The following is a 67,991-nucleotide window of genomic DNA, read 5'->3' on the forward strand; positions in this document are numbered from 1 at the left end:
CATTGAATTACATTGGGTTCCCAGGTGCCCTTGGTGGGGGGGTGTGGGCCTCCCCCAAAATGGGGTCTCCCCCAGCTTGTATATAGAGCCCTATTCCAGCCCTGGTGGCTCCAGGAGCCATCCCCCCATCGACACCTGGTAACCCGTTCAATCACCAGGTGAACAGCTGAACATAGAGTCCAACTTCTCTCTCATTGCACTGTCATTGACTTACATTTTGTTCCCAGGTGCTGGTGGTTAAACATGTCTTAAAACTTCTCAGGGCTGCAATCACGTTAACGGGATGATATGACAACAGCCAGTGAAAGTGCAGGGCGCCAAATTCAAAACAACAGAAATCTCATAATTAAAATTCCTCAAACATACATGTATCCTATATCGTTTTAAAGGTAGTCTTGTTGTTAATCCCACCACAGTGTCCGATTTCAAATATGCTTTACAGCGAAAGCACCACAAACGATTATGTTAGGTCATCACCAAGCCACAGAAAAACACAGCCATTTTTCCAGCCAAAGAGAGGAGTCACAAAAAGCACAAATACAGATAAAATGAATCACTAACCTTTGATGATCTTCATCAGATGACACTCATAGGACTTCATGTTACACAAGATATGTATGTTTTGTTTGATAAAGTTCATATTTATATAAAAAAATCGGAGTTTACATTGGCGCGTTATGTTCACTAGTTCCAAAAACATCCAGTGATTTTGCATAGCCACATCGATTCAACAGAAATACTCATCATAAATGTAGATGATAATACAAGTTATACACATGGAATTATAGATATGCCTCTCCTTATTAATGCAACCGCTGTGTCAGATTTTTTAAAAACTTTACGGAAAAAGCAAACTATGCAATAATCTGAGACGGCGCTCAGAAGATTAATCAAATTAGCCGCCATGTTGGAGTCAACAGAAACCAGAAATGACATGATAAATATTCCCTTACCTTTGATGATCTTCATCAGAATGCACTCACATGAATCGCAGTTCCACAATAAATGCTTGATTTGTTCGATAATGTCCATTATTTATGTCCAAGTAGCTACTTTTGTTAGCGTTAGGTACACATATCCAAACGCTCATGCGTTTGGACAAAAACTTCGGACAAAAACTTCAAAAAGTTATATTACAGGTCAAAGAAACATTTCAAACTAAGTATAGAATCAATCATTAGGATGTTTTTATCATAAATCTTCAATAAAGTTCCAACCGGAGAATTCCTTTGTGTCTACAGAAGCAACGGAACGCAAGTCAATATCATGTGGAATGTGAGTGACCAAGAAATGGCTCTCTGCCAGTAATCTGACTCATTCAGCTCTTATTCAGTCCCACAACACAGTAGAAGCCTCCCTCAAGTTTCTAAAGACAGTTGACATTGAGTGGAAGCCATAGGAAGTGCAACTTCATTCATATCCCAATGTGAATTCAATAGGGCCTGGTTTGAAAATATACCAACCTCAGATTTCTCACTTCCTGTTTGGATTTCTTCTCAGGTTTTTGCCTGCCATATGAGTTCTGTTATACTTACAGACATCATTCAAACAGTTTTAGAAACTTCAGAGTGCATTCTATCCAATATTAATAATAATATGCATATATTAGCAACTGAGACTGAGGAGCAGGCCGTTTACTCTGGGCACCTCTGGGCACCTTTCATCCAAGCTACTCAATAGTGCCCCTGCAGCCATAAGAAGTTAATGGCCAGTGGCACCCCCTTGTGGACAATAATGATTGGGGGTGGCTCCCTACCCAGGCATGGAGCCCTGGAACCACCATAAAGGCATTAAAACATTTTTTTTTAAATTAGCACCTGGTAACCCGTTCAATCACCAGGTGCACAGCTGAACATAATGTAATGAGATAGAAGTTTGGACAGTAATTTTACAGATTTTTTTGGGGGAAACCTTCCAAAATTACCAGGGGTGCCCTCTATTACCTGGGCCCGGGTGTGGGGTACTCTCTACCCGGTAATGGACCTCCAGCAGCCCACTAAAGGCATTAAAAAATGTTCACCTGGTAACCCGTTCAATCACCAGGCGCACAGCTAGACTTAGTCTCTGGAGCGAAAGAGAGAAACGTGTACTTTGAATTTTTTAGACAATTTTTCAGATTTTTCAGAAAATTATAAAAAATACTTCCTGAGGGGCAAGAGGTCACAAATTTGGACTGGTGCCCTCACTCGTGATGGGCTACAGTTACCCTCGCAAAGGACCCAGCCCACCCTGAAGCCATTTCCCCCCGCCCCCTGTTTCTCAAACCCTGTTGTTGGCTCGGTTGTGCGGTTCCAACTAAACCCTCCAGCTAGACAAAGACCTCTCGAGCGGCGCCCCGGCTCCCATGGCTTTGGCCACGGGCAGTTCAGGGTCTCCCACTGGGTGCACGGTGGATTGCACCAGGGCCTCCTCCCGTCACGGGGTAGGACCGTGACCTGGCTGTTCTCCACCTGGCTGTTCTCCACACAGTGCGTCCAGGTAGAATCTCTATGTTGCGAGGTGCTACCTGATTGATCCTGCCAGTAGCATATGCTTGTCTCGTAGATTAAGCCATGCAAGTCTAAGTACACATGGTCAGTACAGTGAAACCAATTGGATGGTTTAGTGAGGTCACGGTCCTGGTGGAGCGCCGAGACTATCTGGAGGAAGGCCGAAGTGGAGAAGGGTTCCATGTGAACAGCAGTTGAACATGGCTCAGTCGGTCCCCGAATCTGGAGTGGCGGAGACGGGCGCCGTGAGGCGTCCTGTGCGGTAACGCAAACGATCCCAGAAAAGCTGGCGGGAGCCCCGGGCAGAGTTATCTTTTCTTTGTGAATGGCGGGGCTCCCTGGAGTGGGTTCGCCCCGAGAGAGGGGCCCAAGCCCTTGAAAGTGTTGTGGTTCTGGCGGCGTCCGTTGAGCTCTCGCTGGCCCTTGAAAATCCAGGGGAAAGGGTGTAAATCTCGCACCAGGCCGTACCCAAATCTGCAGCAGGTCTCCAAGGTGAACAGCCTCTGTCATGTTACTCGTAGATTACCTGATTTTGGGTCAGGGTTTTGTAAGTAGCAGAGCAGCTTATTTGCTGCGATCTATTCCAAGTCAGATCTAAGCTTTTGTCGGGGACGGAAGGCGTCTTCCTCCACCTTCCTCCTTCTTTACTAATGGGTTACCAGGTGCACAGAGAAGGGCCAGGAGCCAGAGTACGAGAGGCCAGAGGCCCAGAGAGAGGGAGAGGGCAAGCAGGCGAGTAAAGGTGGAGACCCGGGTTGAAAGTTCCACCAGCACCTGGTAACCCATATGTGTGGACTTTATCATCAGGTGCATGCGGAAGGGCCAGAATACGACAGGCTGGAGGCCCAGAGAGAGAGAGAGAGGGTAAGCAGGCTAGTGAAGGTGGAGACCCGGCTGGAAAGTTCCACCAGCACCTGGTAACCCATATGTGTGGACATATGTGTGGAGTCTCTGAGCGGAAAGCGGGTGGGTCACCCGGTTACCAGGTGCTTGTGGTTCGTGACAGCGGAGCTGGTTACCAGGTGCACGTGGTTCCTGACAGGGTGGTTGTATACTTTAGTGTCCGAGGAGGGGTGCTTAAGTGTGGGTGCCCCAGTTCTCCTGGTGGGTGAGGTTATGGATGGGGGGTGGCCCCGGCTGGGACTTATGTCGAGAGAGAGTGGTGTTGACCTAGGGAGTGTAGGCCTAGAGGCCTGGAGGTCCGTAGTTCCAGGGAGTATGCTATACTCTCAGGCCCAGAGAGAGGGGTGTTGACCCAGGCAGGGAGTGTAGGCCTAGAGGCCTGGAGGTCCGTAGTTCCACTGTTCTTCAAGGGGGCAGAGCAGGCAGCCTCTGTGGAGGTTGGCTGCTCTGTCCCCCTTTTTTTGTCCTACTGGCAAGGGCTGGCCTGGAGCCATTTCCCCCATCAACACCTGGTAACCCGTACAATCTGTTGATGTTTGGACTTTTTCTGAAGATTTTTTAAAAATCTTCCAAAATGATCAGGGGTGTCCTCTATTGGCTGGGCCCGGGTGTGGGGTGCTCCCATCCCATCCCATGCATGGAGCCCTTCCACCCTCCTAAAGGCATTTTTAACCATTTAAAAAAATGAGCTTTTCGAGTTATTAATGGTTAAAGACCAAAACGGGGGTTGGGGGATTTGACCCCATCTGGTGGAGCAACACGGTAGCCATGCGGGTGACAAGGCTATGTCGACAATTGGCCTGCCCCATAGTAACCCCATTCAGTTCCAGATGGACTAGACATGTACCGGGGAAATTTGAGAGACCTGGGTTTCGACAAACAGAGAACCATGTCCTAGAGATCCGGGAACGGTGGCAAACTTCTAGACCCTTGCGGATATTTAGAAATGGGCTGTTTCGAGGGTTCTGGGTCCTTCAGAACCACGGTTCTAACACTCCTAAGGTGGCCATCCCTTGATTGGTGGTTGTTTAGCCCCAGGGAGGGTGTGGCTTTTGAGCCAAGTCCCCATCTTGGACCCCAGTCAGAGTGCCTCTTGTCAGGCTTAATGTCAAACATGTATAGGCCTGGATGTTCATAAAAGGCCAAGGGCAGAGCTGGGCCTTTTGTCCCATTTGGGTTTTGGGCTTTGGGCCTTAAACCTTGGGCCTTGAAGGTTAGCAGGTCAAGGGAGTAAGTCATTCTCTGAGTCCCAGTCAGAGTGCCTCTTGTCAGGCTGAATGTCAAACGTGTATAGGCCTGGATGGCCATAAAAGGCCATGGGCAGAGCTGGGCCTTTTGTCCCATTTGGGCCTTGGGCTTTTTAGGTCCCCAGGCGCAGGATAAAAATTGAGTGGCTCGTCCTAGGTGGGAATCTTGAATCTGGGTCGTCAGATGATGAGGCTCGTGTGCTACACGTTGAACCATCGCCCATTGATGGAAAAAGTGGCACCGAGGTGAGCTACGGGATGAAATTTCCCTCCAGCCCAATTTGTCCCATCTTGGCCCACAGCTGGGGCACATCAGGCCCTTGTTAGGGTTAGAATTAAGGTTAGGGTTAGGGGTTACGGTTAGGTTATGGTTTAAGGTTAGGGTTAGATTTAAAGTTAGGGGTTAGGCTTAGGTTTAGGGTTAAGGATAGGATTATGGTTAGGCTAAGGTTTAAGTTTAGGGTTAGATGTATTTTTAGGGGTTAGGGAAAATGTGATTTTGGATTGGAATCAATTCTTTGGTACCCACAAGGACAGCAATACAACACTCTGTTGTGTGTGTGTGTGTGTGTGTGTGTGTGTGTGTGTGTGTGTGTGTGTGTGTGTGTGTGTGTGTGTGTGTGTGTGTGTGTGTGTGTGTGTGTGTGTGTGTGTGTGTGTGTGTGTGTGCGTGTGCGTGTGCGTGTGTGCGCGTGTCCTCCCCTACAGGTACTGTATGAAGCAACTCCCTCCCTCGGCATGCTGGGAGCTGACAGAGTCACAGAGAGGTCTAGAGCAGTGGTGTGTATTCATGGAGGCCAAGGGAAGCCAGGCTTCCCCAAAGAATTGACCAAGAAAAAAAGAAAAAAATATTCTAAATAATAGAGGCTGAATGTATCTCACCGGAGAAAGCATCAGAGTGAACGAAACAGCGTCCCTCTGTCTCAGTATGTGTAGCCATCTATCAAATTCTGTCTGGTCATAAAGAGTATGACATTGTTGTCGCCCGTAGCATTGAATGCAAGGGAAGCAAGCGAGCATTTGGCCTCCCATGATAAATAAAATTAAAATAATAATAAACAGCAAATCAGCATTAAGCTAAACTGAGTGAGCTCAGATGTGAATGGTCCTGGCGCACCAAAAAAAAGTTTCAAGTGAAGCCAGCTTGGATTTGGCTTCACACCAATCACATTTCATGAGAAGAAAAAATGTAATTGACCAATTTTTTTTTTTTTTTGCATCTCATTGTGTCATTGTCCTCCGGTGGTTAGCTAGCTAAAATCAGCCCTTTTCTAAATTATTCATGGCTGGAGATAGGGATTTGAACTTTAGTTTTTTCTTAATTCTCCGTACTGGCCAATACTTATAACTCTGATTCTAATCCAACCATAAATTCATACATTGTGCTCCTGGCCTGTGCGGATGGAAGTTCAACATGTAGCTACAGTAGATGCAGTAGGCTAATGTTAACTAACTGGCATGGTGCATTGTATTCATACTTTAAAAAAAAATATATATATATTTATCAGACACTCTTATCCAGAGCGACTTACAGGAGCAATTAGGTTGCTCTCCGGTTTTATGATGAAACAAAGGTGTGGTTGAATTTATTCTGGACACTGTGTCTTCTTATTGTCTCAGCCTTAGGCCTCAAGGAATATGAACTAACAGGTTTTAGAGCAAATAATGCAATTATCACGACATATACAGTACCAGTCAATTATTATTGGCACATTCAGGGCAAAAGTACATTTTTTTTTACATTTGAGTTTTTTACAGGTATTTTGTTACTTATTCAGTAGCAGTCAAAAGTTTGGACACAACAACTCATTCAAGGGTTTTTCTTTATTTTTACTATTTTTGGTCTATACTATACTTGGTCTTTTACCAAATAGGGCTATCTTCTGTACACCACCCCTACCTTGTGACAATGCAACTGATTGGCTCAAACGCATTAAGGCGGAAAGAAATTCCACAAATTAACATTTAACAAGGCACACCTGTGAATTGAAATGCATTCCAGGTGACTACCTCATGAAGCTGGTTGAGAGAATGCCAAGAGTATGGCTACTTTGAAGAATCTCAAATATAAAATATATTTTGATTAACACTTTTTTGGTTACTACACGATTCCATTTGTGTTATTTCATAGTTTTTGTCTTCACAATTATTCTACAATGCAGAAAATAGTTCAAATAAAGAAAAACCCTTGAATGAGTAGGTGTGTCCAAACTTTTGACTGGTGCTGTAGGTTGTAATATGGCTTTTTACTGTTGGGCCTGGCCTCCCCAATGATTTTATCCACGCAGCGCAACTGGTTAAGAGGTCAGGAAGAAAACAAAGCCAACGTGCAAGGTAGCTGACACCGATACCCACTACCTGTTTATTTAGTCAAACTGTTCATCTAAGATTGTCAAATGTTGAGCTCTCAAAGGACATTCATGTACAGTATTTTTAAATGTTTCCATTATCAAGTACATTTATTATACTATATTTATGTTTAGGTATTTATAGGAAATTCTAAGTTAATCTTGTTGTTTTCAGGGATTTAATTTATTTTGCTTCTTAGATGCGGTTCTTTGAGTGCTTGGGGTGACTGATCTGTTGCATTGCCTTACTAGTTTACTCTGTTGGTAAAAGAGTTTTGCACATGCATATCAGTGTAAAGGAATGTGTATTTTGAGATAAAACCAAAATCAAAAGAAATTAGCCAAAAAATTGTAGACCTCCACAAGTCTGGTTCATCCTTGGGACCAACCGCCTGAAGGTACCACGTTCATCTGTACAAGTATGAACACCATGGGACCGGCAGCCATTATACCATTATAGTCCTAGGGCTCTATTCAGTCTGTATCGCTGAAGCGTTATAGATTGAGCGATATAAATGTAAAGGTCATTTCAGATTGAGCCGACCTACACAGCGTTTACAGTGATGCAGTCTCCCCCAACGAGGCAACATTGCCTTTACATTTCTATCACGCTGTAACGTTCAGTGGTTTAAGTAAAAATTCTTTAAAGTACTTTAGTCGGTTTTTTTGGGTATCTGTAATTTACTATTTATTATATATATAATACAATTCAAGGAAACGTACCGTATTATATAGAGACATGATTGCATGGAACGCCCTTCCATCTCATATAGAGAAAGTGAACAGCAAATCTGGTTTCAAAAAACAAATTAAGCAACAGCTCGCGGCACAATGCCTCTCCCCCATGTGACCTACTTGTTGTGTGTATGTACTGACAGGTATGTGGAACTGATAGATGCACATACACTACACGTGAATGTTTTTAAATGTATGTAACTTGTAAAGTTTTTTGTCTGTAACGTCTGTTCCGTTATGTGGTGGACCCCAGCAACATAAGCTGTCGCCATTGGCGTCGGCTAATGGGGATCCTACTAAATCAAATCAAAATCAAATAATTCCCCCCCAAAATGATGTACTTTTTGCTTCATACATTTTCCCTGACACCCAAAAGCACTTGTTACATTTCAAATGCTTAGCAGGACAGGAAAAGGGTCCTCAAATTCATGCACTTATCAAGAGAACATCCCTGGTCATCCCTACTGCCTCTGATCTGCTTCGTTTGTCATTTATATCTGAGTGCTGGAGCGTGCCACTGGCTTTCTGTAAATGTTCAAAACAAGAAAATCATGTCGTATGTTTTGCTTAATATAAAGAATGTAAAATGATTTATACTTTTACTTTTGATACTTAAGTATATTTCATGAATTACATTTTGATACTTAAGTATATTTAAAAGCAAATTCTTTTAGACTTTTAACCAAGTAGGATTTTGCCGGGTGACTTTCCCTTTAACTTGAATCATTTTCTATTAAGGTATCCTTATTTTTACTCAAGTATGAGAAGTGGGTACTTTTTCCACCACTGGTAACGCTGAACTTTAGCGATACGGTTTGAATAGAGCCATTAGTGTTTTAATGATCTTTCAGGATGACATGTAACCAGCCCAATGTTCCATTCACAGACAAGTCCTTAACTGCTCCACACACACTTAGATCCTGCGCCAGAAGACATTAAAACAGATGAGTGTCTTGCCAGAGGTGGAATGGAGAGGAGCCACACCTAGGCGTGGTAGGTGTCACTTTCTCACACTCTCACACACATACATACATACGTACAGCCAACACCCCTAAAGAATCCACACAAACACAGAGAAACAATCTATGAGAGAACTGTCCTGGTACGGAGTGCGTTCTATGCTGGTTTTTGGCTTGGCCCATGTATCGTTGTGTTTGTTTTTATAGCTGAGCTGTTTTGACGGTCAGTCAAAAGGTCTGGTAACCTCCCAGGACATCACATCCAGTATTTCCTGTTTCCCATGCATCTTTATATCAAATAAATGAATTATTCATGTATTAATTGCATCTAATAATGTGTCATTTGCATCTTCACATTATGGATATCTATGAAGTGAATAGGGATTGTGTGTGTATGTGCGTGCATATGTGACTCCCAAGTCCAAGTATCTGCATATCCTTTATCATTTTTGGGTCCTCAGTTCAAACAATGTTTGAGGATCCTAATAAAGTTAGGAGGCCTCTCCCGCCTATGGTATTTACAGTTCCGCTGCTGGGCATTTCCACTGACAACAAGTTTTCATATGGACACCAACAACAAAAGCATTGCGCACCCTGAGGGTGTGTGTGTGTGACTTGAGGGGTGTGTGATGGAGGGGTGGCCTCTAAGCAGCTCTCCCAACCTCATATAAACCAATGCACACACACACACCCACCCACATCCAAAAGTTCTCACACACTCTACCGCCGAGTACAGAACACGCAGAGATGGATCTTCTGAAAGGATCAGGGAAACAGGTGGATGTGGTCATCGACAAAGCAGGTGAGAAAAAGGCATCTATAAGATAAATTGATAATGGTGTTTGTTTACGTGGTTGAATGATGGGGGACATTCATGTGGAGAATTAATAGTTTAAAACCAAACACACAGCAAAAATTATGTTTATATGCAGTAATATAGTTTTGCTTTGATTTGAGTGTTCATTGTTGTGTTATCAGCCTTCAAAATGTTCAATCTGGACTTTGGTATTTTAAGCGCATCTGCAGTTGATGAGCCAACAACATTCTTAAACCAAATAAGGAAGAGAAAAAAAATCTTGGATCTGTACTTTATGGCACTGCTCATGTTTCAAAATGTTCAGTTGGATTTGTCTAGATTTAAAAGTGTGGGAGCTCATTTCTATCAGAAAGGGAAAAAATAAACGAAGATTCTGTGGCATCACATCATGAGTTCCAGCTGATACATTCTCCCTAACGAGACATACGATTTAATTCCACCAAATGTCTCGTCATGTCGAGACAGAAGGTGCATGATTGACAGCCCCCTCTCTCTCCCGCTCCCTCTGTCCAGCTGGTGTGGTGAAGGGGAAGGTGGGAGATATGATCGGAGGAGGAACGAAGGAACCAAAGAAAGATCAAGGTGATCTGTCTATTCTGAGTTACAATGCTAACTAACACTGTCATGTAGCCTCACCTGTATGGGTCTAGATCAGAGATGTCAAACGAAAGTAACTCAGTATACTTTCAAATAACTAAAACCAAATCCAAACTGTGTGGAAATTATAATAGACCCACAGTTTCTTGACTGTGTCCAGCTCACCAATAATCACAGAAATGAAAGCTAGACAGTAAGGGACCATCGAAAATTCCAAAAACAATTGATAGAGGGAAAATGTTTTGCTAATTGATGGCGAGGAAATATAACTAATGTTCAGTGTGACCCTCCGGACCTCGTTGAAGGCAGATTGCGGCCCCCGGGGAAAAATGAGTTTGACACCGCTGATCTAGACACACACCCACAATGTCAACTCTATTCATTGAATTCCTATCTACAACATTCAGTATGTTGCAGCCTCCTAAATGCGACCCAGGTGTAAGATGTATAATGATTCTGTTGGGAGTCCGATGTCTTTGTATGCATTGGTGAAATGGTGACTGATGAGGTGGTTGTTTCTCCAGGTATTGGTGAAATGGTGACTGATGCGGTGAAAGGGGTAGCAGCCAATGCAGCCAAGGACAGTGCTGCAGACAAGGCCAAGTCTTTCGGAAAGAGCCTTTTGAAATAATCCCCCGACCTGGACTATACCATGTCCCCACTCCCCACGCCATCCCTACATGGACTCTACCATCTCTCCACTCACCCCTGAAGAGTTCTCTGGATACCTCAACCACAAACCTTCCTTCCCCTCAACCAACCCCATAGACTGTACTGTAACTGAGATCTGTATAAAGTTAATAGGACATGAATAAACATGAATAAAACACCTATCTTTCAGCACTAGTCTCTGTCTGTCTGTACCTCACATACTGCGCGTATACATCACAGTCAAGCCACACTTGTGTTTTTGTCATCATTTTATTGGTTTTCAACAACAAAAAAGGAAATACACATTTCCCAAAGCAATTTCCATTTGCGGGCATGAACGGGTTATTGGAGAAGTAAAAGGAGAATGTTTGTTCCATCGAGTATCTCTACTCTCTCGCTCAGGGTGGGGTGGGGGGTTTGGAGGAGGGTCAGATTGGACAAGACAGGAGCAGTAGGCAGGGAAGGTTGGGGGGCTCGTGGGGGGACTGATGTAGTGGAGAAGGGTGTAGAACTTTACTAACAACCAAACACAGTAGAACCCAGTGTTCCTCAGCACAGAACGCTAACTATAACCCCTGACCTCTAACCCTGAGCCCGTATCAACAAAGCGTCTCAGAGTTGAAAATTGGTCATAAGTGCTGAGAATAGAGATATTTCACTCCTACTATTATGTGTGAAAATAAAAGCTATGCATGAAGCCTCTTTCGTCATAAGAGTCACACCTAGTTGACAGATAATTAGGACACCTCATGAGCTGTCCTAACCAGTTAAGAGTTACCAGCAGGTGTCTTGATAACAGACAAATGCAGCCAGTCAGTGGTTCCTGTGTCATTTGCAATAGCTTTTGAGTTTTTAAAAGAACGTTTTGATATTTCATCAATTCCTAAATAATCTAGACCTACAATCAACAGTATCTCTTGCCCTTTTGACAATGATTTCACATGATATGCCTAAATATTTATAACCACTACGCTAATGAATAAACACATTTTCCTTTTGATTATTTAATGACCTACATCAAGTTATTTCAAGTTATCCATTTGGAACGCACCCTCACATAGTTAAAAAATATGTCTAAATTGGGCAACCCTATAAATTGTGCAACTGTAGGCATCTAGTGCTTATGCAACCTTTGATTGTGTTCAATGAAAATGACAGACCTTTCAAACACTATGGGAAAGTGACTTGATGCCTAATGTGCCAAAGCGATTTAGAGTTGTTAAACAGGAGTGACAATGTGTGTGTTGCTATAACGGTAATATTGACAAAATAAAGCTTTTGACAACCATAAAATTTATTTTATGCATGCCAACATATTGGGCAATAATTAAAAAATAAGCAAAGTGATCCGTGTCAGGATGAAAATGATATCAAACGTTTTACCATTACAACATTTGATGTATGTGTGTGCTCTATAGAGTTCACAGCTGCCAATGCCTCATTGTGATTGGTTATTCCCCCATCATTTACAACAATGGCAATGAGCGCCATCACTATATCTTTCCTTTGCAGAACCTCAAACCGTCGTGATAAAAGTTTTCGGAGTTGATTTTACTCCTGGCTCAGTTTGTCTGAGCAGTGCCTTTTTGTTAGTTTGTATTGTACCCCCTTTTTCTCCCCAATTTCGATCTTGTCTCCTCGCTGAAACTCCCCAATGGACTCAGGAGAGGTGAAGGTTGAGTCCGAAACATGAAGGCCGAAACATAAACCTGCCAAACAGCACTCTTAACACCCACCCGCTTAACCCAGAAGCCAGCTGCACCACTGTGTCGGCAGAAACACTGTTCAACTGATGACAGCCTGCAAGCACCCAGCCCGCAACAAGGAGTCGCTAGAGCGCGATGTGCCAATCAAAGCCCCCCCGGCCAAGCCCTCCCCTAACCCGGATGACGCTGGTCCAATTGTGCGCCGCCCTATGGGACTCCCGGTCATGGCCGGTTGTGACACAGCCTGGGATCGAACCCAGCTCTGTAGTGACGCCTCAAGCTGTGCCTTAGACCTCTGCGCCACTCAGGAGGCCCATCTGAGCAGTGTCTTAAACTTATTCTGATTTTTTGTGTGTCTTAAAACAGGTTATAACAGGATTCCTAGGACCTTTTCTGAGATGCTTTGTGGATACGGGCCCTGACCTCTAACCTCTGGGAGGAAAACATATGATGTCATCTTTCCCTGTTATAAAGTTTTAAACTATTTCCCTTAAAAATAAAAAAGTATAAGTCTAAAGTTAACATTAAATCGATTTCCTTTTCTAAAGTACAGTATAGGGGTGTATGTGCATCTCTTCAGGTCAGAGCTCCGTCAGAGCTAGGGCATCTCCAGTGCTGTGGTCTGAAACCATGGCAACACCAGGGTCAAACAAGACAAAAAGACAGACATTGAACTCAGATAGTAACGGGGGGGGGGGTCTTGAATCTCTCTCAGCACAGCTTGCTTCCTGCTACAACCTGCTCCTTTCACAATACACAAATAACTGAACGACAATACTGAAACAAAACGATACAGAAATACTCAGTTACCGTCATGATGATGAGATACGGCGAGGTCATGGGACACAGAACACAGTATGTTTCAGTGTGTGTGTATGCATGTGTGTCTGTGTGTGTGTGTACGAAGGGGAGGCGGGGATCTCTAATGTAAATGTTCAAATGTTCTAAAGGCTGATTGGGCGATGGGGAAGCGGTGGAACCAATAGCAGGGCAGTATGGGTGGGGTCTGACTTTGATAGGGTGATTATGTGACGGTGATGCCGGCCTCGTTGTAGACCTTGAACACCTTCTCAATGGCGTTGACGTACGCAGCCGTCCGCAGGTCCAGACCCAGGTTGTACTTACTGGCCGTACGCATGATTTGCTGCAGGGGGACAAAAACACACAAACACTAGTTAGATAGATACCAGTTACACTGGCAAAACCAGTCACACACACTGACACAAACATACACAGACACATGGTGGTGTGATTGAGAGGTGCCCCGGGCCAGGGCGGGGGCATTGTCATTATCACAGTCTGTCTCATAGAGAACATATGATTAAATTCTAGGATCTGACTCATCGGCACTAACCTCACCAACACACGCAGACACACACACACACGCATACATGTAAGCATGCTCACACTCTTACCCTGGCAGATCTCTCCATGGTGTAGGCCAGGCCAGAGTGAACAATGTCCTTCTCAGAAGCACCCTGGAGTGGAGAGAGGAAGGAAATATGTGTTATCAAACTGCCAACACATTACATAATTTCCATTCCACATAGGTTGTGAGTGTGTGTGTGTGTGTGTGTGTGCTCACAGCGACTCTGGCCTGGAAGTCAGCGGTGGGGACAATGGGGATTGGTCCTCCCTGCTTTCCAAACTTCCTCTCCAAACTCTCCTGAACGGACACTGACAGAGAGAGAGAGAGCGAGGGATAGAGAGAAATAGTTAGACAGCAATGTAACCTGATCATTGGCAACCATCGTATTTTCAAGTATATCCAATCGATCAACATTCATCCCTGAAGTTTCATCTGGGTTCACTCACACATTTCAGATATCGTTTTCATTCAGTTGAGACCTCAACGTCAGCAAGGCGTATCTGTCATTCTAACTGGCACGTCACCTTAACCTCTGTTATATACGGGAGTGACCAACGGAAAGATCGCCGGTTACACTTGTTTCGCGGTCATCTTTTCAGTTGTCCTTACAACTCTGAAAACACAGAGACCATTTCCTAGAGAAGACACAGTACTGTATCTCCTGCTACACCGAGGTTGTTAAAGGAAGAGGAAAAGGCTTCAGAACTGAACGAACACAGATCTTCTACAGACCGAGAGACGAGATCAGAAAGCGGACACACAGCTCCAGAGTGAGTACAGATTAAAGACTTCCAATATTAGTCAAGGAAATACAGGGCCCTGCTCCTAATATTTAACCTGGCTTTTTTGTGAAAGAGAATATGTTGTTAATGAGTGACCTAGATAATAAATACATTAACATCTTTATTACAGGTGGAAGTAAACAAAGAGTCAAAGGAAATCTAGTTGCCACATCTAGAAATGGCAGAGGTAAAACAACTGAACATATTGCCCCCCCTCATCCCCTACCCTGAGGGGATGACAGATAAAAAAAAAATTAAAAAAGAGACATTTTGCATGAAAATCCAGAGACTTTATATCGTGATGAAAAAAAACAGGCTCCATGCGACCTCATTTTCTACACAACAAACGGTTCTACATGGGAAGAGGAAATACTGAAACACTATCCTGAGGGAAAACAGTGGAGAAAAATTCAAGATGGCAAACAACTGAAAACGAAGGCAGGCACTATAAATGTGTATGATACTGGGACAATCATGGTGCAGGATAATAGTGAGACGTTAAAGATATTCCCAAATGATTTCCCAGCCTTGAGAGAGAGAGTGAGAAAGAGCGTCGGGACGACAGAGGATGTCTTGAAGAAAATGGCAGAGCTAGGCCTTGAGGAAAGTGGAGAGCAGAGGAAAAGAGAGAGCGAGGACATAAAAGAGGAAGACATAAAACAGGAAGACATAAAGGGGGAAATTAAGGAAGAGGTGGAAGGAGGAAAAGGGAAGCACTGAACATTCCAGGGCAGATCAGAAGAGAAACATTATTTTATGGGATGTATAATTTGATGAACAGTTATGCTATAGCCTGCTGTTCATCTCACCGTATTTCATGTATTTCTTATCTGTTGTATCTTTTACCTTTTAATGTTTGTGTTTTTTATTGAGCTTGTATGAAAAATGCATTCATAAGTGCTCACCATCATCATTATCTTGCTTTGGTTATAGTTTATCACTTTCCCAATGATAAAGGTGCTTAAAGCGAAAAGGTGGTGGTCCCTGTGAATTTCCCCAGCAATATGTGTTTCATATTGTTTCAAAATGTGTGCTCTAAAATGTATCAAGATTTTTGAAACGCAATTCTAATAAAGTTTGATTTAACAAGTGTCAGGAGTCAGGATGTACTATATATTGGGGTGGCAGGTAGCCTAGTGGTTAGAGTGTTGGGCAGGTAACCGAAAGGTTGCTAGATCAAATTCCCGGTAAACAAGGTAAAAATCTGTCATTCTGCCCATGAACAAAGCAGTTAACCCACTGTTCGTAGACCGTCATTGTAAATAAGAATTTGTTTTTAACTGACTTGCCTAGTTAAATAAATAAAATAAAAAAATATATATAGGTGGTAGTGGGAATCTCTCTTGTATTGGAAGGTGAGAAGGTGGCTGTGTGGGTCAGAGGTAAGAGGTCAGGACTTACTGAGGAGATGGTAGTTGGAGTCTCTCTCGTATTTGAAGGTGAGACGTCCATAGCTGACATGGTTCAGGTTCTTGAGCCACTCAAAGTAGGACACTGTCACACCACCGGCGTTCAGGTACATGTCCTGGTTGGAGGGAGAAACACACACAGGAGGGTAAACAGATAAATGTCTCTGTCTGGGATTGTTGAGTGAGTCTTCAGCTTCTTGATTGGTTAATGAGAGAACTGCAGACACTGTGAATGTGTGCATGACGGCCTTAACATGCAAATGTGTGTTTTATTCGTGTGTGTGTGTGTGTGTTCTTACAGGGATGACCATGACTTTGTTCTCTAGGAAGATCTTGTCAGCGTCGGGTGTGGTTGGGCCGTTGGCTCCCTCAGCAATGATCTAGAACAAACAACAACACTGGCTAGATCAGAGGACTGTGGGTAGTGTAGTTTAAACTTGAGAGGAAAATATAGGGTACTGTGCATAGTGTAGTTTAGATAGGGGTGTTGTCTGTAATGTAGTACCTTGGCCTTGATTCTGTGGGCGTTGTTGCGTGTGAGCTGCTTCTCGCTGGCGGCAGGGATCAGGATGTGACACTGCGCTTCCAGTAGGCTGCCCTCGTATGGCTGAGCCCCGGGGAAACCTACGATCGTACCATGTTGCTGCGCACAGACATGCAAAGACACAGGTAAGTATGAGAGAGAGGAAGCCTTTGGCCAGCTCATATTCAGAGCAAGAGAGAGAGGAAGAGAGAGGAAGGGGGGTAAACAGAAAGAAGAAGAGAGAGAGAGAATGCAGGAGAGTAAGAGAGTATTTTTACCAGTTTGTAGTCCTCCAGCTGCTTGGGGTCAATGCCCTCTGGGTTGTAGATGCTGCCGTCATACTCAGCGATGCCCACACACTTAGCACCATACCTGTGGAGGTACCGCATGGAGTGGAGACCCACATTACCAAAGCCCTAATGATGACAGAAAGGGAGAGAAATCATTATCATTATGTCGTCATCACTACCACCACCTGCGCAGAAACACCTGACCAGGCCTGATCTCAGCTCCACTACATACGCATGACACTAGTGCCCCCATGTGGCCCCCCTCTGTCACTGCAGAAGCCACAGCCACAGATTACTAGCTAATGAACTGAAACAGCAAATAAGCAGAGCGAGAGGACTGAAACCAGGTAATATCAAATATTATCCAAACCTGGTACAACTGGTAAATGTGGCTTTAACTATGACAAGTATATAACGCTGCTATAAGCCCTGCACAATAGATACTGTAGTTGAGAGGCGTACGTGTCCACAGCAGCAGTGGCCGACGTCTATAAATACTCAGAGATCAGCTCCTTTCCTCCGTCTATCCCTCCATTATCCTCACTTCCGTTTCTCTCAGTTATCCTCTCCTTTGTTGCAGTATAAATCTGACCACTCCTTTCCTCAACTCTCTCTGTCATCTGCTCGATACATGACGACATTACAGATCTGCGTACTCACTAAATCTCCAAGAAAATCTAATCACACACACACACACACACACACACACACACACACACACACACACACACACACACACACACACACACACAAGATAGGCAGGGCACAGGGTGAGCTCTCTCTCCACCTCACCCCTCTCCCTGCAACCACTACACACAAACAGACATTCCTCACCTCCAACCTCTCTCTGTTTAGTCAGTCAGTCTGTACATCAGGCACCAAGGCGAGATGCGAGTATATCAACAGATCTCTACTGCTGTTGCCATTAACTTTCATCCTAACTTAATCGGTAGTACATTCACCCTTACACTGAATGACCTACACACAAACACATACCTTGTCGTACACTCTCCGCAGCTCATTACAGGGAAAGGGTGATAATTATAGACAGGCTTCCAGGAAAGAGGACAAGGCCATGGGGCCTGCAAGTGTGTGTGTGTGTGTGCGTCTGTGTGTGTGTGTGTATAGTCAGGTCCGGGCTTCTTCATGTGTCGCTCCGAAAGATATAAACACCTCTCTGGGAAGAAGAAGGGCGGGGGTGTATGCTTCATGATTAACCACTCATGGTGTAATCATAACAACATACCGGAACTCAAGTCCTTCTGCACACCCGACCTAGAATTCCTTCAAATCAAATGCCAGAATTCTTAAGGAACTTCACTGGACTCTATGTAAACTGGAAACCATATATCCTGAGGCTGCATTTATTGTAGCTGGGGATTTTAACGAAGCTAATTTGAGAACAAGGCTACCTAAATTCTATCAGCATATTGATTGCAGCACTCGTGCGGGCAATACACTCGATCACTGATACTCTAACATCTGCGATGCATACACGGCCCTCCCTTGCCCTCCCTTCGGCAAATCCGACCATGCCTCCATCTTGCTCCTTCCGTCTTATAGGCAGAAACTCAAACAGAATGTACCCGTGACGAGAACCATTCAACGCTGGTCTGACCAATCATAATCCACGCTTCAAGATTGTTTTGATCACGCGGCCTGGGATATGTTCCAGGCAGCCTCAGAGAATAACATTGATCTATACGCTGACACGGTGAGTGAGTTTATAAGGAAGTGCATTGGAGATGTTGTACCCATTGTGACTATTAAAACCTACCCTAACCAGAAACCATGGATGGATGGCGGCATATGCACAAAACTGAAAGCGTGAACCACCGCATTTAACCATGGAAAGAGGTATTGGAATATGGCTGATTATAAACAGTGTAGTTATTCCCTCCGCAAGGCAATCAAACAAGTGAAATGTCGGTATAGGGACGAAGTGGAGTCACAATTCAACGGCTCAGACACAAGACGTTTGTGGCAGGGTCTACAGGAAATGACGGACAACAAAAAGAAAACCACTTATGTCACGGACACTTCCAGATAAACTAAACACCCTCTTCGCGGCCCGCTAACAAGGACTGCGCCCCCCCCTCTCCTTCTCCGTGGCCGACGTGAGTAAGACATTTAAATGTGTTAACCCTCGCAAGGCTGCTGGCCCAGACGACATCCCTAGCCGCGTCCTCAGAGCATGCGCTGACCAGCTGCCTGCTGTGTTTACGGACATATTCAATATTCTCCCTATCCCAATCTGCTGTCCCCACATGCTTCAAGATGGCCTCAATTGTTCCTGTCCCCAAGAAGGCAAAGATAACTGAACTAAATGCCTAAATCCCCGTAGCACTCATTTCTGTCATCATGAAGTGCTATGAGACTAGTCAAGGATCATATCACCTCCACCGTACCTGCCACCCTAGACCCACTTCAGTTTGCAAACCGCCCCAACAGGTACACAGACGATGCAATCGCCATCACACTGCCCTATCACATCTGGACAAGAGGAATACCTACAGTTGAAGTCGGAAGATTACATACACCTTAGCGAAATACATTTAAACTCAGTTTTTCACAATTCCTGACATTTAATCCTAGTAAAAATTCTGTCTTAGTTCAGTTAGGATCACCACTTTATTTTAAGAATGCGAAATGTCAGAATAATAATAGAGAGAATGATTTCTTTCAGCTTGTATTTCTTTCCTCACATTCCCAGTGGGTCAGACGTTTACATACACTCAATTAGTATTTGGTAGCATTGCCTTTAAAATGTTAACCTTGGAAGTCCCATTTGTGACCAAGCTTTAACTTCCTGAATGATGTCTTGAGATGTTGCTTCAATATATCCACATACTTTAACTCCCTCATGATGCCATCTATTTTGTGAAGTGCACCAGTCTCTCCTGGAGCAAAGCCATCCCCGTGCTTCACAGTTGGGATAGTGTTCTTCGGCTTGCAAGCCTCCCCCTTTTTCCTCCAAACATAACGATGGTCATTATGGCCAAACAGTTCTATTTTTGTTTCACCAGACCAGAGGACATTCCTCCAAAAAGTGCAATCTTTGTCCCCATGTGCAGTTGCAAACCGTAGTCTGGCTTTTAATGGCAGTTTTGGAGCAGTGGCTTCTTCCTTGCTGAGCGACCTTTCAGGTTATGTCGATAAAGGACTCGTTTTACTGTGGATATAGATACTTTTGTCCATGTTTCCTCCAGCATCTTCACAAGGTCCTTTGCTGTTGTTCTGTGATTGATCTGCACTTTTCGCACCAAAGTACTGTCACGCCCTGGCCATAGAGAGGCTTTTATTCTCTATTTTGGTTAGGCCAGGGTGTGACTAGGGTGGGCATTCTAGTTTCTTTATTTCTATGTTTTCTATTTCTTTGTGTTTGGCCGGGTGTGGTTCTCAATCAGAGGCAGCTGTCTATCATTGTCTCTGATTGGGAATTATACTTAGGCAGCCTTTTTTCCTTTTTGCATTTGTGGGTAGTTATCTTTGTTCGTGGCACTATTGCCCAAGTTAAGCTTCACGGTCGTTTCCCTGTTTTGTTGGCGACATTCATTTAAAATAAAGACAAATGTACGCTCATCACGCTGCGCTTTGGTCCATTCCTTTCAACGAACGTGACAGAACTACCCACCACAAAGGGACCAAGCAGCGTGGAGAAAGGGACTCATGGACTTGGGAGGAAATCCTGGATGGTAAAGGACCCTGGGAGGCAGGCTGGGGAATATCGCAGTCCAAAGGAGGAATTAAAGGCAGCGAAGGAGGAGCGACGACGGTATGAGGAGGCATGTCATCGAAGCAGGCATGAGAGGCAGCCCCAAAAAATGTTGGGGGGGGGGCACAAGGGGAGATTGGCGGAGTCAGGTTATAGGCCTGAGCCAACTCCCCGTGCTTACCGCGGAGAGCGAGTGACCGGGCAGGCACCGTGTTATGCGGTAAAGTGCGCAGTGTCTCCGGTGCGCACGCACAGCCCGGTGCGCTCGGAGCCAGCTCTCCGCAAGTGCCACGCTAGAATGGGCATCCAGCCAGGCCGGATTGTGCCAGCTCAGCGCTATTGGTCTCTGGTGCGCCATTTTGGCCCAGGGTATCCTGCACCGGCTCTGCACACTGTGTCTCCGGTGTGCTGTGACTGCTCAGTGCGTCCTACACCTGCGCTCCGCCCATGCCGGGCTAAAGTGGGCATTTAGCCAAGAGGAGAGGTGCAAGTGTTAAGCACCAGATCTTCAGTGCTCCCCACAGCCCGGTTTGACCTGTGCCTGCGCTTTGTAGGTGCCGGGCTAAAGTGGGCATTCAGCCTAGAAGAGTGGTGCCAGGGAAAAGCACCAGATATCCAGTGCTCCCCCACAGCCTGGTTCATCCTGTGCCTCCTCCAAGGACCAGGCCTCCAGTAGGTCTCCTCAGCCTGGTGAGTCCTGTGCCTGCTCAACAGGCCAGTCCGGGGCCTCCAACGACGGTCCCCAGTCCGGGGCCGGCAGCGAGGGTCCCCAGTCCGGGGCCGGCAGAGAGGGTCCCCAGTCCGGGGCCGGCAGAGAGGGCCCCCAGTCCGGGGCCGGCAGAGAGGGCCTCCAGTCCGGGGCCGGCAGAGAGGGCCTCCAGTCCGGGGCCGGCAGAGAGGGCCTCCAGTCCGGGGCCGGCAGAGAGGGCCTCCAGTCCGGGGCCTCCAGCGAGGGTCCCCAGTCCGGGGCCTCCAGCGACGGTCCCCAGTCCTGGGCCCGCAACGAGGGTCCCCAGTCCGGGGCCGGCAGAGAGGGTCCCCAGTCCGGGGCCGGCAGAGAGGGTCCCCAGTCCGGGGCCGGCAGAGAGGGCCCCCAGTCCGGGGCCGGCAGAGAGGGCCTCCAGTCCGGGGCCGGCAGAGAGGGCCTCCAGTCCGGGGCCGGCAGAGAGGGCCTCCAGTCCGGGGCCGGCAGAGAGGGCCTCCAGTCCGGGGCCGGCAGAGAGGGCCTCCAGTCCGGGGCCTCCAGCGAGGGTCCCCAGTCCGGGGCCTCCAGCGACGGTCCCCAGTCTTGGGCCCGCAACGAGGGTCCCCAGTCCGGGGCCCGCAGCGAGGGTCCCCAGTCCGGGGCCGGCAGAGAGGGTCCACAGTCCGGGGTCGGTGGCAAGGGTCCCCGCACCAGAGGCGCCACCAAAGTGGGGGGAGCCAGAGGGGGGTCTACATCCCGCACCAGAGCCGCCGCCGTAAGGGATGTCCACTCGGACCCTCCCCTTTAGAGACGGTTTTGCGGCCGGGGGGGATGGGGGGCACTGTCACGCCCTGGACATAGAGAGGCTTTTATTCTCTATTTCGGTTCGGCCAGCATGTGACTAGGGTGGGCATTCTAGTTTCTTTATGTCAATTTCTTTGTGTTTGGCCGGGTGTGGTTCTCAATCAGAGGCAGCTGTCAATCATTGTCTCTGATTGGGAATTATACTTAGGCAGCCTTTTTTCCTTTCGCATTTGTGGGTAGTTATCTTTGTTAGTGGCACTATTGCCCAAGTTAAGCTTCACGGTCATTTCCCTGTTTTGCTGGCGACATTCATTTAAAATAAAGAGAAATGTACGCTCATCACGCTGCGCTTTGGTCCAATCCTTTCGACGAACGTGACAAGTACGTTCATCTCTAGCAGACAGAACGCGTCTCCTTCCTGAGCGCTATCACGGCTGCGTGGTCCCATGGTGTTTATACTTGCGTCCTATTGTTTGTACAGATGAACGTGGTACCTTCAGGCGTTTGGAAATTCCTCCCAAGGATGAACCAGACTTGTGGAGGTCTACAATTTCTTTTTTGAGGTCTTGGCTGATTTCTTTTGATTTGCCCATGATGTCAAGCAAAGAGGCACTGAGTTTGAAGGTAGGCCTTGAAATACATCCACAGGTACACCTCCAATTGACTCAAATGATGTCAATTAGCTCATCAGAAGCGTCTAAAGCCATGACATAATTTTCTGGAATTTTCCAAGGCATACGCCCCCGCCCCTCTTCTTACCAGAAAGATGTTTGTTTCGGTCTGCGCGATGCGTGAAGAAACCAGCTGGCTGCACCGATTCCGTTAGCGTCTCGAGTGAGCCATGTTTCCGTGAAGCAAAGAACGTTACAGTCTCTGATGTCCCTCTGGAATGCTACCCTTGCTCGGATTTCTTCAACCTTGTTGTCAAGAGATTGGACAATGGCGAGTAGTATGCTAGGGGGTGGTGGCGATGTGCCCGAGACTAGTCAAGGACCATATCACCTCCACCCTACCTGACACCCTAGACCCACTCCAATTTGCTTACCGCCCAAATAGGTCCACAGACGATGCAATCTCAACCACACTGCCCTAACCCATCTGGACAAGAGGAATACCTATGTGAGAATGCTGTTCGACTACAGCTTGGCATTCAACACCATAGTACCCTCCAAGCTCGTCATCAAGCTCGAGACCCTGGGTCTCGACCCCGCCCTGTGCAACTGGGTACTGGACTTCCTGACGGGCCGCCCCCAGGTGGTGAGGGTAGGTAACAACATCTCCACCCCGCTGATCCTCAACACTGGGGCCCCACAAGGGTGCGTTCTGAGCCCTCTCCTGTACTCCCTGTTCACCCATGACTGCGTGGCCATGCACGCCTCCAACTCAATCATCAAGTTTGCGGACGACGCTACAGTGGTAGGCTTGATTACCAACAACGACGAGACGGCCTACAGGGAGGAGGTGAGGGCCCTCGGAGTGTGGTGTCAGGAAAATAACCTCACACTCAACGTCAACAAAACAAAGGAGATGATTGTGGACTTCAGGAAACAGCAGAGGGAGCACCCCACTATCCACATCGACGGGACAGTAGTGGAGAGGGTAGTAAGTTAAGTTCCTCGGCGTACACATCACGGACAAACTGAATTGGTCCACCCACACAGACAGAGTTGTGAAGAAGGCGCAGCAGCGCCTCTTGAACCTCAGGAGGCTGAAGAAATTCGGCATGTCACCAAAAGCACTCACAAACTTCTACAGATGCACAATCGAGAGCATCCTGTCGGGTTGTATCACCGCCTGGTACGGCAACTGCTCCGCCCACAACTGTAAGGCTCTCCAGAGGGTAGTGAGGTCTGCACAACGCATCACCGGGGGCAAACTACCTGCCCTCCAGGACACCTACACCACCCGATGTCACAGGAAGGCCATAAAGATCATCAAGGAAAACAACCACCCGAGCCACTGCCTGTTCACCCCGCTATCATCCAGAAGGTAAGGTCAGTACAGGTGCATCAAAGCAGGGACCGAGAGACTGAAAAACAGCTTCTATCTCAAGGCCATCAGACTGTTAAACAGCCACCACTAACATTGAGTGGCAGCTGCCAACACACTGACTCAACTCCAGCCACTTTAATTATGGGAATTGATGGAAATTGATGTAAAATATATCACAAGCCACTTTAAACAATGCTACTTAATATAATGTTTACATATGCTACATTACTCATCTCATATGTATATGTATATACTGTACTCTATATCATCTACTGCATCTTTATGTAACACATGTATCACTAGCCACTTTAAACTATGCCACTTTGTTTACATACCCTACATTACTCATCTCATATGTATATACTGTACTTGATACCATCTACTGCATCTTGCCGTTGCCCTGTGCAAATGGGTACTGGACTTCCTGACGGGCCGCCCCCAGGTGGTGAGGGTAGGTAACAACATCTCCTATGCCGTTCTGTACCATCACTCATTCATATATCTTTATGTGCATATTCTATATCCCTTTCGACTTGTGTGTATAAGGTAGTAGTTTTGGAATTGTTAGGTTAGATTACTCGTTGGTTATTACTGCATTGTCGGAACTAGAAGCACAAGCATTTCGCTACACTCGCATTAACATCTGCTAACCATGTGTATGTGACAAATACATTTTATTTTATTTTATTACCGTTCAAAAGCTTGGGGACACTTAAAAATGTCCTTGTTTTCCATGAAAACATACATGAAATGAGTTGCAAAATAAATTGTGAATATAGTCAAGACGTTGACAAGGTTATAAATAATGATTTTTTTATTGAAATAATAATTGTGTCCTTCAAACTTTGCTTTCATCGAAGAGTCCTCCATTTGCAGCAATTACAGCCTTGCAGACCTTTGGCATTCTAGTTCATTTGTTGACGTAATCTGAAGAGATTCCACCACATGCTTCCTGAAGCACCTCGCACAAATTTGATTGGCTTGATGGGCACTTATTACGTACCATACGGTCAAGCAGCTCCCAGAACTGCTCAATAGGGTTGAGATCCGGTGACTGTGCTGGCCACTCAATTTTAGACAGAATACCAGCTGACAGCTTCTTCCCTAAATAGTAATTGCATAGTTTGGAGCTGTGCTTTGGGTCATTGTCTTGTTTTAGGAGGAAATTGGCTCCAATTAGGGGCCATCCACAGGGTATGGCATGGCGTTGCAAAATGGAGTGATAGCCTTCCTTCTTCAAGATCCCTTTTACCTTGTACAAACCTCCCACTTTACCACCACCAAAGCACCTCCAGACCATCACATTGCCTCCACCATCCTTGACAGATGGCATCAAGCACCCCTCCAGCATCTTTTCATTTGTTCTACGTCTCACAAATGTCCTTTTTTGTGATCCGAACACCTCAAACTTAGATTTGTCTATCCAAAACACTTTTTTCCAATCTTCCTCTGTCCAGTGTCTGTGTTCTTTATCCCATCTTAATCTTTTCTTTTTATTGGCCAGTCTGAGATATGGCTTTTTCTTTGCAACTCTGCCTAGATGGCTAGCATCCCGGAGTCGCCTCTTCACTGTTGATGGTGAGACTGGTGTTTTGCGGGTACTATTTAATGAAGCTGCCAGTTGAGGATATGTGAGACGTCTGTTTCTCAAACTATACACTAATGTACCTGTCCTCTTGCTCAGGGCCTCCAACTCCTCCTTCTATTCTGGTTAGGGCCAGTTTGCGCTGTTCTGTGAAGGGAGTAGTACACAACGTTGTACGAGATCATCAGTTTCTTGGCAATAACTCGCATGGAATAGCCTTCATTTTTCAGAACAAGAATAGACTGATGAATTTCAGAATTAAGTTCTTTGTTTCTGGTCATTTTGAGTCTGTAATCGAACCATGCTCCAGATGCTCAACTAGTCTAAAGAAGGCCAGTTAAATCTTTAATCAGCACAACCGTTTTCAGCTGTGCTAACATAATTGCAAAAGGGTATACTGACGATCAATTAGCCTTTTAAATAAAGGATAATTTTTTAAAATGTCAATGATAAACTTGGATTAGCTAACACAACGTGCCATTGGAACACAGGAGTGATGGTTGCTAATAATTGGCCTCTGTATGCCTATGTAGGTATTCCATAAAAAATCTGCCGTTTCCAGCTACAATAGTCATTTACAACATTAACAATGTCTACACTGTATTTCTGATCAATTTGATGTTATTTTAAATGGGGAGAAAATGTGCTTTTCTTTCAAAAACAAGGACATTTCTAACCTACCCCAAACTTTTGAACGGTAGTGTATATTCAAGAGTCTTTTAACGAATGTATGTTAAAATAATTAATTTAAGTAAAACAGTAAAAAGTAAAACAGATAAACAGTTCTACAACTAAACATCAAGAATCCGCAAAGTGCCTGCCCTGCCAAAAAATGCTGAGTGCTACAGTTTACATCCTGTGTTTACATCCTGTGGCGTATTGCATTAGCATCGAATAGTCCTCGCCATTTACTTTTCAGGGAAGCCAGGAACCAATACACACAGTCAGTTAGGAAGGCAAAGGCTACCTTTTTCAAACAGAAATTTGCATCCTATAGCTCTAACTCCAAAAAGTTCTGGGACACTGTAAAGTCCATGGAGAATAAGAGCACCTCCTCCCAGCTGCCCACTGCACTGAGGCTAGGAAACACCACTGATAAATCCACGATAATCAAGAATTTCAATAAGCCTTTCTCTACAGCTGGCCATGCTTTCCTCCTGGCTACCCCAACCCAGGACAACAGCTCCGCATCCCCTGCAGCTACTTGCCCAAGCCTTCCCAGCTTCTTCTTCACCCAAATCCAGGTAGCAGATGTTCTGAAAGAGCTGCAAAACCTGGACCGTACAAATCAGCTGGGCTAGACAATCTGGACCCTCTCTTTCTAAAATTATCTGCCGCCATTGTTGCAACCCCTATTACTAGTCTGTTCAACCTCTCTTTCGTATCGTCTGAGATTCCCAAAGATTGGAAAGCTGCCGCGGTCATCCCCCTCTTCAAAGGGGGTGACACTCTAGACCCAAACTGTTACAGACCTATATCTATCCTGCCCTGCCTTTCTAAAGTCTTCAAAAGCCAAGTTAACAAACAGATCACTGACCATTTTCAATCCCACCGTACCTTCTCCGCTGTGCAATCCGGTTTCCGAGCTGGTCACTGGTGCACCTCAGCCACGCTCAAGGTACTAAACGATATCATAACCGCCATCGATAAAAGACAGTACTGTGCAGCCATCTTCATAGACTTGGCCAAGGCTTTCGACTCTGTCAATCACCGTATACTTATCGGCAGACTCAACAGCCTTGGTTTCTCTAATGACTGCCTCGCCTGGTTCACCAACTACTTCTCTGAGTTCAGTGTGTCAAATCGGAGGGCCTGTTGTTCGGACCTCTGGCAGTCTCTATGGGGTTACCACAGGGTTCAATTCTCGGGCCGACTCTTTTCTATGTATATAACAATGATGTCGCTCTTACTGCGGGTGAGTCCTTGATCCACCTTTACACAGACAACACCATTTTGTATACATCTGGCCTTTCTTTGGACACATAACAAACCTCCAAACGAGCTTCAATGCCACACAACACTCCTTCCGTGGCCTCCAACTGCTCTTAAACGCTAGTAAAACGAAATGCATGCTCTTCAACCGATCGCTGCATGCACCTGCCCGCCCGACTATCATCACTACTGGACGGTTCTGACTTAGAATATGTGGACAACTACAAATACCTAGGTGTCTGGCTAGACTGTAAACTCTCCTTCCAGACTCATATCAAGCATCTCTAATCCAAAATTAAATCTATAATCAGCTTCCTATTTCGCAACAAAGCCTCCTTTACTCACGCTGCCAAACATTCCCTCGTAAAACTGACTATCCTTCTGATCCTCGACTTCGGGCGATGTCATTTACAAAATAGCCTCCAACACTCTACTCAGCAAACTGGATGCAGTCTATCACAGTGCCATCCGTTTTGTCACCAAAGCCCAATATCCCACCCACCACTGCGACCTGTATGCTCTCGTCGGCTGGCCCTCGCTACATTTTCGTCACCAGACCAACTGGCTCCAGGTCATCTATAAGTCTTTTCTAAGTAAAGCTCCGCCTTATCTCCCCCCACGCCTTATCTCCCCCCACACCTCACCATAACAACACCCACCCGTAGCACGTGCTCCAGCAGGTATATCTCACTGGTCATCCCCAAATTCAACACCTCCTTTGGCTGCCTGTCCTTCCAGTTCTCTGCTGCCAATGACTGGAACAAATTGCAAAAATTGCTGAAGTTGGAGACTTATCTCCCTCACTAACTTTAAGAATCAGCTATCTGAGCAGCTTACCGATCGCTGCAGCTGTACACAGCCCATCTGTAAATAGCCCATTCAACTACCTACCTCATCCCCATATTGTTTTTATTTACTTTTTTTGCACTCCAGTATCTCTACTTGTACATCATCAGCTATCACTCCAGTGTTCATTTTCTAAATTGTAATTACTTCGCTACTATTGGCATATTTATTGCCTTACCTCCTTACTTCATTGGCACATACTGTATATAGATTTTTATATTGTGTTATTGACTGTACGTTGTGTAACTGTGTTGTTTTTTGTCACACTGCTTTGCTTTATCTTGGCCAGGTCGCAGTTGTAAATGAGAACTTGTTCTCAACTGGCCTACCTGGTTAAACAAAGGTGAAATAAATAAAAAATCAATTTTTTATTATTATTAGTTCACGGCTCTAACGCTGATATTTTTATACAAGGAGTACATATGATGATCTTCAGAGCACACAAATACATTCAGGAGCACGATTTAATTATTTCACTAGTTTACTGATAAGACATTTCTAAAAGTTAATGATTCCGTTGAAAGGGCCCCCGGACCGTTGGAATTTGGAAGCAAAATAGCCTCATAACATCAAAGATTCACCACTATATTTTAGTGTAAAGGTGCCTGGAAGAACCTTTTCGGGTTGCCACACTGGCAGAACCTTTCCAGTTGAAAAAGGTTCCTCAAGGAACCCCTCTGAAATGGTCTTCAAGGCATCCCTACGCAAAGGTTCAAACTGGAATCTTTTTTGGATGGAAGGGCTTACATTTTGAACCTTTTTAATAATATAGGAGGTGGCAGCCTATGAGATTGGAGGTGTGGCTTTCAGGTAGCTATTTCTGGACACCTGTTAGCGTAAATGTAATTCCTGTTCATCATGTTAAATTTGTACACTGCTACCTAAAACATTACTTGAATATTTATACATATGACATATTCTACTACAATATTAATAATATTGCTGATTACATAGTAATAAAGTGGCAACTATTCCAAATTTGGGATTTGAGGAGCTCATACACCTCTATTAGCTCATTGAAGCTACTAAACTGTCAGTGTTCAACCTTAACATCTAGATGACAAGACAGCAGAACAGATTCCTGGAATTACATTTTCTCTAGTGGGTGGCCCAAAAAAAGCCAAGCCCCTACTAGGCCATGCCTTCACTCCAGGGTCCCTTCTAGAACCCATTGCTACATCAAACCATTCAAGGTTCCTCCAAGATCCCCTGAACAAACCCAAGGTGAAAATATGAACCACTGACTAGCAATGGTTCCATGAGGAACTCCAGGGGTTCCTTGAGGATCTCCAGGGTTCCTCGAGTCACCACCACTAATTCTAAGAGTGTCGGTATGGGGTTGTTTTCTGCATATGCATCCTTATTTAGACACCAAACCCACTACTGGCGTGCGTGGCCAAAGACCTCCATTTTCATGTAATCCAGCAAATGTAAACGCCTGGAGTTTGCTAAACGGCATTGGCACTTGGATCGGAACCCGTCCTATGGTCAGATGACATGAAAATAGAGCTCTTTGGCCATGCACACCAGTGGTGGGTTTGTCATCAAAAGAAAGTATATGCGTGTAGTGTGCATATGCGTGCACGTATGTGTGTATGTGTCGGTGTGTGTACCTGGATTATGAATGTCTTGTCCTGGAAGCCGGGGGTCAGGCCCAGCATGCTCATGTAGGAAGCCTCGTTGATGAAGTTCTCAATGCCGTGAAACACTCCGCGACCGGTGGCTGAGATACGACCGTGGATACCGCCCTGGCTGATGGGTTTCCCTGTCACACATGCGTGGGCGTTGATGTCCTGCACACGCATAGACATTCCCAGAGGCACACACAGAGACACACACATTAGAGCATATGTTTAATTGGATTACATCTGTTGGCTGTTTGTCAAACTGTCAGATAGAACCTTAGCATAATTATGAGAGTACCCATACTACCCTTGGTCCCGACTACTGAACCACAATACCCATACTGCTCTATGGACCAGACTACAGAACTTCGGTACCCACACTGCTCTGGGGGTAAAACAACAGAACTATAGTACCCATACTGACCTGACAAGATATGCAGCACAGTTGCTTAAGTACAGTGCCTTCGGAAAGTATTCAGACCCATTGATTTTTCCCTACATTATGTTACATTACAGGCTTATTGTAAAACAGGTATTTTGACATTGAAATTTTCTTTTTTTTTTTTAAATACCTCATTCAAATAAGTATTTAGACCCTTTGCTATGAGACTCAAAATTGAGCTCAGGTGAATCCTGTTTTCATTGGTTAGCCATGCGATAAATACTACAACATAATTCCACCTGTGGTAAGTTCAATTGATTGGACATGATTTGGGCTCCCGAGTGGCGCAGCGGTCTAAGCCACTGCATCTCTGTGATAGAGGCATCACTACAGACCCTGGTTCAATCCAGGCTGTATCACAACCGGCCGTGGGTAGGAGTCCCATAGGGCGGCGCACGTCCGGTTTAGCCTTCATTGTAAATAAGAATTTGTTCTTATGCCTAATTAAATAAAAAATGAATTGGAAAGATGTTTTACAGGGGCTGGGAGACTAGTCAGGTTTGAGGGAAAGTTGAACAGAGCAAAGTACAGAGAGTTCCTTGATGAAAACCTGATCCAGAGCGCTCAGAACCTGACAGGGGCAAAGGTTCACCTTCCAACGGGACAACGACCCTAAGCACACAGCCAAGACAAAGCAAGAGTGTCTTAGGGACAAGTCCCTGAATGTCCTTGAGTGGCCCAGCCAGATCCCGGACTTGAACCCGATCGAACATCTCTGGAGAGACCTGAAAATAGCTGTGCAGCAACGCTTCACATCCAACCTGAAAGAGCTTGAGAGGATCTGCAGAGAAAAATGGGAGAAACTCCCCAAATACAGGTGTGCCACGCTTGTGGCGTCATACCCAAGAAAACTTGAGGCTGTAATCGCTGCCAAAGTACTGCGTAAAGGGTTTATTTATATATTTATGTAAATGTGATATATGTTTTTTTATATACCGTAATTGCTGGACTATAAGCCGCTACTTTTTTCCCACGCTTTGAACATGGCGGTTTATACAACCTTGCGGTTTAACCCTAATTTATGGATTTTTCCCGCTTTCACAAGATTCATGCCGCCAAAAAACTGAGCACCGTCACATAATGTGACGTAAATCGAGCGCACTCAAACTTCCCATCATTCTGATTACGGTAGTAATTTTGTCACCCTCATCATGGCAAAGACACGGAGAAATGCATATGATGCAGCTTTCAAGTTGAAGGCGATCGATCTGGCTGTTGGAAAAGAGAATAGAGCTGCTGCACGGGAGCTTGGCCTTAATGAGTCGATGATAGGACGTTGGAAACAGCAGCGTGAGGAACTGACTCAGTGCAAAAAGACGACAAAAGCTTTCAGAGGGAAGAAAAGCAGATGGTCCGAACTAGAAAATGAGCTTGAAGACTGGGTCAACACACAGAGAGCAGACGGCCGAGGTGTTTCAACTGTGCAGATCCGACTGAAAGCCAAAACAATCGCCACCGCAATGAAGTTTGAGGATTTTAGAGGTGGACCATCGTGGTGTCTAAGATTTATGAGACGTAAGGGCCTGTCCATCAGGGTACGGATGAGTCTGTGTCAGCAGCTCCCTCCCGACTACGAGGAAAAAGTTTCAAACTTCCACAAATTCACTGATGCAAAGATAGAGGAGCATTCCATCGGCCCGCACGACATCATAAATATGGATGAGGTTCCTCTGACGTTTGACCTGCCTCTCACTCGGACTGTCAACAGGAAAGGCGACTCATCCGTCACGCTGAAAACAACTGGGCATGATAAAACGCACTTCACCTGTGTTCTGAGCTGCACCGCATCGGGAGAAAAGCTTCCACCGATGTTGATATTTAAAACGCATGATGATGCCAAAAGAAAAAATCCCGAGAGGAATTGTTATGAAAGTCAACAAGAAAGGATGGATGACGGAAGGCCTAATGCATGAATGGTATACGGAGTGTTACGGCAAGCGACCGGGAGGATTCTTTCACAAGAACAAGGCATTGCTCGTGTTGGACAGCATGAGGGCCCACATAACAGATTCTGTGAAAGAAGCCATCAAGAGGACAAACTCAATTCCAGCTGTGATTCCTGGGGGCACAGCAAAGTATTTGCAGCCACTGGACATCAGTGTAAATCGTGCATTTAAGGTGGCGCTCCGTGTTCAGTGGGAGGCTTGGATGACAAGTGGGGAGAAATCCTTCACTAAAACGGGCCGCATGCGAAGAGCCACTTATGGTCAAGTCTGCCAGTGGGTCCTGACAGCGTGGAGCATTGTCAAAAAATCCACTATCATCAACGGGTTTCGAAAGGCTGGACTGCTGCGTGTTGTTGAGGGCAGTTCAGCGGGGAATTTGCCTCCGGATGAAAGTGACGAGAGCGACAATGAAAACGATCCAACATCGGATGAAGCAATTCTGAGGCTATTCAAGTCCGACACCGAAGGAGATGACTTCAGTGGTTTCAGTGCACAGGAGGAGGAAGATAGTGACCAATGACTTTACTGGTAGGCTGCTGTTTAATTTTTGTTAGAAGCCGTATTTCGTTAAAGCCTATTTATTTTTGTTACAAGCCGTGTTTCGTTTAAAGGCTGTGTAAAGTTAATTTGTTTCAATGTACCGGTAGGCACCTGCGGCTTATAGACATGTGCGGCGTATTTATGTACAAAATACATATATTTTTTAAATTCAGTTGCTGCGGTTTATATTCAGGTGCGCTTAATAGTCCAGCAATTACGGTATACATTAGCAAAAATTTATAAAAACCTGTTTCTGTTTTGTCGTTATGGGGTATAGTGTGTAGATTGATGAGGGGATAAAAACAATTTAATCAATTTTAGAATAAGGCTGTAATGGAACAAAACATGGAAAAAGTCAAAGGATCTGAATACTTTCCTAAGGCACCGTATATGGAGTGTTCGAGGGGATCGGCCTGAGCAAGGCTCTGTGAGGATTCGCTAATCACATAATGAGTCGTTTTTTTTTTTAAAGCTATGTCATTTGTAGATGGAGCGCACAGAGGGCCTGAGAGTTGTAATCCGTCTCCCTCTACACACCCTGCAAACTACAACTAAGGGTCTTTACTACTGTAGTGGAAGGAGAACTGGAGAGATAAAAACAGAGAGAGGGGGAGGGATTTAAACAGAGAAAGAGTGACCACATATGCCCTGTACCTATTTTCACCTCTCAGTGGGGAATATGTAACCCTCTGTCAGTATCCAGCCTGGCATTAGGGCTGTACACGCACCACACTGAGGCACTGACTGGCCATAGGTTACTCTGAGCTCAGTATGGGAATGAATGGCCAAACACTACACAATAATGACTTTGGTCGTGTTGGGATCAGTGTGTGTGTGTTGTGTGTGTGCGGTAACTCACAGTGTGTGCAATGGTGTTGGCGTATGTGTCAGCGATCCAGGACATCTCTCTCTCTCCGGTGCTCATGTCAGGAGCAGGCACATCAATACCTGGCCCTAAGGGGAGGAGGGGGAAGGGGAGTAAAGGTATATGTGAGGAAGGGGAGCATGTACACACCCTATATATTTATCTCCCGTACGTACGCACACACAGCTTTTTTTGCTCACAAACATACACAATCAAACACTACACATGTTTGAGATAAACGTATTAATATATCTCTATACTTGTACATAGGGTTGCAAAGGGTTGGAAATCTTCTGGTAAGTTTCCGGAATTTAGGGAATTTTGCTTAAATTCATCAAAAAAGTTATCTTATAACAGTGAACATTTTTTGTGGGATACACATAGGCAACTCTTGGTCTTCTGACATATTTTGGTTAAACTATCCAGAATTCAATGGAATTGCAACCCTCTGCATGCACAGTGCATTCTTCCATCACATGTACAGCTGATTCTCAAGATCTTGCACACGATGGAGATGCAATTGAGCCCACACTACTATACTGTCTGAGCCTAGGACTACATGCTTTCTGGTAAGTTTTGATTACAATACTGGATGGGGTGAATATATTTTATATGACATACATAATATTTTGTTAACTAGTAAATAGTAGCCTCCATCAAAGTGTGTTTAAATCATTTAGAATTTGTTAACAATTTCTGCTAGTTAGTTTTTTCTGCCATATAGGTTTTAGCTTGCTGGAGCCTGCTAACTGAGGAGTGTTAATTCACCTGTTTCCATACATGTTCCACTTTAAAACATTTATCATCTTACAAAGGAGTTGTTTAATCTAACTGCTTAGCTATTTATCTGTACATGGAATTGTATTTGTTGTTTTTTTACAACAAAAAAATCTAATCTTTACAGGAAAATGCCACAGGCACTATTTGATGTGTGGAGACATTTCACTGCAGCTAGAGAGCCAAGGAAATGGTTAGGTATGTGAAGGGTCATCAAGATATAGCAGCAATTTACTTCACCAAGCAAAGTGAGAAGAATAAGAGCACCACATTGAAGCTGTCCAGTCACACCCGTTGGGGTGGTGTTGTCATCATGTTTGACAGTCTCCTGGAGGGGAAGGAGTCTCTCAAAGAAATTGCCATATCACAGTCTGCTGAAATGGACAGCCCCATCAAGAGGACCCTCCTGGATGATGTTTTTTGGGAGAGTGGTAAGCAGCCTGAAACCTATAGCAGGAGCCATTGCACCGATTGAGGGAGACAATGCCATCCTGTCTGATGTTCAGACTCTGCTTGCAGATGTAAGAGAAGAAATCCGTAATGCCCTGCCCACTTCACTGTTGCTCCAAGCAGAGGAAACTACAATTCTGAAATACATCAAAAAGCGTGAAGATTTCTGTCTGAAGCCCATACACGCCACAGCGTTCATGTTGGACCCCAAGTACGCTGGCAAGAGCATCCTGTTTGGTGCAGAGATCAACAAGGCCTATGGTGTCATCACTACCATGTCTCGCCACATTAGCCTGGATGAGGGACAGGTTCTTGGCAGTCTGATGAAGTACACTTCCGAGCAAGGGCTTTGGGATGGAGATGCAATATGGCAGTCCTGCCAACATATCTCATCAGCCACCTGGTGGAAGGGACTTTGAGGATCTGAGACTATTTCCCCTGTTGCCTCCATCATCCTCCAAATCCCACCAACATCAGCGGCCTTAGAGCGCAACTGGTCCTTGTTTGGGTTGAAAAATTGGTGGCCATCCATGCAAATTTTAGGCTTTTTGAGCCTGAAAACGAGCCATCCTCAACGTAGTTAGAAAGTGACAGTGAAGATGAGGCCTCAGATTCTGATGTTCAAGAGGTGGACATTGAGGAGGTCCAGAGAGAAGACATGGAAGCCTGAGAGGAAGACATAGAAGACTGAGAGGAAGACATGGAAGCCTGAGAGGAAGACAACCAAAGCTTTAGTTTCTAGACTATCATTTTACAGATGTATGTTGAAAACGTTTTTGGGCGGTGCGATGGATCATTGGTGATCATCCCATGTGAAGAGTCAAATAATTTAATTAAAGTTCAATTAAACTAAATTGTTTAATCATTTGCAATTATGTCTACTTATAATAAGGTAAAAGGTTTATGTTTCTGTCTCCATATGATATTGTAAATATATCCAATGCAAAAAACATCTACATTTAAATAGTATTAATAAAAATTTGCATATATTTTGGTTAATTCCCATATAATTCAGTTAATTCACATATATTCCCTTTAATTCCCAAGGAAATTCCCAACCTTTGAATATTCCCCAAAATTTGCAACCCTACTTGTACATATTCTAAATATACACCAACTAGTTAGTTTCTACAGTATATGCTTACTATATGTTTAATACTGTACAGTGGCTGACTGGAGGTTTCTGAATGCCCACTATACCCTGATGGCAGAGAGAGAGAGACATGTCTAAATACCAGACTCTCTGTGGTATAAACAGGGTGTGGTATGTAGCGAGGGACATTCTCATGTGTTCCCAACACCTGGAGGACAGAGGGGGGAGGAAGGAGGAGGAGCTGACTGACTGGAAGGGGGGTCTACTACCCCATCACTATTATTACATGTAAGGGAGAGACATCTCTATGTGTTTTGATTTAACACGTCACAGTCATTAGCATACAGGATCATAGGGGACAACTGGCTACGTAAGACTGTGTGAGGCACACAGTCACGCTTACCGATGAAGCCTTTCTTGGCCAGCTCAATGGTAAACCTCCTAGTGATCTTCTCCAGCTCATTGTCCTAGAGAGAGAGAGAGAGAGAGAGAGAGAGAGAGAGAGAGAGAGAGAAATGTTAACTTTTCATTTCTAATAGTTTTTTGTTAATATTGTTTGGTGTTCTCACGTTTGTTTATTTCACTTGATATGGCAATGCAAACACGTTTCCCATGACAATAAAGAAAGGCCCTTTGCATGTAATTGAATTGAGATGAGGGAGAGGGAGAGAGAGCGCAATGGAGAGAGAGGGGAAATAAAGAGGGCGAGAGAGAGCGCAATGGAGAGAGGGGGGAAATAAAGAGGGCGAGAGAGAGAGCGAGAAAAAGAAAGGGGAGAGCGATAAAGAGAATTGATTGATCACAGTGTGCACAAGGAGAGAGAGGGGGAGGGGTGGGTTGAGAGAAGGGTTTCCTTTGTCTCTGCCAGCTGAAGGACATACTAGTGGAGACACTGTGGCTGTCCCCGTCAAAAAATATTGGTCGTAAGTTCTTAACGTGTATTTTGTTGTTGTTATACATACACACCTTATGTGTTTTAACAAAATCAACTACAGTGAGCTTGTCTGATGCTTTAAGCGAGCTGTTTGATGAAATAATTGAGAGTCACCTCTTCACTGTTGATGTTGAGACTGGTGTTTTGCGGGTACTATTTAATGAAACTGCCAGTTGAGGACTTGTGAGGCATCTGTTTCTCAAACTAGACACTCTAATGTACTTGTCCTCTTGCTCAGCTGTGTACCGGGGCCTCCCACTCCCCTTTCTATTCTGGTTAGAGCCAGTTTGCGCTGTTCTGTGAAGGGAGTAGTATACAGCGTTGTACGAGATCTTCAGCTTCTTGGCAATTTCTCACATGGAAAAGCCTTGATTTCTCAGAACAAGAATAGACTGATGAGTTTCAGAAGAATATTATTTGTTTCCGTCCATTTTGGGACTTTAAATCGAACCCACAAACTAGGCCAGTTGTATTGCTTCTTTAAACCTGCACAACAGTTTTCAGCTGTGCTAACATAAGGGTTTTCTAATGATCAATTAGCTAATCCAAGTTTATCATTTTAAAAGGCTAACACAACGTGCCATTGGAACACAGGAGTGATGGTTGCTGATAATGGACCTATTTACGCCTATGTAGAAATATTGTATTTTTAAAAATCTACCGTTTCCAGCTACAATAGTCATTTACAACATTAACAATGTCTACACTGTATTTCTGATCAATTTGATGTTATTTTAATGGACAAAAAAATAACACCGACACCGGCACCGACACCGACATAGGATGCCACCTTCCCAACAAGTCAGTTCGTCAAATTTCAGCCCTGCTAGAGTTGCCCCGGTCAACTGTAAGTGCTGTTATTGTGAAGTGGAAACGTCTAGGAGCAACAATGGCTCGCCGCGAAGTGGTAAGCCACACAAGCTAACAAAACAGGACCGCCGGGTACTGAAGCGCGTAGCAAGGTAAAAATTGTCTGTCCTTGGTTGCAACACTCACTACCGAGGTCCAAACTGCCTCTGGAAGCAATGTCAGCACAAGAACTGTTCGTCGGGAGAATCATGAAATCTGTATGCATGGCCAAGCAGCCGCAAACAAGCCCAAGGTCACCATGCACAATGCCAAGTTGTCGGCTGGAGTGCCGCCATTGGATTCTTGAGCAGTGGAAATGCGTTCTCTGGAGTGATCTGGCAGTCCAACGGACAAATCTGGGTTTGGTGGATGCCAGGAGAATGCAACCTGCCCCAATGCATAGTGCAAACTGTAAGGTTTGGTGGAGGAAGAATGATGGTCTGGGGCTGTTTTTCATAGTTTGGGCTAGGCCGCTTAGTTCCAGTGAAGGGAAATCTTAATGTTACAGCATACAATGACATTCTAGACAATTCTTCCAACTTTGTGGCAACAGTTTGGGGAAGTCCTTTTCCTGTTTCAGCATGACAATGCCCTGTGCACAAAGCGAGGTCCATACAGAAATGGTTTGTCAAAATCGGTGATGAAGAACTTCATTGGCCTGCACAGAGCCCTGAACTCAACCCCATCGAACACCTTTGGGATGAATTGGAACGTCAACTGTGAGCCAGGCCTACTCGCCGAACATCAGCACCAGACCACACAAATGGTCTTGAGGCTGAATGGAAGCAAGTCACCGCAGCAATGTTCCAACATCTAGTAGAAATCATTCCCAGAAGAGTGGAGTCTGTTATAGTAGGGGGGGGACCAACTCCATATTAATGCCCATGCTTTTGGAATGAGATGTTCGATGAGCAGTCCACATACTTTTGGTCATGTAGTCTATCTATGACAATGTTATAACAGAAAGCCATAGCAAACAGCCCTAACGCCAAAGGATATAAATAAACACTATATCTTGCTCTGTGGTGAGTGTCTATGTGTAGAGAGCAGGAGAAATGAGGAGATGCTAATAGGATAAGACTAAACCTCTGATTTTCTTCTATGCTGGAGGGGAAAAGACAGAAAGTGTGTGTGTGTAAAGGGGTCACTGGAATATATCACTGATGTGACAGGGAGTAAGATATGCTTCCTGTGCATCAGAGCGTTCCCACCATAATCGCCTGCTATGGTGTGTGTGTGTGTGTGTGTGCGTGTCAGGGTTTCCGTGGCCCTGGACATTTGACCGGCAGCATTTTAATTTAATGGACATTTCAGAAATGTACTGGACCCATATGCATTGGGTGCGTAACCTGATTAGGGCACCCACCCACAGTGCTCAGGGTGACAGAAATCACATGTAGATGATGGTAAATCATATTAACAGAACATGCAACTCGAGGATGCAACGATGTGTGGTCCTTCTTACCGAATTCTGATGCGCACTTTGAAGACCTTAGAATAACTGCCACATTTACTTTTCCTGTGCCAACAACATCAATAACGAACAGCAACATCACTAGCATACAGTGCCTTGCGAAAGTATTCGGCCCCCTTGAACTTTGCGACCTTTTGCCACATTTCAGGCTTCAAACATAAAGATATAAAACTGTATTTTTTTGTGAAGAATCAACAACAAGTGGGACACAATCATGAAGTGGAACGACATTTATTGGATATTTCAAAAACTGAAAAATTGGGCGTGCAAAATTATTCAGCCCCTTTACTTTCAGTGCAGCAAACTCTCTCCAGAAGTTCAGTGAGGATCTCTGAATGATCCAATGTTGACCTAAATGACTAATGATGATAAATACAATCCACCTGTGTGTAATCAAGTCTCCGTATAAATGCACCTGCACTGTGATAGTCTCAGAGGTCCGTTAAAAGCGCAGAGAGCATCATGAAGAACAAGGAACAGACCAGGCAGGTCCGAGATACTGTTGTGAAGAAGTTTAAAGCCGGATTTGGATACAAAAAGATTTCCCAAGCTTTAAACATCCCAAGGAGCACTGCAAGCGATAATATTGAAATGGAAGGAGTATCAGACCACTGCAAATCTACCAAGACCTGGCTGTCCCTCTAAACTTTCAGCTCATACAAGGAGAAGACTGATCAGAGATGCAGCCAAGAGGCCCATGATCACTCTGGATGAACTGCAGAGATCTACAGCTGAGGTGGGAGACTCTGTCCATAGGACAACAATCAGTCGTATATTGCACAAATCTGGCCTTTATGGAAGAGTGGCAAGAAGAAAGCCATTTCTTAAAGATATCCATAAAAAGTGTTGTTTAAAGTTTGCCACAAGCCACCTGGGAGACACACCAAACATGTGGAAGAAGGTGCTCTGGTCAGATGAAACCAAAATTGAACTTTTTGGCAACAATGCAAAACGTTATGTTTGGCGTAAAAAAGCAACACAGCTCATCACCCTGAACACACCATCCCCACTGTCAAACATGGTGGTGGCAGCATCATGGTTTGGGCCTGCTTTACTTCAGCAGGGATAGGGAAGATGGTTAAAATTGATGGGAAGATGGATGGAGCCAAATACAGGACCATTCTGGAAGAAAACCTGATGGAGTCTGCAAAAGACCTGAGACTGGGACGGAGATTTGTCTTCCAACAAGACAATGATCCAAAACATAAAGCAAAATCTACAATGGAATGGTTCAAAAATAAACATATGCAGGTGTTAGAATGGCCAAGTCAAAGTCCAGACCTGAATCCAATCGAGAATCTGTGGAAAGAACTGAAAACTGCTGTTCACAAATGCTCTCCATCCAACCTCACTGAGATTGAGCTATTTCAGTCTCTCGATGTGCAAAACTGATAGAGACATACCCCAAGCGACTTACAGCTGTAATCGCAGCAAAAGGTGGCTCTACAAAGTATTAACTTAAGGGGGCTGAATAATTTTGCACGCCCAATTTTTCAGTTTTTGATTTGTTAAAAAAGTTTGAAATATCCAATAAATGTCGTTCCACTTCATGATTGTGTCCCACTTGTTGTTGATTCTTCACAAAAAAATACAGTTTTATATCTTTATGTTTGAAGCCTGAAATGTGGCAAAAGGTCGCAAAGTTCAAGGGGGCCGAATACTTTCGCAAGGCACTGTATGTCAAGCTACTGTCCCCAAAGTAGAACATTTGAACAATTCTATTGGTCAGATTGCCGAGAAAGGAATAGCCTATTCTGAACAGACTCTGGGACAGTTGTGGGACGATAGAGCCCAAATTCAAACAACCAGTAGGCCTAGGCTACATTAAAAATAAAAACATTTAAAGCAATGAGTTGAAAGCAGCAGATCAAAATGTTTAGCTTAAAATGTTGATCAACTATTATTTCTTCACATTATAAGCGCAGCAATGTGCACAAGGAAGTAGGCTACGTACGAATGTTCGTTCCTTAATGCAATTAGTGGGAAAACACTGTTGTCAAAAGCTCACTGCACATGCGAGAGGTTTCATGCGGCAGATGAAAATATCCGTTTGAAATTTAGAAAAAAGGGGAAATCTAATCTGCAATAACTTGCATGGCTTGCTAATATGACTAGGATTGTGCCTTTGGCTCCTGGACAATGAAAGAAAGTATATATAAAATAATTTCCTCCAGGGATATGGTCTGATTTTGGCTAGGCTACTTTGAGGCAAGGTAAGACATGCTCATAATATGTAGTACGGCATTCCGGTTTCAAACAATTAAATACAGTACCAGTCAAAAGTTTGGACACACTTCCTCTTTCAAGGGTGTTCTTTATTTTTACTATTTTCTACATTGTAGAATAATAGTGAAGACATCAAAACAATGAAATAACACATACGGAATCAAGTAGCCTGCCTTCCATGGCCTACAGCGGCTTGAGAAAGTATTCACCCCCTTGGCATTTTTCCTATTTTGTTTGCTTAAACCTGGAATTCAAATGGATTTTTTGGGGGGGTTGTATCATTTTATTTACACAACATGCCTACCACTTTGAAGATGCAAAATATTTTTTGGGGGGGGAGGAACAAACAAGAAATAAGACACAAAAACAGAAAACTTGAGGGTGCATGACTATTCACACCCCAAAGTCAATACTTTGTAGAGCCACCTTTTGCAACAATTACAGCCGCAAGTCTCTTGGAGTATGTCTCTATAAGCTTGGCACATCTAGCCACTGGGATTTTTGCCTATTCTTCAAGGCAAAAACGCTCCAGATCCTTCAAGTTGGATGGGTTCCACTGGTGTACAGCAATCTTTAAGACATACCACAGATTCTCAATTGGATTGAGGTCTGGGCTTTGACTAGGCCATTCCAAGACATTTAAATGTTTTCCCTTAAACCACTAAAATGTTGCTTTCGTATGCATAAGGTCATTGTCCTGCTGAAAGGTGAACCTCCGTCCCATTCTCAAATTTCTGGAAGACAAACAGGTTTCCCTCAAGAATTTTCCTGTATTTAACGCCATCCATCATTCCTTAAATTCTGACCAGTTTCCCAGTCCCTGTTGATGAAAAACATCTTCACAGCATGATGCTGCCACCACCATGCTTCACTGTGGGGATGGTGTTCTCGGGGTGATGAGAGCTGTTGGGTTTGCGCCAGACATAGAATTTTCCTTGATGGCCAAAAAGCTACATTTTAGTCTCATCTGACCAGAGTACCTTCTTCCATATGTTTGGGGAGTCTCCCACATGCCTTTTGGTGAACACCAATCGTGTTTGCTTATTATTTTCTTTAAGTAATTACTTTTTTCTGGCCACTCTTCCGTAAAGCCCAGCTCTGTGGAGTGTACGGCTTAAAGTGGTCCTATGGACAGATACTCCCATTTCAACTGTGAAGCTTTGCAGCTCCTTCAGGGTTATCCTTGGTCTCTTTGTTGCCTCTCTGATTAATGCCCTCCTTGCCTGGTCCGTGAGTTTTGGTGGGCGGCCCTCTCTTGGCAGGTTTGTTGTGGTGCCATATTCTTTCCATCTTTTAATAATGGATTTAAATGGTGCTCTGTGAGATGTTCAAAGATTCAGATATTTTTTTATAACCCAACCCTGATCTGTACTTCTCCACAACTTTGTCCCTGACCTGTTTGGAGAGTTCCTTGGTCTTCATGGTGCCGCTTGCTTGGTGGTGCCCCTTCCTTAGTGGTGTTGCAGACTCTGGGGCCTTTCAGAACAGGTGTATATATACGGAGATCATGTGACAGATCATGTGACACTTAAATAAAGCCCACCTGTGTGCGATCTAACTAATTGTGTGACTTCTGAAGGTAATTGGTCGCACCAGATCTTATTTAGAGGCTTCATAGCAAAGGGGGTGAATACATATGCACGAACCAGTTTTCCGTTTTTATTTTTTTTATAATTTTTTGATAGAAATAATTTTTTTCATTTCACTGCACCAATTTGGACTATTTTGTGTATGTCCATTACATGAAATCCAAATAAAAATCCATTTACATTCCAGCAAAATAGAAAAAACGCCAAGGGATGAATACTTTTGCAAGGCACTGTATGTATTTGCTGTTTGCGATGCTGTAGCAGCAGCTCTCACGCTGTCTGACAGATTTTCCACTCAAAGGCTCTGTATGCCATACACGTGTGATGAAAAAGATAGGACTACATAACGAATATACTGTGCACACGCGGCAATTTAATTCCACCAGAGACCGATAAGCATGCCCAGTCTAAAGTATTTTCATCGACTGGTATTTCCATCAATTAATAGGCTAACAATGGGATTTGTTCTTCTTCTCCCGGTTTGTCCGGCTGCAATTTTATTTATCTACTTTTTAAAAATGTTTTTAAAAAACAGTCTATTAACAGCTAACGGAAACCCAGTGCATGTGTGTTTGTGGTGGAGAAGAGCCAGTAAGCAGGCCAATCTTTCACTACCAGTTTTCAGACTCATGTCAGAATTAGACGTTAATCCTTGTTTCTCAAAGGTCAAATTTCAAAGTTGTTCCAAACATTTCTAAGCGTTTAAGGTTAAGTTTAACTCTGAATTTCTAAGGATAGGGTTAAGTTCAGGCATTAAGGTAAGGGTTGTTTGGAATAGGCTTAAATGTTTTTAATATAAAAAAATGTCTCTCTGGATTCAAACTTGCAACCTTTGGAATCAGAGACAGATGCTATCGCAGGATTCGAACTTCCAACCTTTAAAATCAGAGAGAGATGCTTATGCCCATCCATCATCCCCGTCCACAACACCTTAGCTAAACCGTAGCAGGTTTCCACATCATCTCCCTCAGCCATAGATGGATGTCGAATACTGAATACTTGTATCACAAGTGACCTGGCTGCTCTTTCCCCTACATGACACAACTACACACACACACACTTGTGTGAGTCTTCTCGGATATGACGCTACAAGCTTTACACACCTCGATTTGCGCAGTTTCTCCCATTCTTTTATGCATATCCTCTCAAGCTCTGGCCTCTCAAGGACATTCAGAGACTTGTCCTGAAGCCACTCCTGCATTGTCTTGGCTGTGTGCTTAAGGTCATTGTCTTGTTGGAAAGTGAACAATCACCCCAGTCTGAGGTCCTGAGCTCTCTGGAGCAGGTTTTCATTAAGGATCTTTCTGTACTTTGCTCCATTCATCCTTCCCTTGATCCTGACAAGTCTCCCAGTCCCTGCTGCTGAAAAACATCCCCAAGCATGATGCTGCCACCACCATACCTTATGGTAGAGGGATGGCGCCAGGTTTCCTCCAGACATAACGCTTGGCCTTCAGGCCAAAGAGTTCCATCTTGGTTTCATCAGACCAGAGAATTTTGTTTCTCATGGTCTGAGTCTTTATGTGCCTTTTGGCAAACTCCAAGCGGGCTGTCGTGTGCCTTTTACTGAGGAGTGGCTTCCGTCTGGCCACTCTACCATAAAGGCCTGATTGATGGAGTGCTGCAGAGATGGCAGTCCTTCTGGAAGGTTCTCCCATCACCACAGATGAACTTTAGAGCTTTGACCATTGAGTTCTTGGTCACCTCCCTGACCAAGCCCCCCTCCCCCTCCAAACTTTTCCATTTACAGTTTTTCTTGATTGCTTAAACACAAAAACTGATTCCTGTAGCACAAAAACCCATACTCTTACATCATTCCCAAAAACACACACACACACACACACACACACGTTTCCCATAACCGTAAACACTATTCACCTGTTTCCACACGTTTCAATTAGAGGTCGATCGATTATGATTTTTCAATGCTGCTACCGATTATTGGAGGACCCAAAAAAGCTGATACCGATTAATTGGCCGATATATGAATGAACACTTATTTTAACTTAGTATAATACATCAATAAAATCAATTTAGTCTCAAACAAATAATGAAACATGTTCAATTTGGTTTAAATAATGCAAAACAAAGTGCTGGAGAAGAAAGTAAAAATGCAATATGTGCCATGTAAAAAAGCTAACCTTTAAGTTCCTTGCTCAGAACATGAGGAAAAATGAAAGCTGGTGGTTCCTTTTAACATGAGTCTTCAATATTCCCAGGTAAGAAGTTTTAGGTTGTAGTTATTATAGAAATTATAGGACTATTTCTCTCTATAGCATTTGTATTTCATATACCTTTGACTATTGGATGTTCTTATAGGCACTATAGTATTGCCAGCCTAATCTCGGGAGTTGATAGGCTTGAACTCATAAACAGCGCAATGCTTGAAGCACAGCAAAGAGCTCCTGGCAAATGCAGGAAAGTGCTGTTTGAATGAATGCTTATGAGCCTGCTGCTGCCTATCACCACTCAGTCAGACTGCTCTATCAAATCATAGACTTAATTATAATATAATAACACACAGAAATATGAGCCGTAGGTCATTAATATGGTCAAAACCTGGAAACTATCATTTCGAAAACAAAACATTTATTCTTTCAGTGAAATACGGAACCGTTCCATATTTTATCTAACGGGTCGCATCCCTAAGTCTAAATATTGCTGTTACATTGCACAACCTTCAATGTTATGTCATAATTAAGTACAATTCTGGGGAATTAATTATGGTCTTTGTTAGGAGGAAATGGTCTTCACACAGTTCGCAACGAGCCAGGCCGCCCAAACTGCTGCATATAGCCTGACTCTGTTGCACAGAACGCAAGAGAAGTGACACAATTTCCCTAGTTAAAATAAATTAATGTTAGCAGGCAATATTAACGAAATATGCAGGTTTAAAAATATATACTTGTCTATTGATTTTAAGAAAGGCATTGATGTTTATGGTTAGGTACACATTGGTGCAACGACAGTGCTTTTTTCGCGAATGCGCTTGTTAACTTCTTGAATATAGGGGGTGCTCTTTTAATTTTTGGATAAAAAAACGTTCCCGTTTTAAACAAGATATTTTGTCACGAAAAGATGCTCGACTATGCATACAATTGACAGCTTTGGAAAGAAAACACTCTGACGTTTCCAAAACTGCAAAGATATTGTCTGTGAGTGCCACAGAACTGATGCTACAGGCGAAACCAAGATGAAATTTCAAACAGGAAGTGCCCCAGATTTTGAAGGTGTTTGTTAAGTGTTCCCTCGTTTGTGTAGAGCTGGATTTTGTATTCCTTGCATGGAATTAGTTTTTGGTCTTATTTTCGAGTAAAGTATGTTTTTACTCAGTTCTGTGTCCTGCGCCTGACTCCATCCTACCCGCTGCACACAGACACTTGACAACTTGAAATCGGCCATTCCGATGAATCGGTCGACCTCTAGTTTCAATATTCAAAAGTCTTTCTGCAAAACCTTACACAAATATTGCCAAATAAATCCTTCATTGTACTATATATTCATTCAGAAAATGCATGCTCTCAATATAATTTACTCAAGTCATCACAACCTAAACTCAAAGAGCATATCTTTCTCCAGGTGCAAACATTAAGCCTCAATCAGAATTGCAGAATAAATAAATAGGGCCTAGAGGCATGTCCATGTGCTTTGGAACAATGGATCCTAACAATGTTGCAAGATAACAGAGAGGAAGAGGACGACAACAACAACAAAGACAAGTCATCTCTGATGATATCCATGCCACCCTAGTTCATCATGTGCTCATACATGGGAGGACTATGAGAGAAGCTGGACAGCTAGTGCAACCCAACCTAAGCCGTTACATGGTTTCATCCATTGTCCGTACTTTCAGAAGGGAAAACGGGTCATTTGCCATGTTGTTACTGTGATACATGTAATGTTGTAGTGCATATAGACTGAATCTCCACTTTGTTCTCAGTGTAGTTTTTACCACAGTAATGGATGACCATAGGTCAGTAATGGATGTCAGTAATGGATGACCATCCCATTTTATTTTTGCAGAACTGAGAGGCGATCATCTATTGGAGGTAGGCGGAGACTTCTCACAGCTGAGTAGGAGACTGCCCTGGTGAATATGGTGATTGCCAATAATGACATTCGTTTGAGGGAAATTCAAACCCAAATAGTTGAAGACCAGGTAGTCTTCCAAGGAATTGACAGCATCAGCATTTCCACCATGGAACAGATCGTTCAGAAGAAACACAAGGACAAAGCAGCTGTATCGTGTGCCTTGGAAAGGAATTCAAACAGAGTTAAGGAGCAATGATTCCAATATGTGCAGGTAATTGCTATACTGTACAGATTTTTAACAGTATGAAGAGTATGGCTCATCTCTCCAGCATATCAATACAGTACTGTATAGTAACGTGATACAGTAACTGCAGTACACATCCTTTCATTCCAGTACAGTAGTACACTACAGTACGGTATTTGTAGTACAGTAAAATGTGTGTTTAAAAAAAAAAAATTTAACTTCTGAAGAGAATGTTTGAGCTAGATGCCATGGCTGACCCACAGTAGTACATCTTCATCGATGAGCCTGGGTTCAACCTAACAAAAATGCACAAAAGGGGGCGTAACATCATTGGTCACGATGCCATCATACAAGTTCCTGGCCAGAGTGGAGGCAACGTCACCCTATGTGCAGCAATCATCAATCGTGGCGTCCTCCACCGCCATGTCAAAGTGGGTCCATACAACAAGGCACAACTCCTTCAATTTCTAGATCATCTGCACAATAACATTATTCAACAGGAAGGGGAGCCAGGGCAACCAGAGAAAGCCCCATATGTTGTCATTCGGGATAACGTGAGTTTCCATCGGATTGCTCTGGTTCGCGCCTTGTTCAATGACCACCCCAGGTTCACTGTTCTTTTTTTGCCAGCATATTCCCCATTTCTGAATCCGAATTAGGAATTTTTCTCAGTATGGGGGTGGAGAATGTATGACCGCAACCCCTACGCACAGCAAAACCTCCTGAAGGCAATGGTGGTCTGTGGTGATGTGTCTGTGGAGTCTATCCAGGGTTTTTCTTTTTTTGCAAAAAAAAATGCACAATCTTTTTTCGCTTTTTCATTATGTGTGTAGATTGATTAAGAATTATAATTTGTTTTAAATACATTTTAGAATAAGGCTGTAACAAAATGGAAAAAGTCAAGGGGTCTGAATACTTTCCGAATGCACTGTATACGGGGATGTTTGTGCGTGTTTGATGGACTTACAGAGTAATTTTTGACGTTGATCTTGACACCAGCTTTAGCCCCTCCGAAGGGTACATCTGGAGAGAGAGAATAAAGCTTAAAAATTGGGGCTTAAGAACACACACAAACACGCACACACACATCATTGCTTTGAAAACAGCTCACCGAAAATGCTAAGAAAAAGTGTGTATATTTGCATGAATTCAGGAGCATCAAGGCATGAATGAGATGTGAACATAGAGGAAGGAGAGGGACTTACCGACCACGGCACACTTGTATGTCATCAGAGAGGCTAGAGCCTTCACCTCATCAACAGACACCTCTTCACTGTAGCGGATACCTGCACACAGACACACAAACATAGGAAGTTAACGCCCAACAATAACATAACAAAACTAGTTACGACTTTTACTTCCTCTAGTCAAGTTTGATCGTCTTCTAACATAACACAACACACAGTAAAGTTGACAGGAAGCCAGTAGGGAAGCCAGTAGGGATGTTATGATTCACCGATAAGCATCGGTCCGCGGACCACAAACCCATCCAAATGTAGCACGCATTGGTCCGAAAATCGATTCGAACACTACAAATTCCAGGTTCCCAATTTTTTGGGGCTCATATTACAATGTCTCTACCTTCCGAAAATAACTAATGCGACCTCTCCTTTAGTGTCAATCTGCATGTAAAATGTGAACAGTCATTGATCTACAAGTCATTTTGCATGCAGAACATCCCCAGGCAATATCAGTGGCCTAGTCAAACTGCGCACTGTGCCCAGCGTCACACGCTGGCCAACGCGCGGTAGGAGGCCTGTTCCTGATCTTGCACATATGCGCGACACCTTCAGCATTCAAATGCTAAAATGGCTTACTGATAGGAAAATTATGATTAAATGACTGAACAAATAATTTTAAATGGAACTGTAACTAAGTAAACTTATGCTCCGTTTTATTATTATCTGATTAACAATATGAGTTCATAAGAAGGGATTGTGTGACACAGACAAGGAGTAATTAAAGTTACTGAACACCATTCCAACTAGGAAGAAAGAAATGGTTTGTGGATTAAGTAAACAGATAAGGTAGTTAACCTATGGTTGAACTGACGAAACTGTGCTCTGGGGTGTTTTAGATAAGGAAGTGAGTGCATTCCTAGGTTCTGTTAATTTGAACTGTCAGCTAAGTGGTGATCGATAATGTTGAGGGGTCAAAAGTTAATTCAATTATGTTGTGTGACCTGGGAGTGTGTTAGTAAGTTAGAATGAACTTTTAACCTCACTTTGTCCCGGTCGAGAGGAGGGGATTCTGTTAAGCAATGAAATGACGTCATGTTATTGTATATAAACTGTCGCTCGTGGTAACGTGGCAGCGCGCTCCGAGAATAAATTCTGTTACCTATTATTGAAATGGCTAGTCTCCGTCTATTTTATGCAAACAAGAATCTTAGAAATTCTCATAAAATAGATTAAGGGTTTTCAATTAATGAAAACACATTGGCATAATTAAATTACATTAACACTTACGTGATATTAGGCTTTATTAGCGGAGTGACAACCTTTGTAATTTGCTAGGTTATTATCTATAAGCTGTTACAAATGGTGTTTTAGCGGAATAAAAGTAAGCTACCGGAGACACTGCTCATACATGTTGAACATGTTCAGGTTCATCATCAGCAATAGTGTTTGCCCTCAGAGCAATCTCAGTTGGTCGGGCATGGACTACAAGGTGTCGAGAGCGTTCCACAGGAATGCTGGCCCATGTTGACTCCAATGCTTCCCACAGTTGTCACGTTGGCGGGATGTCCATTCTTGATACACACAGGAAACTGTTGAGTATGAAAAATCCAGCAGCGTTGCAGTTCTTGACACAAACCAGTGCGCCGGTTACCTACTACCATACCCCGTTCAAAGGCACTTAAAATATTTTGTCTTGCCCATTCAACCACTGAACGGAACACATAATCCACGTGTCAATTGTCTCAAGGTTTAAAAATCCTTACTTAACCTGTCTCCTCGCCTTTATCTACACTGATTGAAGTGGATTTAACAACCGACATCAATAAGGGATCATAACTTTCACCTGGATTCACCTGGTCAGTCTATGCTATGGAAAGAGCAGGTGTTCATAATGTTTTGTACACTCAGTGTATATGTGCTATATATTTATTGCCATTGTTGTGCTATATATTCATAGCTAATTTATAAAATATACATATTTATACATTACTATCTTAAGTTAATCTGCTAAAATGACAAGTTAATTAGTGGTTGATGGTGGTTTCAGAACCAAACGACAAAACATAGGAGTTACACTGTGGCCCGTTTGGGTGGGGGGGGTAAAGCCTACTCTGGAGCAGGTGGATCCTCTATACCAGCGGCAAGGGGAAACAGAGTGTGTACGCATGGGTGTTTGAATGTGTGTGCTAACTTTGGTTGTGCTATATTGGGCTGTGACGCTGTGACAGAGACCTACAGAGAGCCAAGGGCACCGAGCACTGACAGGAAACTGCAGCTAGCAGTTTCCTGTCAGAGGACAGGGAGGATGTGTGCATGTGTGACATCATCTCTAAGCGCCATACCGTGTACTGAAGCCCAGTCCAGAAACTACCCCTAGCTAGCCAGTAGCCCCTGCTGTGTTAGAAGGGTGGTGTTCAGCAGAGTAGAGCACACCATAGCAATTACATTTCTCCTGTTTCATGCCACCTAAACATGACCTTCAGAGACTAGATAACCTAAGACTACTGTAGGAGTGTGTCACAATAAGATGCTCAAAGGCCTTGAACATTTTGCTGAGACTCTCCTTTGAACTACAGACACAGCACTGACTGAGCTAGGCTGATTCAATTCACTGAACATAAAATAGATATATTTGTATCCCCCTTTCTCCCATAACCACTCCTCCTTTGATTATCTTCCTCCTCGCATCCTCCTCAACTCCTCTCCCATCCCCCACTACTGCAGCAAAGGAAAAAAATATGTTGATAAACAATCCAATGAAATGAGTCTCTGGGTTGGCTAGCTCTCACCCACACACACACATAAGAAACAAACTGCCGTGCATGTTGTGTATACACACACAAAAATGAATGCAAACACATGATACACAGGAACAAACATACACCCACACAGACAAACCCAATTGCCCAAGAGCACAAATTCACTACGAAGGGAGCCCATAGTGGGCTGTTAGTCACACAGTGGAAATGAGACCTACTCTAACAATAAAAACGTAATTAGGCCTAGACTGACTCAGACTCTGCACCACAGGCTCCCTCTTCCACTTCTGCTTGGAAATGAGAAGGAGATGTTAGAGATTTAGCAGACAAAACGTCCTTTGAGAATGACATACTTCCTGAAACTCCCTAACACAGAATCACGCTTGCACATGCAGGCACACAGTTCTGCAGTGTTCCAGCTAGAAAATGTGAGGTTCTGCAACTATTGTAGTAGGACCAGGTACACTGTAGAGAGCCTTGTGGGTTTGTTTGTTAGTCTGTTGTATCTGCAGCAGCAGCATTACAGCAACAGCCTTTGCACTTTGTCATTCACCTTGACCATCATATATAAGTCAGCAGGACCAAGGGTCTCTCAGCTTGATTATCAATCATTAAACCTGACAATGAATAACAGCAATCAGCCCTTTACCCTCTCTAGTCTCTACCCCATTGTTAGATAGGCCTACACAGAAAGCATCAGCCCTTAACCCTCTACCCCCCCACACTTCTACACACACGGACTGTAACAGGCCTTTACCCCACCTTACGCCCATTTGGCCTAGTGGTTAGAACGCTAGGCCAGTAACCGAAAGGTTGCTGGATCGAATCCCCGAGCTGACAAGGTAAAAACCTGCCGTCCTGCCCCTGAACAAGGCAGTTAATCTACTGTTCCCCGGTAGGCCGTCATTGTAAAATAAGAATTTGTTCTTAACTGACTTGCCTAGTTAAATAAAAGGTTAAACAAATAATAATATTTTTTTTTTTTTAAATCATCTAGCCTCACCATCAGTTATCTGTGTGCCAAATAACTGTGCTAACCCTCAGTAGGTAGGGAAGTTAAAGTCTTCAGGTCCTAGTCAAGGTTATACAAGAGTGGTTAATTGAACCAGCTCTGTTAAAAAGCGTACACTGACAGGACAACAATGTTGCTGGATCACACAGAAAAAGGGAACACAGAAGCCATGAGAAGTGCAGTGGCAGCCAAAGTCAGAGCAAGGGGGAGAATGGAAAGTGTGACTAAGCTGCAGAAAGAGAAAAGAGTTTGAGGGAAGCATCTGCTCTGGTGGCATGTGACCGCATGAGTTAAGCATGCGTGACGCACAGTGGTGATGTGTTGTGAAAGTGATTTCCATCATTAATCATCTATACACCAGTGTTCAAATATTTTGTTAGTCAGTAGGTGCATTTGATTCAGCTTACCTAGCACCCTGGGTAGGTGGTGAGCTGAATCAAGTAAGTAACGCTTAGTGAACACTCTTCCCACCTCCTAGCACAATGCTGACGAATAGGAGCACCTGGGTACATCACCACCCCTTCCCCTCCTTCACTCCACTCCTCTTCAAACAACTGTTTATCCCCCTCTCCCTCACTGTAACCCATCCTGGTCCTCACCACACAAAGCACCCACAATGCAGGGCTGCACCAGCCTACAATTATCTGCCTTGAACCCTGAACCACATAGCCCCCCTCCTAATACCACACACACACATTCACACCCTGCAGCCTCGCCCCAGCCACTCCTTACACCTGACCTCTGCCTGAGCAGAGAGCACCATGCTGCTTCACTCACACACACCTATAGGCTGGGAGGGAATACCCACATCACTTGCCCTTCACTGGTGTGTGTGTGTGAGTACTATGTCCTATTTCTGTTCCTGTTCCTAGATGGTTTATGTTTGGGGCAGCTGGCAGCATGTGTTGAAAGTGGTACAGGGGTGCCAGTGCAGGGCTTGCCCAGTGAAATGCCACATGCCAAATCACATGATCAGCTTCTCTAGCCACCACATCTCAGCTAACACTAATTGCACACACACACACACACACTCAATACAGTGTAACATCTGTGTTATAGCCAAAGATATTAACCCATCATTGGTTATTATCGCTACCTCTGTATATTAGCGCCTACACAAGGACTATGCCAGAGCTGGCTAGTCAACAATAGTCAGTATAAATGTTTAAATGTTTGTATCTAGGTTCTAGTTACTGAGAGAATGCATTGATCAGAGCTCTGTTACAGTATAGAGCTGTCTTGGAAACCAGTAGTATGATTCGCTGATTAGCCCTGATAGCCCAGTGTCCTAGAGCTGATCAAGGGGCTATACTAGCTAGCCATGTCAGCTGGCTCCTGTTAGTGTATGACAGCTAGCTCCAGGCTGCCTCACTAGGTGTGTGGGAAGGTCATTGATCCAGTGTTGCAGAGCTACACTCCCCGCATGGCATAGCCATGACAGGCAGAAAGCTAACGTTACACGCTGTCGAAATAACCATATTCCACATCCAGACGAGTGTTGCTGTGAAATTAAACCCATGTAAGAGACGTATCTTGCATTATCTGCTTCACTTATGGCAACCATTAGCGAAAGAGAGAATCAGTGCAGTTGTTCTCACAGCTGGGTAATGGGATAGCTAAGTAGCTAGCTACCTAGCTAGCTAGCCTAGCAACAAGCTCGCTGTCAAACCGCACAACCACTTGAAGAAGAGTTGAGAACCAGGAAGCGGTGCTTGGCAGTATCTTACCCCCCTTGCAGGGCGTCCTATGCTGGCTGTGCTGTGCGCGGTAGCCCTCCACTACCTCCCACTCTCCGTTGTCCCTCTTGATGGGGAAAGAGACGCTGAGGACGTGGTTGCAGGGCTTGATGATGCGGAGAATCCCCTTCACTCGTTTCGTCTTCTGTTCGGGGGTCTCTCTGCTCTTTAGGTCCTCCACAAGCTTGTCCTCAACGATGGCGGCTCCGCGGTCGAAGAAACCCTCCACCATGCGAAAGAAGTTGGGGTCGTCGGGCTGCTCGCTATACTGTCGGACCCGCATTAGAGAGGCCGATGCTGGGAGAGCAGAGTCCACGCACCCCGAGGCCAGCGCACTGCCCGCCCCGCGGGATAACAACTCCCCGAAGTACCGGTACATGATTGAGCTAGTTGACTAACCGTTTAACGTTAAAATACAAATAAAAAATAACAACAGATAAAGGGGGTAGCTAGTTTGGTATCTATTAATAACAGGGAAAGAAAGAGGGGGATGGTTGGACGACACAGCAGTACTCCTTCCCTGTGTCTAGTATTCAGACTGAATGACGGTTGGAAGTGCGCGCCCGTTTGCTTTAAAAGGCAGCGCTAACCAACGAGGCGAGGACGATTCCGAGACCGGGATGCACGCGGAAGAGGAGAGCGCAGCTCTGTGAAGGAGGTTCATTTAGCGGTGAGCGTGCACACGTAAACAAAGCGCGCTCCCGTGTATGTGTCCCTTTGAAACCGTATGCTGCCTGATGTCAAATGTTTATTGTGTAAGTGTGACATATATGATATATAGCCTACATACTGTAAGATAGATGCAGCTACTGAATCTCCCAATGAGAAAATTGTGGAGTCATTCTGATGGGATCCTGAGAATTTCTAGATCGCTGTTCTGCTCCCAAGTGGCACAGCGGTCAAAGTCACTGCATCTCTGTGCTTGAGGTGTCACTACAGACACCCTGGTTCGATTCCAGGCTGTATCACAACCGGCCGTGATTGGGAGTCCAATAGGGCGGCAGACAATTGGCCCAGCATCATCCGGGTTTGCCCAGTGTTGGTTGTCATTGTAAATAAGAATTTGTTCTTAACTGACTTGCCTAGTTAAATAAATATATATTTTTTTTAAATGTAAATGCCACCTCTGAAAGTCTGACTGGAATACAAATCTCGGAATATGTTTTAAGAAGCAGTTATTTTAATAAGAAAGACAAAAGAATGTAGGACTGGTTGAAAATGTTATTCCATCAAAGTTTCCCCTATATTATGAAAGATAAGATAATCTCTTTACTGGTCTGTTACAGATTCTCTCTCTTTCTCTGTCAAATCACATAGTGAGAACATCCGTTATAACAGATCCGATGTACAACTGATAGTAGCCCAAACACGGCACCCAGGACCGAGTTTGGGAAACCCTGCTATAAAGAACCCTTTCCTAAGATGATCTAAAGAACTGTTAAAAATGATTCTATATAGCACCCAAAAAGGGTTCCGCTATGGTTACAACCTTTTTGGGGGCAATATAGAACCATTTTTTATGTTTCTTTATAGAACCTTTATGGAGAAAGATTATTTATAGAACTATTCTCAATCTGAAAAGGTTCTTTGTAGAACCATACTGTGCTTTTTATTTAATAGACATATTATATGATTAAAATTCCATAGGTTTTATTATTGTGTTAATTAACAAGTTGATCTCGTGTTTGCTAGCTCTGGAATGGCTGGGGGTCCCTGGGGAGAGAATTACTGACTAAATCATTAATTCTCAATTGACACAAGGCCATTCATAAGTGTTTCACAAGACACCTTCACTGACCAAAGTCATATCTAACATGTAATAGCATAACACAAACAGATCAGATCAACTGGAATGACACACTCCCTCACTCACATTTGCACAAAAAGAGCTGTGAACAAACCACACCCCAAAATATTTCAATGAGATGCCTCCCCTACATTTTAATTATCACTAATTAAGGAAAATTATTGATTGAACTGCTAAGAACCATTAAAGGGCTGGAAGGATCCTTTGGGTTCAGTATGACTCCACATAGAATGTCTGTGTGTGTGCGTGCGCGTGCATGTGTATGCCTTTTGTGAATTCCTAAAAGTATGTCATAGTGTTCATATTTCCATGGTATGTGTAGTTGTGTGTAGGGTATCCACAGATAGTTAACTAAACTCCCCATTCGGTTGTCTCTAGTTGTGCGTAGGATATCTACAAATAGCCTATTCAACCAAATTGTGTTAAGTCTGTCTGAATAGAGAACCTGACCCCAGCCTGCATCTGTGGAGTGAACACAAGATAAAATTTGATTTGATCCTCCTGGGTCCTGGTACAAACACACACGTTGCGCAAACACAGCTACAAACAAACACACACACGAACACAGTGTGTGGTTAGCTTCTGTGTAAAGCCCAAGTCTGTCTCAGAGTGATATTTAATCAGGGATGGGCAATTTTTACTGAAAAAACTAAACATAATTACAAATAACCATAAACCAATACAAATATTTTGTAATGTATTTTATAAAAATTAATGTACAAAAACATATTTGAAACTAGAGGGGCGAACAGCAACAACATTCTCAAAAACAGTTAAAAGAAAATGTTGACGTGCTGTGATATGATGATACGATATGTTGTTGTTTATCTACATTACTTGAGTAAGTCACACTGGATAAGAGTTAAGCTGCTGTATGACCAAAATGTCATGTTAAGGTAAAAATGAACAGACCAAAATGAACTGCAAAGCACACTGGGTATTATTATTGGCCTTGATTTGGGTTCGTTAGAATAATACTCAGCATGCTTTGCAATTATTTACTTTTAGATATATATTTATTATAGTTCATTTAGCAGACGCTCTTATCACACCATAGTGCCATCAGATTTCTGCAGCGTGAAAGGATGGCCACAAATGTGAACCGCTTTGGGGAAAAAAAGTATAACAAATTATTTTGGGCTCCCGAGTGGGGCAGCGTTCTAATGCACTGCATTTCAGTGCTAGAGGCATCACTACAGACCCTGGTTTGATTCCAGGCTGTATCACAACCAGCTGTGATTGGGAGCCCCACAGGGTGGCACACAATTGGCCCAGCATCCTCCGGGTTAGGGTTTGGCTGAGGTAGGCTGTCATTGTAAATAAGAATTTGTTCTTAACTGACTTGCCTAGTTAAATAAAGGTACAATTTAAAAAAACTAAATTACAGCTCTCGAAAGTATCTTGTTATAAAATACATTGTAGCGTAGTTCAGCCCAGTGTAATACAAAATACATATTTCAAATACATGTAGGCCCTGTCCCTTGTACTGAACACACACTGTCCCTTGTACTGAACACACACTGTCACGAGAATTATGTTCTCAACGTTCATAAACCCAATTCAATGAACTACTCAGCCTGAAACACAGAATTTGTAAGAAACTGGTTGAAATGAATCAGACGGAGGCCCAGCTACGATAGTCAGAAAGTTCATTTACGAGAGCGCTCCCCTGTTTGTACAAAACAATTCATTTTATACTGGCTTCTCACGCACACACATTAACACTAACATACTCACACCCATTCACACTAACATACGCACACACATTCACACTAACATTAGCACACAATGTCCTGCTACCCAGCCGACAAAGATTAGGGGAATCCGTGAGACTTACTCCCCATCCCCATCCTCCCTCAAGATAGGGAGACCGAGACCCTGGGAAGCACTCTCAGTGGCCCCAGCCAAGGTCAGCAACGAATCTTGCTCAGACAGTCTGTCTTTAAGATACTATTATAGACATGTTGTACAGACTATGGTTATACATAATTTGAATCAATTTCATACGATTAAACGGCTCCATGGTGGAATATTCTAGTCATTCATATAAATTCCATCAACACACACACACACACACACACACACACACACACACACACACACACACACACACATGGACTGGGTTTGACCCAGGTCCTCCACATACCACAAGACCATGTTAGCCTAAACTAAGGCAAGTGTTCAAGATTCAGTCAAGGTTACTCATCAGCACATGAGCATGGTTCTGTGTGGGAAAAATGATATGTTTGAAGGATCTATTAGATGTACCTATATAATTATATGTCGCTTTATAATAGGAGCTACTGATGTTAAGAGCACTCTGCTTAAAGGAGTTAAGAAGGCATATTGCTGTGCAAATACAAGATAGTTTCACCACTTCCCCTGGCTCAGGGTTGGTTCCTCTCTTCCACGTTCACTCCCTGCAGCTGGTCTAGACGTGAGGTCAAGGACATGGGGCAACTGCGGGATAGAGAGAACTTGAGGGACAGAACAACCTGTTATTGTTTCCTAACATCTTTGCTTCTGAGTAACTTGGTCACACGGCATAAGACAAAGAGCCTCAGAGTGACCACAGTTCCTCAGTCCATCCGGTTATTTTACTATCTTCCAAGGGCACAGCTGTGTGGAGATATGAAGAGAACAGAGGCTAGCTTGGTAGAGAAAGGAGTAACGGAACTGGCGTTATCACTTGTTTGTGCGCTATGACCTCACGCACCCGATACACATAGCCGCAAGAAGAAAACAAGGTCGCTTATGATGCCCTGATCTGCCAGGGAGGAGTGGAACCAAACATGATTAAGTAGTTTTGGGGTTTCTATATAAACCTTTTGCATTCTCCATATTGTCGGGCTCTCAACGATCAGCTACAGGTGGCCGTTGCCCAGCTCCATTTTTGCAATAATTAAATCGATATTAAAAGGTTGATTGTTTGAAGAAATTGAAAGTCTCTTCTCCCTTTCTTGATTATAATTTCCACAACAGTTCACTGAAACACCTCGGAACACAGACAACCCAGGTTCAAACCTAGTCAGTCACACATCACTACATGATGATGCATCAGTCCTAGAGCTGTGTGTGTCTCCTAAGTACAATCCATGTCCCACTATAACACAGGTGTTCTATTAGTTAAAGTTTGGGTTAGGTTTCTCTCAGCAGATCATTTACACTACTATGCCGCTTCCATCCAGCCACCATGCCCTGTAAAAAACAACAACACAGTAACAACTGACGTGAGGATAATTTACAACTATTAGACTCTAGATGGCGCCAGCAGCCAACCAACACCTGCTGATGCTCTGGGTACAGCGCAACCATCTACAGGGGCTTCCTCTCTATTCTTTTCCTCACCCTCATTACAATAGTCTACAATGACTTCCTCTCACCCCCTCCTCTCCTCATATATCCCTTTCATCTGGCCATGACAACAACACATCAGAACAGTACTGAGGACAGTGGTATGGAGGATGACTACGATATTTGCTTTCACTAGTCCAGGTATTTCACATCAGTTCGGGTGCAGGGAAGGAGGAAAATAAACGTCATTCGATTATTGAGACCAGGGGTGTCTCTGTAGATAGAGGGGCGGGTCTGAAATACAGTGCATTCGGAAAGTATTCAGACCCCTTAACTTTTTCCACATTTTATGTTACAGACTTATCCTAAAATGTATTAAATACATTTTTTCCTCATCAATCTACCCACACACACTACCCCATAATGACAAAGCGACAACAGGTTTTCAGAAATGTTTGCAGATTAAAAAATAAATGAATGCAGAATAACCTTATTTCCAAAAGTATTCAGACACTTTGCTATGAGTGTCACGTTCTGACCATAGTTCTTTTGTGTTTTCTTTGTTTTAGTGTTGGTCAGGACGTGAGCTGAGTGGGCATTCTATTGTTGTGTGTCTAGTTTTCCCGTTTCTATTTTTGGCCTGATATGGTTCTCAATCAGAGGCAGGTGTTAGTCATTGTCTCTGATTGGGAACCATATTTAGGTAGCCTGTTTTGTGTTGGGTTTTGTGGGTGGTTGTCTTCTGTCTTCATGTGTCTGCACTAGACAGAACTGTTTCGTTTTTTTTCCACATTTGTTGTTTTGTATTTTATAGTGTTCACGGTTCTCGTCTTTATTAAACATGATGAACACTAACCACGCTGCGCTTTGGTCCTCTCCTTCGTCCACAGAAGAAAGTCATTACAATGAGACATAAAAATTGAGCTCAGGTGCATCCTGTTTCCATTGATCATCTTTGAGATGTTTCTTCAACTTGTATTTTACCTCTGGTAAAATCAATTGATTGGACATCATATGGAAAGGCACACACCTGTTGACAGGTCATGTCAGAGCAAAAACCAAGCCATGAGGTCGAAGGAATTGAACTTCGACCTCATGGGGAAGGGTACCAAAATAATTATGCAGCATTGAAGGTCACCAAGAACACAGTGGCCTCCATCATTCTTAAAATGGAATACGTTTGGAACCACCAAGACTCTTCCTAGAGCTGTTCGCCTGGCCAAACTGAGCAATCGGGGGAGAAGGGCCTTGGTCAGGGAGGTGACCAAGAACCCAATGGTCTCTCTGACAGAGCTCCAGATTTCCTCTGTGGAGATGGGAGAACCTTCTAGAAAGACAATGCAATGGGAATTTTAATGTTGGTGCTTTTCTTATAACTAATTTCTGTGTTCTATTCATGTGCTTTTCTACATAACCAATTTCTGTGTTCATGCAAGTGGTTGATTGATCAAATCCACCTCTTATTAGTAGCTGCAATTTGGCAGTACGACCAGACCTTGTTTTGAGAACCAACAAAAGATCTCAGTTTCAAGGTCTCAACTTAGAGAGGGGAAGCCTCGTAAAGTGTTGGTCGGTCACATGAATGAAACAAAATGGTAATTATTAATTAATTATGCAAAAATAACTTGTCTGTGTGTAGCTGTATATAAGACAACTAGGGGGGGCTGAGAGGCAATTCACCTTAAATGTATAAATAATTTTCATACACCTAACCAACTATCATTGTTACACTAGCAGTGACTTGTTAGATGAAATACGCCAGATATTGAGATTAATATTAAATAGAAATGTCTTTATTGAGGCCTACTATAGTAACATGCTCACCGGCTGTGGGGGGAGACGCTCATTTTGGAAGTGTGCTGCTCTTTGCAGTGGTGGAAAGTACTTAAGTAGTACTTTAAAGTATTTTTACTTGAGTAGTTTTTTGGGGTATCTGTACTTTACTACTTATTTTGTTGACAACATTTACTTTCCTACATTCTTGAAGAAAATAATGTACTTTTTACTCCTTACATTTTCCCTGGCACCCAAAAGTACAAGTTACATTTTGAATGCTTAGCAGGACAGGAAAATTGTCTAATTCACACACTTATCAAGAGAACATCCCTGGTCATCCCTAATGCCTCTGATTTGGCAGACTCACTCAACACAAATGCTTAGTTTGTAAATAATGTCTGAGTGTTGAAGTCTGCCCCTGGCTGTCTGTAAATAAAATAATAAATAATGCTATCTGGTTTGCTTAATATACTTCTACTTTTGATACTTAAATATATTTTAGCGATTACATTTACTTTTAACACTTAAGTCAATTTCAAACCAAATAGTTTTAGACTTTTACTCAAGTAGTATTTTACTGGGTTACTTTCTATGAAGGTATCTTTAGTTTTACTCAAGTATAACAATTGGGTACTTTTTCCACCACTACTCTTTTGACGGCTACATGGAGCAGGCCTTTGCTGAGTACGCTTGGACAGCCTCGGGTGTTGGTGCAAGCTGCTGGCGCTCATATTTGTCAGTGTCGTCCACATACAAAGGCTTGCAGTGTGTGGCCTCCAGATTGCGGGCCTGACAAAAACTAGGGCAAAGCAATTGGTTAGGTACTGCTCTTTTTCAGTTGTCGTGGGCAGCCTAGCTGTTTGGAGAAGATGGTGCTTTCTGTACCCTTGAGTGCCATGAATACAGGGATATTTAAAATGTTTGGATCCTTTTTTTGTAAATGTAATTGGTGGATTCAAATAAAGTTTTAAAAATGTGTGTGTGTTGGAAGGTTGAGAGGTGAAGAGTTGAAAAGGCTCCAACAAGAACATTCCATTCGTATGTCTCTCTACAGGAAGCTGTGGTTGCTGTGGTTTTGTCACACCTTCGTCTGTTTCACCTGTCTTTGTGATGTCTCCACCCACCTCCAGGTGTCACCTGTTTTCCTCATTAGTCCCTGGGTACTTATTCCTGTGTTCCCTGTTAGTCTGTTGCCAGTTTGTCTTGTCAACCAGTGAGTTCGTTCCTTGCTCCTGGTTTTTGCTTTTCTCTGTTTTTGCTAGTCCTCCCAGCTTTGACCCTTGCCTGCTTTGACTCTGAACCACCTGCCTGACCATACTGCCTGCCCTGACCTCAAGCCTGCCTGCCACTCTGTTCCTCCTGGACTCTGACCTTGTCATGATCATTTGCCTGTCCACCAACATTCTCTTGCCTGCCCCTTGGATTATAGTAATAAAACTCGAACCATCTGGGTCTCGCCCGGTGCCCTCTTCGGAGGACAAATATCTTAGTTTTTTTACAGCTTTTTTACAGTCACATAACAATACTTTACCAAACCCTCAGGACAAATATCTTAGTTTTTTACAGCTTTTTTAGACCACACTCTCAGCCCATCCCACAGTCACATAACAATAGCCCATCCCACCTTCACCAAACCCTCAGCACACTCTCACACTCTCAGCCCATCCCACCTATCACCATAGACCACACTCTCAGCCCATCCCACCTATCACCTTAGACCACACTCTCAGCCCATCCCACCTATCACCTTAGACCACACTCTCAGCCCATCCCACCTATCACCATAGACCGCTCTCGTTTGGTTTCCATGTGCCATATATTTTTCAATTATGCTGTGATGTTTGACATAAATTTTGACCCTTTCTAGTCATATATTATCCACAGATTGTGAGCTAAAGATAATAAATAACTCATATAAGTTGACTAACTATGGCATTCCAAATCGCCCAACACTGCTATTTGTAAGGTTAATTTTAACTGCATCTTGTGATTTTTTTTAACCATCCCTGAACCTGTGACCAGAAACTAGTTTTAAATAGAATACATGATCTATTGATTCTGTCTCTTTACGGCACAATCTACAGAGCTGAGACTGTCGGATGCCCCATATCAACTCAGCAAAAAAAGAAACAACCCTTTTTCAGGATACTGTCTTTCAAAGATAATTCGTAAAAATCCAAATAACTTCACAGATCTTCATTGTAAATGGTTTAAACACTGTTTCCCTTGCTTGTTCAATGAACCATAAACAATTAATGAACATGCACCTGGGGAACGGTTGTTATGACACTAACAGATTACAGACGGTGGGCAATTAAGGTCACAGTTAGGACACTAAAAACTTAGGACACTAAAGAGGCATTTCTACTGACTCTGACAAATACAGAAAGAAAGATGCACAGGGTCCCTGCTCATTTGCGTGAACATGCCTTAGGCATGCTGCAAGGAGGCATGAGGACTGCAGATCAAATCAAATCAAATCAAATTTTATTTGTCACATACACATGGTTAGCAGATGTTAATGCGAGTGTAGCGAAATGCTTGTGCTTCTAGTTCCGACAATGCAGTAATAACGAACAAGTAATCTAACTAACAATTCCAAAAAAACTACTGTCTTATACACAGTGTAAGGGGATAAAGAATATGTACATAAGGATATATGAATGAGTGATGGTACAGAGCAGCATAGGCAAGATACAGTAGATGATATCGAGTACAGTATATACATATGAGATGAGTATGTAAACCAAGTGGCATAGTTAAAGTGGCTAGTGATACATGTATTACATAAGGATGCAGTCGATGATATAGGGTACAGTATCTACGTATGCATATGAGATGAATAATGTAGGGTAAGTAACATTATATAAGGTAGCATTGTTTAAAGTGGCTAGTGATATATTTACATCATTTCCCATCAATTCCCATGATTAAAGTGGCTGGAGTAGAGTCAGTGTCATTGACAGTGTGTTGGCAGTAGCCACTCAATGTTAGTGGTGGCTGTTTAACAGTCTGATGGCCTTGAGATAGAAGCTGTTTTTCAGTCTCTCGGTCCCAGCTTTGATGCACCTGTACTGACCTCGCCTTCTGGATGACAGCGGGGTGAACAGGCAGTGGCTCGGGTGGTTGATGTCCTTGATGATCTTTATGGCCTTCCTGTAGCATCGGGTGGTGTAGGTGTCCTGGAGGGCAGGTAGTTTGCCCCCGGTGATGCGTTGTGCAGACCTCACTACCCTCTGGAGAGCCTTACGGTTGAGGGCGGTGCAGTTGCCATACCAGGCGGTGATACAGCCCGCCAGGATGCTCTCGATTGTGCATCTGTAGAAGTTTGTGAGTGCTTTTGGTGACAAGCCGAATTTCTTCAGCCTCCTGAGGTTGAAGAGGCGCTGCTGCGCCTTCCTCACGATGCTGTCTGTGTGAGTGGACCAATTCAGTTTGTCTGTGATGTGTATGCCGAGGAACTTAAAACTTCGTTGTTGTTGGTAATCAAGCCTACCACTGTTGTGTCGTCCGCAAACTTGATGATTGAGTTGGAGGCGTGCGTGGCCACGCAGTCGTGGGTGAACAGGGAGTACAGGAGAGGGCTCAGAACGCACCCTTGTGGGGCCCCAGTGTTGAGGATCAGCGGGGAGGAGATGTTGTTGCCTACCCTCACCACCTGGGGGCGGCCCGTCAGGAAGTCCAGTACCCAGTTGCACAGGGCGGGGTCGAGACCCAGGGTCTCGAGCTTGATGACGAGCTTGGAGGGTACTATGGTGTTGAATGCCGAGCTGTAGTCGATGAACAGCATTCTCACATAGGTATTCTTCTTGTCCAGATGGGTTAGGGCAGTGTGCAGTGTGGTTGAGATTGCATCGTCTGTGGACCTATTTGGGCGGTAAGCAAATTGGAGTGGGTCAAGGGTGTCAGGTAGGGTGGAGGTGATATGGTCCTTGACTAGTCTCTCAAAGCACTTCATGATGACGGATGTGAGTGCTACGGGCGGTAGTCGTTTAGCTCAGTTACCTTAGCTTTCTTGGGAACAGGAACAATGGTGGCCCTCTTGAAGCATGTGGGAACAGCAGACTGGTATAGGGATTGGTTGAATATGTCCGTAAACACACCGGCCAGCTGGTCTGCGCATGCTCTGAGGGCGCGGCTGGGGATGCCGTCTGGCCTGCAGCCTTGCGAGGGTTAACACGTTTAAATGTCTTACTCACTTCGGCTGCAGTGAAGGAGAGACCGCATGTTTTCGTTGCAGGCCGTGTCAGTGGCACTGTATTGTCCTCAAAGCGGGCAAAAAGTTATTTAGTCTGCCTGGGAGCAAGACATCCTGGTCCGTGACTGGGCTGGGTTTCTTCCTGTAGTCCGTGATTGACTGTAGACCCTGCCACATGCCTCTTGTGTCTGAGCCGTTGAATTGAGATTCTACTTTGTCTCTGTACTGGCGCTTAGCTTGTTTGATAGCCTTGCGGAGGGAATAGCTGCACTGTTTGTATTCAGTCATGTTACCAGACACCTTGCCCTGATTAAAAGCAGTAGTTCGCGCCTTCAGTTCCACACGAATGCTGCCATCAATCCACGGTTTCTGGTTAGGGAATGTTTTAATCGTTGCTATGGGAACGACATCTTCAACGCACGTTCTAATGAACTCGCACACCGAATCAGCATATTCGTCAATGTTGTTGTCTGACGCAATACGAAACATCTCCCAGTCCACGTGATGGAAACAGTCTTGGAGTGTGGAGTCAGCTTGGTCGGACCAGCGTTGGACAGACCTCAGCGTGGGAGCTTCTTGTTTTAGTTTCTGTCTGTAGGCAGGGATCAACAAAATGGAGTCGTGGTCAGCTTTTCCGAAAGGGGGCGGGGCAGGGCCTTATATGCGTCGCGGAAGTTAGAGTAACAATGATCCAGGGTCTTTCCACCCCTGGTTGCGCAATCGATATGCTGATAAAATTTAGGGAGTCTTGTTTTCAGATTAGCCTTGTTAAAATCCCCAGCTACAATGAATGCAGCCTCCGGATAAATCGTTTCCAGTTTGCAGAGAGTTAAATAAAGTTCGTTCAGAGCCATCGATGTGTCTGCTTGGGGGATATATACGGCTGTGATTATAATCGAAGAGAATTCTCTTGGTAGATAATGCGGTCTACATTTGATTGTGAGGAATTCTAAATCAGGTGAACAGAAGGATTTGAGTTCCTGTATGTTTCTTTCATCACACCATGTCACGTTAGTCATAAGGCATACGCCCCCGCCCCTCTTCTTACCAGAAAGATGTTCGTTTCTGTCCGCGCGATGCGTGGAGAAACCCGCTGGCTGCACCGCTTCGGATTGCGTCTCTCCAGTTAGCCATGTTTCCGTGAAGCAAAGAACGTTACAGTCTCTGATGTCCCTCTGGAATGCTACCCTTGCTCGGATTTCATCAACCTTGTTGTGGTTGGGGCAATAAATGTTCATGTCCGTACCGTTAGATGCCTAAGACAGCGCTACAGGGAGACAGGACAGACAGCTGATCGTCCTCGCAATGGCAGAACACGTGCAACAACACCTGCACAGGATCGATACATCCGAACATCACACCTGCGGGACAGGTACAGGATGGCAACAACAACTTCCCGAGTTACAACAGGAACGCACAATCCCTCCATCAGTGCTCAGACTGTCCACAATAGGCGGAGAGAGGCTGGACTGAGGGCTTGTAGGCCTGTTGTAAGGCAGGTCCTCACCAGACATCACCTGCAACAACTGGGCACAAATCCACCGTAGCTGGACCAGACAGGACTGGCAAAAAGTGCTCTTCACTGACGAGTTGCGGTTTTGTTTCACCAGGGGTGATGGCCGGATTCGTGTTTATCATGGAAGGAATGAGCATTACACCGAGGCCTGTACTCTGGAGCGGGATAGATTTGGAAGTGGAGGGTCCGTCATGGTCTGGGGCGATGTGTCACAGCATCATCGGACTGAGCATGTTGTCATAGCAGAAAATCTCAATGCTGTGCGTTACAGGGAAGACATTCTCCTCCCTCATGTGGTACCCTTCCTGCAGGCTCATCCTGACATGACCCTCCAGCACAATGCCACCAGCCATACTGCTCGTCCTGTGCATGATTTCCTGCAAGACAGGAATGTCAGTGTTCTGCCATGGCCAGCGAAGAGCCCAGATCTCAATCCCATTGAGCACATCTGGGACCTGTTGGATTGGAGGGTGAGGGCTATGGCCATTCCCCCCAGAAATGTCTGGGAACGTGCAGGTGGATTGGTGGATGAGTGGGGTAACATCTCACAGCAAGAACGGGCAAATCTGATGCAGTCCATGAAGAGGAGAAGCACTTCAGTACTTTATACAGCTGGTGGCCACACCAGATAATTTTCAGATAATTTAATATTAAGCACATCCCAGTTTAGGTCACCTAACAGTACGAACTCTGAAGATAGATGGGGGGCAATCAATTCACATATGGCTCTCTCTCAATTCAATTAAATTCAAGGGGCGTTATTGGCACGGGAAACATATGTTAACATTGCCAAAGCAAGTGAAGTAGATCATATACAAAAGTGAAATAAACAATACAAATGAATAGTAGACATTACACTCACAGAAGTTCCAAAAGAATAAAGACATTTCAAATGTCATATTATGTATATGTAGTCTCTCTCTCTCAATCTCTCTCACACACTCTCTCTCCCTCTCTCTCACTCCCTCCATCTCTCTCCCAGAAGTAGCAGAACTGATAGAGAGAATAAAAAAGAATAGGAACATTTTTGTTATGGATTAATGAGAAATTAAATGTCCATGTCATTTTATTTACAGATGAAGTTTGAATCTCTGTTCATTCTATGGGTGGACACATTTGCAGTTCAATTTTTTTCCTGTAGATGACAGTTGTTCTCTGTTCTGTCCCGCTGGAGACCTAACAAGACACGAAGAAGTCTGACCTCCAAAAATGTGACAGCCTTGCTAATCTATCCCCGATATA

General features: G+C 44.1%; 1 protein-coding gene and 1 long non-coding RNA gene across 2 annotated transcripts; one reads left to right on the top strand and one right to left on the bottom strand.

The window, feature by feature from the left end:
- Positions 1 to 10,997: 10,997 nt before the first annotated feature.
- LOC112224307 (glutamate dehydrogenase, mitochondrial) lies at positions 10,998 to 54,769 on the bottom strand. The gene is made up of 13 exons (XM_024387795.2): positions 54,150 to 54,769; positions 48,676 to 48,756; positions 48,438 to 48,493; positions 36,526 to 36,589; positions 33,797 to 33,891; positions 29,998 to 30,177; positions 16,814 to 16,951; positions 16,518 to 16,655; positions 16,312 to 16,392; positions 16,005 to 16,128; positions 14,038 to 14,129; positions 13,868 to 13,930; positions 10,998 to 13,596 (listed from the first exon to the last, which is right to left on the bottom strand). Exons 1-13 carry the CDS (start codon positions 54,535 to 54,537, stop codon positions 13,477 to 13,479), a joined length of 1,620 nt encoding a protein of 539 aa, XP_024243563.1. The 5' UTR covers positions 54,538 to 54,769; the 3' UTR covers positions 10,998 to 13,476.
- Positions 13,944 to 15,694, top strand: LOC112224308. The gene is made up of 2 exons (XR_002949449.2): positions 13,944 to 14,591; positions 14,734 to 15,694. It is a non-coding gene; the product is annotated as an uncharacterized LOC112224308 (long non-coding RNA).
- Positions 54,770 to 67,991: the final 13,222 nt, after the last annotated feature.

Source organism: Oncorhynchus tshawytscha, linkage group LG25 (assembly GCF_018296145.1).
Source record: "Oncorhynchus tshawytscha isolate Ot180627B linkage group LG25, Otsh_v2.0, whole genome shotgun sequence".
NCBI lineage: Eukaryota > Metazoa > Chordata > Actinopteri > Salmoniformes > Salmonidae > Oncorhynchus > Oncorhynchus tshawytscha.

Excerpts from the sequence above, each read along its gene's own strand:
- LOC112224307 (XM_024387795.2), bottom strand. The coding sequence starts at position 54,537 with ATGTACCGGTACTTCGGGGAGTTGTTATCCCGCGGGGCGGGCAGTGCG. Across the intron at positions 16,129-16,311 it reads ACAAAGTCATGGTCATCCCT|GACATGTACCTGAACGCCGG; the intron begins GTAAGAACACAC and ends CCCTCCAACCAG. Across the intron at positions 14,130-16,004 it reads CTCCAACTACCATCTCCTCA|TGTCCGTTCAGGAGAGTTTG; the intron begins GTAAGTCCTGAC and ends TCTCTCTGTCAG.